The sequence below is a fragment of the Helianthus annuus genome, chromosome 14 (assembly GCF_002127325.2).
Source record: "Helianthus annuus cultivar XRQ/B chromosome 14, HanXRQr2.0-SUNRISE, whole genome shotgun sequence".
Taxonomy (NCBI): domain Eukaryota; kingdom Viridiplantae; phylum Streptophyta; class Magnoliopsida; order Asterales; family Asteraceae; genus Helianthus; species Helianthus annuus.
The window spans coordinates 18,843,159-18,915,247 of record NC_035446.2 but is presented as its reverse complement, the minus strand read 5'-3'; the positions used below and the strand labels follow the sequence as shown (position 1 = coordinate 18,915,247).

At 38.8% G+C, this 72,089-nt stretch overlaps 2 protein-coding genes and 1 long non-coding RNA gene across 4 annotated transcripts; 1 reads left to right on the top strand and 2 right to left on the bottom strand.

Annotated features, from left to right (window-relative positions):
- Positions 1-35,601: 35,601 nt before the first annotated feature.
- Positions 35,602-39,946, top strand: LOC110908149. 2 transcript variants are annotated; one of them, XR_004878620.1, is made up of 5 exons: positions 35,602-35,857; positions 38,447-38,731; positions 38,817-38,870; positions 38,950-39,163; positions 39,264-39,946. It is a non-coding gene; the product is annotated as an uncharacterized LOC110908149 (long non-coding RNA). The 2 variants fall into 2 exon arrangements; XR_002574221.2 differs by lacking the exon at positions 35,602-35,857 and adding an exon at positions 35,872-36,517.
- Positions 39,947-40,501: 555 nt separating this feature from the next.
- Positions 40,502-43,956, bottom strand: LOC110905326. The gene is made up of 3 exons (XM_022151154.2): positions 43,756-43,956; positions 43,113-43,211; positions 40,502-41,102 (listed from the first exon to the last, which is right to left on the bottom strand). Exons 1-3 carry the CDS (start codon positions 43,871-43,873, stop codon positions 40,630-40,632), a joined length of 690 nt encoding a protein of 229 aa, XP_022006846.1. The 5' UTR covers positions 43,874-43,956; the 3' UTR covers positions 40,502-40,629.
- A 3,116-nt stretch (positions 43,957-47,072) lies between these two features.
- Positions 47,073-50,251, bottom strand: LOC110906475 (vicilin-like seed storage protein At2g18540). Its single transcript, XM_035982914.1, has 3 exons — positions 49,602-50,251; positions 49,067-49,508; positions 47,073-47,159 (listed from the first exon to the last, which is right to left on the bottom strand). The coding sequence occupies exons 1-3, from the start codon at positions 50,249-50,251 to the stop codon at positions 47,073-47,075; spliced, it is 1,179 nt and encodes a 392-aa protein (XP_035838807.1).
- Between the last annotated feature and the right edge of the window lie 21,838 nt (positions 50,252-72,089).

Sequence of the window (72,089 nt, the reverse complement as noted above, 5' to 3'; positions counted from 1 at the left end):
TCCCGTGGTATTTAATTTATGCGGCAGCGGAAGTCTTTTTACAACAGGATCTTTTATCCGTAAAATATGCTCGTTTAATATATTATACAAAGTTTAAGGGATAAATCCCATAATTTACAATAAGTTGATTTCACACAGAAATCTTTATTTTTCAAAACATGTTTTATTCATTTATTTACACTGAGCCACTTCTCTGAGCTTGATAGTGCTTTACTGCACTTTTCCTGGATCACACAGATCACCTGAAACATGTTTGAAAAAGGTTTTGTCAGCAGGGAAATACTGAGTGAATCATTCTGTTTTCTAAAACGACCCGTTAATTATAATTTACAGTATTAAGAGCGATTACAATGTTTCTATCAACCAATTATCAAGAATGGGTATTTGTCACTCGATTCATTTCTGTGACTGTGGTCATACCACTAGTGGGTCCCGTTGCTCATCTAGTGACGGTGTACTCACACAGAGTAGAAATAACTCACATAGAGTAATATTCACTCACATAGAGTGATAATAACAGTAATGTGCACAATTACCCCACATACCAGCTGTAATTTGGTGACTACAAAGACTTAATCCCTGTAATTATAACCTTTGAAAATAATTTGAGGTATTGTAATACTTACTCACAAACTGTGAGAAAACAATTTAAAAAGAAGAATGACTCACATTGCAGATTAACGAGCAATAGATATAAGCCTACTGATTAGCCTTGCTTAAACCTAATTTAACACAATGCACACACACAGGTTAGTAACTCATACAGCAGTTACGTCAATTCACGAGATTAAACTTTCACAACGATTAATCAGTGCAATACTCGATAATTCAGTTGGATTCACAACGAATAACAGAGCATAGTCCGAATTCGAACAGCACTCTAATATTCAAGTCGAAATCACGACGAATAATCAAAGTACAAGCTCAATTGAGCAGCACCCAGACTATCGTTGGATAGTTATAATCGATCGGACGTTGAATCGTAATAGCGATCGAGTTATTACCCTGATTGCGGCAGCACCTCGTGATTAGTGTGTGTTTAATTGTGATATAACGGTCTTAACTCGACGTACAAACAGAAATTTTACGTCGTTTTAGTGTCAGGTTTCAAGTCCCAAGGCCTGGTATTTATAGGTGAAATTGGACTCCCCCGCGTGTCGCGGAAGAAGCCGTGATCCCTGTCGCGACTCGCCTGAGGTAACTATCTAGCCTAGAGTAGCCTTGTTGTGGGTATAGGCCTGCTGAGTCAGTTTCGACCGAAACTTAACTTCCACGCAAAATTCGTTTAGATATTATCAAATAGGGTTTTACCCCTTTGAGTTTTAGGGGCCCTAATCCTGATTTCGTTTGTTATGAAAATTTTAGGGTTTATGCGGAATTACTTGGGTTTCTTAATTAGGGTTTCCTTATTACCTAATTATCATCTTAATTATGGATTTTCGTGACAGTTGTTACATCCTCCCCACCTTAAGAAAAATCTCGTCCTCGAGATTTACTGGAACAGATGAGGGTACTTTTGCTTCATTTCCGATTCCAGTTCCCAAGTGTATTCTGGCCCTCTCTTGGATTCCCATTTGACTTTTACTAGTACTAGTCGTTTGTGCTTGAGAAACTTGACTTTTCTGTCCTCAATCTGTAGTGGTTTCTCTATAAAATTCAACTTTTCGTTCACCTCTACATCTTGAAGAGGTACTACCAGGGATTCATCTGCTAAACATTTCTTGAGATTGGATACATGAAATACATCATGTACTCCAGTCAATTCTTCTGGTAGTTGTAAACGATAAGCAACTGGTCCGATTCGTTGAATCACTGGGAATGGTCCAACGTACCTTGGACTTAGCTTTCCTTTCTTTCCGAATCGTACTACTCCTTTCCAAGGAGAGACTTTTAAAAGTACCTTATCTCCTATTTGGAATTCGAGTGGCTTGCGATGATTGTCTGCATAGCTCTTCTGACGATCTCGAGCCGTTTTTAATCTTTCCTTGATCTGAGTTATTTTGTCAGTAGTTTCTTGTACAATTTCAGGACCTGATAATTGACTTTCTCCGATTTCTGCCCAACATACTGGAGTTCTGCACTTACGTCCGTACAATGCTTCAAATGGTGCAGCTTCGATGCTTGAATGATAACTATTGTTATAGGAGAATTCAATTAATGGCAAATGGCTATCCCAATTACCACCAAAGTCAATTACACATGCTCGGAGCATGTCTTCTAGAGTTTGTATTGTCCTTTCACTCTGTCCGTCTGTTTAAGGATGATAAGCAGTACTTAGATTTAGTCGAGTTCCCATTGCTTTCTGAAAACTTTTCCAGAAATGAGAAGTAAATCGACTATCTCTATCCGATACAATGGAGAGCGGGACTCCATGTAGGGATACTACTTCGTCCACGTAGAGTTGTGCTAACCTTTCCATACTAAAGGTTTCTTTTATTGGTAGGAAATGAGCTGACTTGGTTAATCGGTCTACGATTACCCAAATCGCATCATTACCTCTTTTGGTTTTGGGTAACTTTGTAACAAAATCCATTGTTATGAGTTCCCATTTCCATACAGGCATTTCTAACTGTTGTAGTAATCCTGAAGGTTTCTGGTGTTCAGCTTTAACTTGTGAACAAGTTAAACACTTGGATACGTATTCGGCTACATCCTTTTTCATTCCTATCCACCAGAAATTATTTCTTAAATCTTGGTACATCTTATTGTTTCCTGGGTGCATAGTATACCTAGATTTATGAGCTTCTTCTAAAATCTTATTTCTTAACTCTCCTTGCTTAGGTACCCAAATTCGTTTCTTATGGAATTTCCAAATTCCATTATTTCCTTGTTCTAGTTCTTTTAGGTAACCTTTCATTCCTTCAGCATCATCTTGGATTGCTGTTTCCTGAACTTCTTTGATTTGTGCCGTTAAATCTACTTGTAGATTTAACCTCAGAGCACGGACTCGTTTCTGTTTCTCATGATACTTACGACTTAAGGCATCTGCAACTACATTTGCCTTTCCTTCGTGATATTGAATATCACAGTCGTAATCGCTTAGCATCTCCATCCATCTTCTTTGCCTCATGTTTAATTCTTTTTGCCCAAATATATATTTTAAACTTTTATGATCGGTATAGATAGTAAACTTACTTCCATACAGATAATGTCTCCATATCTTAAGGGCAAAGATTATGGCTCCTAATTCTAGATCATGAGTTGTATAATTTTCTTCGTGCTTTTTCAATTGTCTAGAAGCATACGCAATCACCTTCTTACGTTGCATTAACACACATCCGTATCCTAATTTTGAAGCATCACAGTATACCTCAAAATCTTCTGTTCCTTCAGGTAAAGTTAAGATTGGTGCATTCGTCAACCTATGCTTTAAAATCTTAAAGGCTTCTTCTTGTCTAGGTCCCCATTCAAACTTAACAGCTTTACAGGTTAACTTAGTTAATGGTATGGCTATTTTAGAAAAATCCTTGATAAATCGTCTATAGTATCCAGCTAAGCCTAGAAAACTTCTTATCTCCATAGCTGTTTGTGGGACTTTCCATTTCGTAATTGCCTCTATCTTAGCAGGATCTACATGGATACCTTCGTGATTTACCACATGACCTAAGAATTGTACTTCTTGCAGCCAAAATTCACATTTCGAGAATTTGGCATAAAGCCTTTCTTTTCTTAACAGAGTTAAGAGAACGTGTAAATGCTCACAATGTTCTTTTTGGCTTTTGGAGTAAATAAGTATATCGTCGATGAAAACGATCACAAATTTATCCAAGTATGGTTTACAGATTCGATTCATCATGTCCATGAATGCTGCTGGGGCATTCGTTAATCCGAAGGGCATGACTGTAAACTCATAATGACCATACCTAGTTCTGAAAGCAGTTTTAGGTATGTCTTCTTCTTGTATCTTGAACTGATGGTATCCGGATCTTAAATCTATCTTAGAGAAATATCTAGCTCCTTGCAATTGGTCAAAAAGATCATCAATCCTAGGTAGTGGGTATCGATTCTTAATCGTAACCTTATTTAACTCTCTATAATCGATACACATTCTCATCGATCCATCTTTCTTTTTCACAAACAATATCGGTGCACCCCAAGGGGATGAACTTGGTTGTATGAATCCTTTGCCTAGTAATTCATCTAATTGCTTTTTCAATTCTAGCATTTCGGTAGGTGCTAATCTATATGGTGCTTTAGCTATTGGTGCAGTACCTGGAATTAAATGAATTCTAAACTCTACTTCCCTATCAGGTGGTAATCTAGGTAATTCTTCTGGAAAAATGTCTGGGTATTCTGACACTACCGGGATATCCTGAAGTTCTTTATCTTTAGTGTTAATGATTATTGAAATCATATACACCATTTCCTGTTTTCTCGAATAACTAGCCAATTTCATTACTGAGATGAATTTTAGTGGCTTTCGAGGTTTATCTCCAGTAATTAAAATTACTTCTCCTGTAGGTGTTTGAATTTCTACTGCATTTTTGTCACATAGGATTCGTGCATGGTTGGCTATTAACCAATCCATTCCTAATACTACATCGAATCCTGCTAAATTCATTGGTAACAAATTTGCAGAAAACTTATGGCCTAATAGTTCTATTTTTCCTTCTTGCCAGATTTTATCTATTTTTACAGAATTTCCTTCTGCGGTTTCTACTGTGAAGATTTGCCTAAGAGTGGTTAAAGGTAACTTGAGATCTTGGCAAAATAAAGTATTTATAAAACTTTGGTTCGCACCAGAGTCAAATAATACTTTTGCAAATACGTTGTGAACTAAGAACGTACCAGCTATCACATCGGGGATGAGTTCGGCCTCTTGAGTGGTCAGCTGGAATGCACGAGCATTTCTCTTGGTTGTTCCTTCAGCTGGTTTGGCTTGGTTAACTATAGGTTTAGCTAACTTAGGACATTCAAATTGAAAGTGTCCCCTCTCTCTGCAATTATAACAAACTTTTGTTTTCTTCCTGCAGTCTTCTTCCCGATGTCCTTTCATTTTGCAAAAATTGCAAACCATGTTGCATTGTCCATAATGCTTCTTTTTGCAAACTTTGCAGAAAGGAGATGATGAGGATTGTCCGGTTCCTCTCTTCTTGGCATTACCCACACGAAATCCTTGGGTAATCTTGTAAGCTAATTCCTTTTTGCGATCTTCCTCTCTTGTGCGTACCAATTCATCTGTTAGGGTATTCGCTAATTCTACAGCATCGTCAATAGTACGAGGTCTCGCATAACGATGTTTCGGATTTCACTAATTAACCCCCAGATGTAACGAGAGATAAGTACCGGTTCTGGCGAAGCCAGTGATGGCACTACCCTTGCGTATTCAAAGAATGTCGAAGTATATCCCCGACAATCTACTCCTAGCATACGATGACTTAGGAACTTGTTTGCCATTTGTTCCTTCTCGTATTCGGGACAGAATTTTCTTTCTACAAGACTCTTAAATTCTTCCCAACTCATTGCATAGGCTATCCTTCTTCCTTTTGCCTGGAGGACCGTGTTCCACCATTCAAGTGCTCCTTCTTTGAACAAATTTGATGCATACATCACTTGATCCTCTGTGGCACATTTGCTTATTGCAATTACTGCTTCGGTTTTCTCTAACCAACGCAGTGTTGCAGTTGCCCCTTCGTTACCTGCAAATTCAGCGGGTTTGCAAGCAAGAAATTCTTTGTAAGTGCAACCAGGCGTTGCAGCTTTCATTCTTTTAGGGAGTGGGGCCTGCTGCGGATCATGATCGTCATGATTACCGCCTCCATTTATGCTGTTACTGCCGTTATCTTCTGGAATACGTTTACTAGGAATTAATTGTGGTTCGGCAGGTTTTCGAACAGCAGCTACAATTTCTGGAATAGCATGAGCTATCCCTTGGGTGATAAAATGCTCGATATCTTGTCGAGTTATATATTGATCTTCCTGTTCTTGCTCAGATTGATTTACTTCATTAATTGGTTCATTGTTAGCGTTTTCCATCTGCTAATTGGTAAAATTATTAGTGTCTAACTTATCAATGACAAAATTCACATAGATATACATAGATTATCACAACATACGAATATAACCAAAATTGTCGATTTCTCGATTTTTACTTTGTTAGTATATAGTATATGCATCCATACACACCGTATTTTACAGAGTTTTATTGCCCATTTTACAGAATTTTAAGTTATTATCATACAATACGGCTTTCTGTGGTTTAACTGATGGTTCTAGTAACGATGCTCCCTCTCATCATATTTCCAAGTTAGATGCTCCCCCATTTCCCTGATCCTATTACCTGTACCTATCAGTTCTTCACCGAACTGACGGAGTTCAGATAGGTTTTCATTACTCATGGGAGGATTTGGGAGTGGTTCTGGGTCAAATTGTGGAAGGAAACTATAAGGACTGTTAACTATATTTTGGAATTGCCAGTCGTTGGTCCACCATTCCTCCATTTGGCCTAATGGTCTGGTATGAACTAGTGGGTCTGGAATAACTGGTCCTAGGTTTAGTGGGAATTGAACTGTAGCCGGGTACGAAAAGAGATTATCGTTGATAGGCTCTAAAACATCACAGTTCTCTAATAGGCGATCTATTTCATCCTGGAATGTGAATTCCTCAGACTGTTTAGAGCTTTCGCCAACCTCTATTCCCTTTTGCTTTAGATCTATTCCTATTTCTTTTTCAGGTGATTTCGAACCTTCTCCAGTTTCTATTTCCTTTCCCTTGTTCATGATTACAGGATTTTCTATTTTAGGGAGTTCCCTAGTGGAAGGTTTCCTACGGCGCACTTTCCTCCACCCTACATATCTTCTCTTCTTTTTAGGTTTGGCTTTTTCCAGCGGTGGAGCTTGGAATTCCACAGGTTCTTCTATGTCAGCAATGTAACCAGTAAAGTCGTGAGAGACTTCGATAGGCACTGGATATAAGTTGAGATTCTGGAATGTTTCCGACATCTCATTCATGCTGCATAGCATATATGTAAAATGCAATGTTAAAACTTTGGAACAAAGTTTAACAAACAAAATACTGAAGTTTTATTGCATACTAATTTATACAAAGAACAACAGAAATAAACACACTTAGGACTTTATTTTTTTACGGGATTGTGATTTCTCTTACTAGACCCACTTATCGGATATTTAAAGATTAGCATTTTCTGCTACAGTAGCTAGCATATAGAGATTTGCCCATTTCCCGTCTATTTTATCTTCCCAAGGTGTATTATTACCCAACTCTTGAACTTCTGGGTTAAACCTAACTCTCTTGGTTCGGGGTTTCTTTGTCTCCTGACTCTTTTTAAGTATCGAATCCCTTTTCTCGGGGTAAAGTGGATTCTCATAGTTTGCCTTGCGGACAAAGATTCCTTCTTCTAGGTTTACTGGGTTTCTAGAAGAAGATGCCTCATCTAGTTTGTGGTAGATAGCAGACAGCTTTTGTTTACCCATACTGTAACTAAGAATAGCTAGTTAATAAAACATATAATCACCGAATAACAATTAGTAAAATTAAGCACTGTAGTTAAAATGCTTAATTTAGGCTTAATCAGTGGCTCGATCAGTGGCTCAATTTAATTATTAGCTCTGATACCACCTTCTGTCGCGGCCCCTCGACCCACCCTGGACGGAGTCGGGGGACCGCGAGGCAGTTCCCGTGGTATTTAATTTATGCGGCAGCGGAAGTCTTTTTACAACAGGATCTTTTATCCGTAAAATATGCTCGTTTAATATATTATACAAAGTTTAAGGGATAAATCCCATAATTTACAATAAGTTGATTTCACACAGAAATCTTTATTTTTCAAAACATGTTTTATTCATTTATTTACACTGAGCCACTTCTCTGAGCTTGATAGTGCTTTACTGCACTTTTCCTGGATCACACAGATCACCTGAAACATGTTTGAAAAAGGTTTTGTCAGCAGGGAAATACTGAGTGAATCATTCTGTTTTCTAAAACGACCCGTTAATTATAATTTACAGTATTAAGAGCGATTACAATGTTTCTATCAACCAATTATCAAGAATGGGTATTTGTCACTCGATTCATTTCTGTGACTGTGGTCATACCACTAGTGGGTCCCGTTGCTCATCTAGTGACGGTGTACTCACACAGAGTAGAAATAACTCACATAGAGTAATATTCACTCACATAGAGTGATAATAACAGTAATGTGCACAATTACCCCACATACCAGCTGTAATTTGGTGACTACAAAGACTTAATCCCTGTAATTATAACCTTTGAAAATAATTTGAGGTATTGTAATACTTACTCACAAACTGTGAGAAAACAATTTAAAAAGAAGAATGACTCACATTGCAGATTAACGAGCAATAGATATAAGCCTACTGATTAGCCTTGCTTAAACCTAATTTAACACAATGCACACACACAGGTTAGTAACTCATACAGCAGTTACGTCAATTCACGAGATTAAACTTTCACAACGATTAATCAGTGCAATACTCGATAATTCAGTTGGATTCACAACGAATAACAGCGCATAGTCCGAATTCGAACAGCACTCTAATATTCAAGTCGAAATCACGACGAATAATCAAAGTACAAGCTCAATTGAGCAGCACCCGGACTATCGTTGGATAGTTATAATCGATCGGACGTTGAATCGTAATAGCGATCGAGTTATTACCCTGATTGCGGCAGCACCTCGTGATTAGTGTGTGTTTAATTGTGATATAACGGTCTTAACTCGACGTACAAACAGAAATTTTACGTCGTTTTAGTGTCAGGTTTCAAGTCCCAAGGCCTGGTATTTATAGGTGAAATTGGACTCCCCCGCGTGTCGCGGAAGAAGCCGTGATCCCTGTCGCGACTCGCCTGAGGTAACTATCTAGCCTAGAGTAGCCTTGTTGTGGGTATAGGCCTGCTGAGTCAGTTTCGACCGAAACTTAACTTCCACGCAAAATTCGTTTAGATATTATCAAATAGGGTTTTACCCCTTTGAGTTTTAGGGGCCCTAATCCTGATTTCGTTTGTTATGAAAATTTTAGGGTTTATGCGGAATTACTTGGGTTTCTTAATTAGGGTTTCCTTATTACCTAATTATCATCTTAATTATGGATTTTCGTGACAGTTGTTACATCCTCCCCACCTTAAGAAAAATCTCGTCCTCGAGATTTACTGGAACAGATGAGGGTACTTTTGCTTCATTTCCGATTCCAGTTCCCAAGTGTATTCTGGCCCTCTCTTGGATTCCCATTTGACTTTTACTAGTACTAGTCGTTTGTGCTTGAGAAACTTGACTTTTCTGTCCTCAATCTGTAGTGGTTTCTCTATAAAATTCAACTTTTCGTTCACCTCTACATCTTGAAGAGGTACTACCAGGGATTCATCTGCTAAACATTTCTTGAGATTGGATACATGAAATACATCATGTACTCCAGTCAATTCTTCTGGTAGTTGTAAACGATAAGCAACTGGTCCGATTCGTTGAATCACTGGGAATGGTCCAACGTACCTTGGACTTAGCTTTCCTTTCTTTCCGAATCGTACTACTCCTTTCCAAGGAGAGACTTTTAAAAGTACCTTATCTCCTATTTGGAATTCGAGTGGCTTGCGATGATTGTCTGCATAGCTCTTCTGACGATCTCGAGCCGTTTTTAATCTTTCCTTGATCTGAGTTATTTTGTCAGTAGTTTCTTGTACAATTTCAGGACCTGATAATTGACTTTCTCCGATTTCTGCCCAACATACTGGAGTTCTGCACTTACGTCCGTACAATGCTTCAAATGGTGCAGCTTCGATGCTTGAATGATAACTATTGTTATAGGAGAATTCAATTAATGGCAAATGGCTATCCCAATTACCACCAAAGTCAATTACACATGCTCGGAGCATGTCTTCTAGAGTTTGTATTGTCCTTTCACTCTGTCCGTCTGTTTAAGGATGATAAGCAGTACTTAGATTTAGTCGAGTTCCCATTGCTTTCTGAAAACTTTTCCAGAAATGAGAAGTAAATCGACTATCTCTATCCGATACAATGGAGAGCGGGACTCCATGTAGGGATACTACTTCGTCCACGTAGAGTTGTGCTAACCTTTCCATACTAAAGGTTTCTTTTATTGGTAGGAAATGAGCTGACTTGGTTAATCGGTCTACGATTACCCAAATCGCATCATTACCTCTTTTGGTTTTGGGTAACTTTGTAACAAAATCCATTGTTATGAGTTCCCATTTCCATACAGGCATTTCTAACTGTTGTAGTAATCCTGAAGGTTTCTGGTGTTCAGCTTTAACTTGTGAACAAGTTAAACACTTGGATACGTATTCGGCTACATCCTTTTTCATTCCTATCCACCAGAAATTATTTCTTAAATCTTGGTACATCTTATTGTTTCCTGGGTGCATAGTATACCTAGATTTATGAGCTTCTTCTAAAATCTTATTTCTTAACTCTCCTTGCTTAGGTACCCAAATTCGTTTCTTATGGAATTTCCAAATTCCATTATTTCCTTGTTCTAGTTCTTTTAGGTAACCTTTCATTCCTTCAGCATCATCTTGGATTGCTGTTTCCTGAACTTCTTTGATTTGTGCCGTTAAATCTACTTGTAGATTTAACCTCAGAGCACGGACTCGTTTCTGTTTCTCATGATACTTACGACTTAAGGCATCTGCAACTACATTTGCCTTTCCTTCGTGATATTGAATATCACAGTCGTAATCGCTTAGCATCTCCATCCATCTTCTTTGCCTCATGTTTAATTCTTTTTGCCCAAATATATATTTTAAACTTTTATGATCGGTATAGATAGTAAACTTACTTCCATACAGATAATGTCTCCATATCTTAAGGGCAAAGATTATGGCTCCTAATTCTAGATCATGAGTTGTATAATTTTCTTCGTGCTTTTTCAATTGTCTAGAAGCATACGCAATCACCTTCTTACGTTGCATTAACACACATCCGTATCCTAATTTTGAAGCATCACAGTATACCTCAAAATCTTCTGTTCCTTCAGGTAAAGTTAAGATTGGTGCATTCGTCAACCTATGCTTTAAAATCTTAAAGGCTTCTTCTTGTCTAGGTCCCCATTCAAACTTAACAGCTTTACAGGTTAACTTAGTTAATGGTATGGCTATTTTAGAAAAATCCTTGATAAATCGTCTATAGTATCCAGCTAAGCCTAGAAAACTTCTTATCTCCATAGCTGTTTGTGGGACTTTCCATTTCGTAATTGCCTCTATCTTAGCAGGATCTACATGGATACCTTCGTGATTTACCACATGACCTAAGAATTGTACTTCTTGCAGCCAAAATTCACATTTCGAGAATTTGGCATAAAGCCTTTCTTTTCTTAACAGAGTTAAGAGAACGTGTAAATGCTCACAATGTTCTTTTTGGCTTTTGGAGTAAATAAGTATATCGTCGATGAAAACGATCACAAATTTATCCAAGTATGGTTTACAGATTCGATTCATCATGTCCATGAATGCTGCTGGGGCATTCGTTAATCCGAAGGGCATGACTGTAAACTCATAATGACCATACCTAGTTCTGAAAGCAGTTTTAGGTATGTCTTCTTCTTGTATCTTCAACTGATGGTATCCGGATCTTAAATCTATCTTAGAGAAATATCTAGCTCCTTGCAATTGGTCAAAAAGATCATCAATCCTAGGTAGTGGGTATCGATTCTTAATCGTAACCTTATTTAACTCTCTATAATCGATACACATTCTCATCGATCCATCTTTCTTTTTCACAAACAATATCGGTGCACCCCAAGGGGATGAACTTGGTTGTATGAATCCTTTGCCTAGTAATTCATCTAATTGCTTTTTCAATTCTAGCATTTCGGTAGGTGCTAATCTATATGGTGCTTTAGCTATTGGTGCAGTACCTGGAATTAAATGAATTCTAAACTCTACTTCCCTATCAGGTGGTAATCCAGGTGATTCTTCTGGAAAAATGTCTGGGTATTCTGACACTACCGGGATATCCTGAAGTTCTTTATCTTTAGTGTTAATGATTATTGAAATCATATACACCATTTCCTGTTTTCTCGAATAACTAGCCAATTTCATTACTGAGATGAATTTTAGTGGCTTTCGAGGTTTATCTCCAGTAATTAAAATTACTTCTCCTGTAGGTGTTTGAATTTCTACTGCATTTTTGTCACATAGGATTCGTGCATGGTTGGCTATTAATCAATCCATTCCTAATACTACATCGAATCCTGCTAAATTCATTGGTAACAAATTTGCAGAAAACTTATGGCCTAATAGTTCTATTTTTCCTTCTTGCCAGATTTTATCTATTTTTACAGAATTTCCTTCTGCGGTTTCTACTGTGAAGATTTGCCTAAGAGTGGTTAAAGGTAACTTGAGATCTTGGCAAAATAAAGTATTTATAAAACTTTGGTTCGCACCAGAGTCAAATAATACTTTTGCAAATACGTTGTGAACTAAGAACGTACCAGCTATCACATCGGGGATGAGTTCGGCCTCTTGAGTGGTCAGCTGGAATGCACGAGCATTTCTCTTGGTTGTTCCTTCAGCTGGTTTGGCTTGGTTAACTATAGGTTTAGCTAACTTAGGACATTCAAATTGAAAGTGTCCCCTCTCTCTGCAATTATAACAAACTTTTGTTTTCTTCCTGCAGTCTTCTTCCCGATGTCCTTTCATTTTGCAAAAATTGCAAACCATGTTGCATTGTCCATAATGCTTCTTTTTGCAAACTTTGCAGAAAGGAGATGATGAGGATTGTCCGGTTCCTCTCTTCTTGGCATTACCCACACGAAATCCTTGGGTAATCTTGTAAGCTAATTCCTTTTTGCGATCTTCCTCTCTTGTGCGTACCAATTCATCTGTTAGGGTATTCGCTAATTCTACAGCATCGTCAATAGTACGAGGTCTCGCATAACGATGTTTCGGATTTCACTAATTAACCCCCAGATGTAACGAGAGATAAGTACCGGTTCTGGCGAAGCCAGTGATGGCACTACCCTTGCGTATTCAAAGAATGTCGAAGTATATCCCCGACAATCTACTCCTAGCATACGATGACTTAGGAACTTGTTTGCCATTTGTTCCTTCTCGTATTCGGGACAGAATTTTCTTTCTACAAGACTCTTAAATTCTTCCCAACTCATTGCATAGGCTATCCTTCTTCCTTTTGCCTGGAGGACCGTGTTCCACCATTCAAGTGCTCCTTCTTTGAACAAATTTGATGCATACATCACTTGATCCTCTGTGGCACATTTGCTTATTGCAATTACTGCTTCGGTTTTCTCTAACCAACGCAGTGTTGCAGTTGCCCCTTCGTTACCTGCAAATTCAGCGGGTTTGCAAGCAAGAAATTCTTTGTAAGTGCAACCAGGCGTTGCAGCTTTCATTCTTTTAGGGAGTGGGGCCTGCTGCGGATCATGATCGTCATGATTACCGCCTCCATTTATGCTGTTACTGCCGTTATCTTCTGGAATACGTTTACTAGGAATTAATTGTGGTTCGGCAGGTTTTCGAACAACAGCTACAATTTCTGGAATAGCATGAGCTATCCCTTGGGTGATAAAATGCTCGATATCTTGTCGAGTTATATATTGATCTTCCTGTTCTTGCTCAGATTGATTTACTTCATTAATTGGTTCATTGTTAGCGTTTTCCATCTGCTAATTGGTAAAATTATTAGTGTCTAACTTATCAATGACAAAATTCACATAGATATACATAGATTATCACAACATACGAATATAACCAAAATTGTCGATTTCTCGATTTTTACTTTGTTAGTATATAGTATATGCATCCATACACACCGTATTTTACAGAGTTTTATTGCCCATTTTACAGAATTTTAAGTTATTATCATACAATACGGCTTTCTGTGGTTTAACTGATGGTTCTAGTAACGATGCTCCCTCTCATCATATTTCCAAGTTAGATGCTCCCCCATTTCCCTGATCCTATTACCTGTACCTATCAGTTCTTCACCGAACTGACGGAGTTCAGATAGGTTTTCATTACTCATGGGAGGATTTGGGAGTGGTTCTGGGTCAAATTGTGGAAGGAAACTATAAGGACTGTTAACTATATTTTGGAATTGCCAGTCGTTGGTCCACCATTCCTCCATTTGGCCTAATGGTCTGGTATGAACTAGTGGGTCTGGAATAACTGGTCCTAGGTTTAGTGGGAATTGAACTGTAGCCGGGTACGAAAAGAGATTATCGTTGACAGGCTCTAAAACATCACAGTTCTCTAATAGGCGATCTATTTCATCCTGGAATGTGAATTCCTCAGACTGTTTAGAGCTTTCGCCAACCTCTATTCCCTTTTGCTTTAGATCTATTCCTATTTCTTTTTCAGGTGATTTCGAACCTTCTCCAGTTTCTATTTCCTTTCCCTTGTTCATGATTACAGGATTTTCTATTTTAGGGAGTTCCCTAGTGGAAGGTTTCCTACGGCGCACTTTCCTCCACCCTACATATCTTCTCTTCTTTTTAGGTTTGGCTTTTTCCAGCGGTGGAGCTTGGAATTCCACAGGTTCTTCTATGTCAGCAATGTAACCAGTAAAGTCGTGAGAGACTTCGATAGGCACTGGATATAAGTTGAGATTCTGGAATGTTTCCGACATCTCATTCATGCTGCATAGCATATATGTAAAATGCAATGTTAAAACTTTGGAACAAAGTTTAACAAACAAAATACTGAAGTTTTATTGCATACTAATTTATACAAAGAACAACAGAAATAAACACACTTAGGACTTTATTTATTTACGGGATTGTGATTTCTCTTACTAGACCCACTTATCGGATATTTAAAGATTAGCATTTTCTGCTACAGTAGCTAGCATATAGAGATTTGCCCATTTCCCGTCTATTTTATCTTCCCAAGGTGTATTATTACCCAACTCTTGAACTTCTGGGTTAAACCTAACTCTCTTGGTTCGGGGTTTCTTTGTCTCCTGACTCTTTTTAAGTATCGAATCCCTTTTCTCGGGGGAAAGTGGATTCTCATAGTTTGCCTTGCGGACAAAGATTCCTTCTTCTAGGTTTACTGGGTTTCTAGAAGAAGATGCCTCATCTAGTTTGTGGTAGATAGCAGACAGCTTTTGTTTACCCATACTGTAACTAAGAATAGCTAGTTAATAAAACATATAATCACCGAATAACAATTAGTAAAATTAAGCACTGTAGTTAAAATGCTTAATTTAGGCTTAATCAGTGGCTCGATCAGTGGCTCAATTTAATTATTAGCTCTGATACCACCTTCTGTCGCGGCCCCTCGACCCACCCTGGACGGAGTCGGGGGACCGCGAGGCAGTTCCCGTGGTATTTAATTTATGCGGCAGCGGAAGTCTTTTTACAACAGGATCTTTTATCCGTAAAATATGCTCGTTTAATATATTATACAAAGTTTAAGGGATAAATCCCATAATTTACAATAAGTTGATTTCACACAGAAATCTTTATTTTTCAAAACATGTTTTATTCATTTATTTACACTGAGCCACTTCTCTGAGCTTGATAGTGCTTTACTGCACTTTTCCTGGATCACACAGATCACCTGAAACATGTTTGAAAAAGGTTTTGTCAGCAGGGAAATACTGAGTGAATCATTCTGTTTTCTAAAACGACCCGTTAATTATAATTTACAGTATTAAGAGCGATTACAATGTTTCTATCAACCAATTATCAAGAATGGGTATTTGTCACTCGATTCATTTCTATGACTGTGGTCATACCACTAGTGGGTCCCGTTGCTCATCTAGTGACGGTGTACTCACACAGAGTAGAAATAACTCACATAGAGTAATATTCACTCACATAGAGTGATAATAACAGTAATGTGCACAATTACCCCACATACCAGCTGTAATTTGGTGACTACAAAGACTTAATCCCTGTAATTATAACCTTTGAAAATAATTTGAGGTATTGTAATACTTACTCACAAACTGTGAGAAAACAATTTAAAAAGAAGAATGACTCACATTGCAGATTAACGAGCAATAGATATAAGCCTACTGATTAGCCTTGCTTAAACCTAATTTAACATAATGCACACACACAGGTTAGTAACTAATACAGCAGTTACGTCAATTCACGAGATTAAACTTTCACAACGATTAATCAGTGCAATACTCGATAATTCAGTTGGATTCACAACGAATAACAGAGCATAGTCCGAATTCGAACAGCACTCTAATATTCAAGTCGAAATCACGACGAATAATCAAAGTACAAGCTCAATTGAGCAGCACCCGGACTATCGTTGGATAGTTATAATCGATCGGACGTTGAATCGTAATAGCGATCGAGTTATTACCCTGATTGCGGCAGCACCTCGTGATTAGTGTGTGTTTAATTGTGATATAACGGTCTTAACTCGACGTACAAACAGAAATTTTATGTCGTTTTAGTGTCAGGTTTCAAGTCCCAAGGCCTGGTATTTATAGGTGAAATTGGACTCCCCCGCGTGTCGCGGAAGAAGCCGTGATCCCTGTCGCGACTCGCCTGAGGTAACTATCTAGCCTAGAGTAGCCTTGTTGTGGGTATAGGCCTGCTGAGTCAGTTTCGACCGAAACTTAACTTCCACGCAAAATTCGTTTAGATATTATCAAATAGGGTTTTACCCCTTTGAGTTTTAGGGGCCCTAATCCTGATTTCGTTTGTTATGAAAATTTTAGGGTTTATGCGGAATTACTTGGGTTTCTTAATTAGGGTTTCCTTATTACCTAATTATCATCTTAATTATGGATTTTCGTGACAGTTGTTACATTGTGCCTTCCAAGTTTTCAAAAATCTCGTCAAAGTTTTGGGTTCTAAATAATGTGAACACGTGCAAACTGGAAGGGTGAATGCCTGTACCCTGGGTTTTCTGTCTAAGGCTAGAGTGTTCGTACAAATCCACATAATCGGACCAGTCACTCTTACCTGGGAACTCTTGGGGTGAGTGTTCACTTATAGGCGAGCATGTCTTCGCTAAGCATTATTTATGGACCCATTTACTTTGATTAGTCACTGTGTGTCATTTGTTTGCTTTGTGATACGGACGAATGACCACCATCCTTGCTTTGTTGATTTTGTTTCGTCTCGTTCTTTTCATCTAATCATCTCACTCGTTTCCTCTCATGTTTTCCTCTTTTTAGCGTGCCTCCTCGACGCGAAAATCAGCTACCGAATGCCGAACTGGCAGAAATCATCGCACAGCATATGGCTGCTACGTTCCCGAATCTTATTGCTCAGTTTAACCAAGCCAACATCAATCAGAACGCTCCTTGTAACTTCAAGAGCTTCAATTCGGCTAAACCACTCAAGTTCAGTGGTACTGAGGGGGCAACTGGGCTCCTTCAATGGTTTGAGAGCATTGAGAATACTTTTCGTCATGTTCAGTGTCCTGATAATCGCAAAGTCGAGTTTGCTTCTAGTGTTTTTCAAAAGAGGGCGTTGACATGGTGGAACGGGGTCATGAGAGATCGTGGTGCTGAAATTGCTTTAGCACAGACATGGGCTGAGTTGAGGACTCTCATGATGAGTGAGTTTTGTCCTCGTCATGAACTGCGAGCATTGGAAAGGGAGTTCGATGATCTGAAACAAGTAAGTGGTGAGCACCGGGCATATACTGATAGGTACGAAGAGTTGAGTTTGTTATGCCCAACGATGGTTACCCCACTTGATAAGGCTATCGAAAGATGCATCGATGGTCTACCTGACTCTGTGCAAGACATAGTTACCGGTAGTAAACCTACCACTGTTCGTCATGCAATCGAACTATCTGCAACGTTGACTGAGTCGCAGATTCGAAAGGGTAAGTTGCATAGAAAGGGTGACAAGAAGGGTAAGAAGTAGGAGTTTGACAAGAAGGAGAGCAAGAAAAGCAAGAAGGGGAGTGATGCGGGTTCTTCGAAGGGTTCAAGGAAGCGGAAGGCTTCCCAGAGCTATGTCGTTACTACTCAGGCTCAAGCTGCTCAAAATCAGCCTGCGCAACCTCTTGCCAAGAAACCATACTTTGGCAATGCACCTCTGTGCAATAAGTGTAACGGACATCATCAACCACACCACCAGTGCCGTCAATGTACCAACTGCGGAAGGCCTGGTCATCTTGCTGCTACATGCTGCATTCCTGTCAATCAGAATCGGGCAGCTCAGAACCCGGCTCAACAGGTTGCTCAGCAGCAAGGTCAAGCAGCACGACCTCACTTCCCACCAGGTTCCTGTTACAACTGTGGGGATCTGACCCACTACCGTAACCAGTGTCCAAAATTGGTGAATGCGAACCCGGTTCAAGCTCAGGCTCGTGGACGAGCTTTTAACATGAATGCTGTTGAGGCGCAAGCAGACAACGAGGTGGTGAACGGTACGTTCTTTGTCAATAATCAACCTGCGTCTGTTCTTTTTGATTCAGGGGCCGATAAGAGTTTTGTGTCGTTATCTTTTGAGCCCTTGCTTCGCGTGTCTAGAACGAAACTAGGTAAGCCTTTGACTGTTGAAGTTGCGAGTGGTGAACCCATTGTTCTTGATTCTGTTCTTCGCAACTGCCAGTTGAACCTAAACGACCATCTTTTTCCTATTGACCTCACGCCTATGCAACTTGGAAGCTTCGACATTATTGTGGGTATGGATTGGTTAGCCAAGCATCGCGCAGAGGTAGTTTGCTTTGAGAAGATCGTTCGCGTGCCGCTTTCTTCAGGTGAGACACTACAGGTTCGTGGTGAAAAACCTGCTAGTAGCCTCAAGCTTATGTCTTGTTTTCAAGCTCGGAAGTATCTGCGAAAGAACTATGTGGCCTTCTTGGCACATGTTACAGCAGATAAAGACCAAGGTAAGTCTATGCAAGATATCCCTGTTGTTCGAGATTATCCGGAGTTGTTTCCTGAAGAGTTGCCTGGTCTACCTCCAGCACGCCAAGTCGAGTTCCGTATCGATCTTGTACCTGGTGCAAATCCTATTGCCAGAGCCCCATATCGTCTTGCACCGTCTGAGATGCAAGAGCTATCTAAGCAGCTTCAGGAGGTTTCTGACAAAGGTTTTATCCGTCCTAGCTTTTCTCCTTGGGGTGCTCCCGTTCTCTTTGTCAAAAAGAAGGATGGATCCTTCAGAATGTGTATCGATTATCGTGAGCTGAATAAGCTTACCATCAAGAATCGATATCCCCTACCTCGCATTGATGATCTCTTTGACCAGTTACAGGGTGCTACTTGCTTTTCGAAGATTGACCTTCGTTCTGGGTATCATCAACTTCGTGTGCATGAAGAGGATATTCCCAAAACAGCATTCCGCACTCGATATGGGCATTATGAGTTCACAGTCATGCCATTCGGTTTGACCAATGCTCCTGCTGTTTTCATGGACTTAATGAATAGGGTCTGCAAGCCTTATTTGGATAAGTTCATCATCGTTTTCATTGATGACATCTTGATTTACTCTAAGATGCGAGCTGATCACGAGTGCCATCTTCGTCTTACTCTGGAACTCCTAAAGAAAGAGCAACTTTTTGCCAAGTTCTCCAAGTGTGAATTTTGGCTTAAGGAAGTTCAATTTTTAGGACATATTGTCAACGAACAAGGTATTCATGTAGATCCCTCCAAGATCAGTGCGATTAAGGATTGGGATATGCCTACTACTCCTACTGAGGTTCGTTCTTTTCTTGGTCTTGCGGGTTATTACCACCGCTTCATCGAGAACTTCTCAAAGATTGCAGTTCCTCTAACTGCTCTAACTCAGAAGAATAAACCCTTTGAATGGGGTTTTAAGCAAGAAGAAGCATTTCAGACCTTGAAGCAGAAGCTTTGTGATGCACCTATTCTAACTTTGCCTGAGGGCAATGATGATTTTGTTTTTTACTGTGATGCATCGAAATTGGGTCTTGGCTGTGTTCTGATGCAAAGGAACAAAGTCATAGCCTACGCATCAAGGCAATTGAAGGTACATGAGAGAAACTACACCACTCATGATCTTGAGTTGGGTGCAGTTGTCTTCGCTCTCAAAATCTGGAGACACTATTTGTATGGCACAAAATGTGTGGTTTTCACTGACCACAAAAGTCTCCAGCATATCTTCAACCAGAAAGAACTCAACATGAGGCAAAGACGTTGGGTCGAATTCCTAAACGACTATGATTGCGAAATTCGCTACCATCCTGGTAAAGCGAATGTTGTGGCTGACGCATTAAGTCGTAAGGAACGTACTGTGCTTCATTGTGCTCGTGTTCAATCTGCTATTCAAGCTCGATCTAATATCCAAGCACGCATTACTCAGGCTCAACAGGCTTGTGTTTCACAAGACATGATGGGTAAGGAATTACCCTATCACATTAAGCCTGATCTTGTGCTGAAGGAAGATGGATCGTATTATTTCATGGACCGTTTGTGGGTCCCAAGCCAAGATAATCTTCGCACTCTGCTTATGGATGAGGCCCATAAGTCTCGTTATTCTATTCATCCTGGCTCAGATAAAATGTATAAGGATCTTCGTACTCAGTATTGGTGGCCTGGTATGAAGAAAGACATTGCCTTGTACGTTTCAAAATGCCTTACTTGTCTAAAGGTTAAGGCTGAACACCAGCATCCTTATGGTCTTTTGGAGCAACCTGAGATCCCAGTTTGGAAATGGGAAAACATTGCTATGGATCTCATTACTAAACTTCCGCGCACTAAGAAAGGTCACGATGCCATTTGGGTAGTTGTTGATCGTCTTACAAAGTCAGCGCATTTCCTGCCGATCCGTGAGAATCTATCTGCTGAAGATCTGGCTAAAATCTGTGTGGATGAAATTGTATCTCGACATGGTGTCCCTTTGAACATTATTTCTGATAGAGATGCTCGCTTCTCTTCTTGATTTTGGAGAACCATGCAATCTGCTATGGGGACCCAACTCAATCTGAGCACAGCTTATCATCCACAAACAGATGGCCAAACTGAAAGAACAATCCAGACTTTGGAGGATATGCTTAGAGCTTGTGTGATCGATTTTGGTGGTAGTTGGGATTCACATCTTCCATTGATTGAATTCTCCTACAACAATAGTTATCACTCCAGCATCAACATGGCTCCTTTCGAGGCTCTCTATGGTCGAAAATGTCGTTCACTGGTCTGCTGGAATGAAATAGGTGAGGCTCAGCTTGCTGGACCTGACCTCATTCTAAAGACAACTGACAAGGTTAAGAAAGTTTGTGATAACTTACAGGCAGCTCGAAGCCGTCAAAAGAGTTACGCGGACCAACGACGCAAGCCCTTAGAATTCCAAGTCGGTGATCGTGTTTTACTTAAGGTCTCACCTTGGAAAGGTGTGATCAGATTTGGAAAGAAAGGAAAACTTGCACCTAGATACGTTGGACCATTCAAGATCGTCGAAAGAATCGGTAAGGTAGCCTACAGACTTGCATTACCTCCCGAACTTGGAAATGTTCATCCAACTTTCCACGTATCCAATCTCAAAAAGTGTTTAGCTGATGAGAACCTCCACATACCACTTGACGAAATTCGCGTTGATAAAACACTACATTTTGTTGAGAAACCTGTGGAAATTATGGATCGTGAAGTCAAATGGCTTAAACGCAAGCGCATTCCGTTGGTTAAAGTTCGCTGGGAATCTAAACGTGGACCTGAGTTTACTTGGGAACGTGAAGATCAAATGAAGGCGAAATATCCACATCTTTTCTCACGAGTTTCCTCTAAACAAATTTCGGGACGAAATTTCCACAAGTAGGGGAGACTGTGACATCTGTGCTTGTAATCATTGTAAACAGTTCAGTTATCAATGAAATAAAGTTATTTGATCCCTATGTTTGTTTTTTTATGTTTGATGTTTTTCATGTTTTGACTTTTATTCGATTTTAAACTCTATATCGCTTTCTGGAGAATTATACGCAAACTGGTGCGTAAACGTAATCAGTTAAATGCGAAAAATACTCCGGAACATCAATTTATGCTTAACATACCTTAAATAACCTTTACATAACTTAGAAATAAGTTTTGAAGGCTTTGGTATGGCAAAATCCAGTTAATTCGCTTACAGGGACTAAAATTGACAAACTGCGAAAGTATGTCGATTTGAACTGAATCGAACATTCCGGAACATGATCATAAGTTAAACACACCCTAAATATCCTTTACATAGCTTAGAAATAGGCTTTGAGGGGTTCGGTGTGCTAAAATAAACTTTTGGGTCATTTAGGGACTAAAAGCGTCAAAAAGTGCATAAGTTTGCATTTTCGCGCATAACTTACGTTCTGAATACATCCGGATATCCAAAAATTTATGTAATCATTAAAATATTATGTTTTAATGATTGGCTTGTTAAAAATCCATTCGTCGCTCAATTTGGACCGTTTTTGCGTCGGTTACGACTTCCGTCGTAATTAACCGAACAACGCAATCGTACGGCCAAACGAACCGACATCCGAGATATTTTTGAGCACATTTTAAGTTCCCTATACTTTAACTTCATTTTTGAGCTTTGAAATGGGGTTAACGGGGCTTAAACGTGTCAAAAATGGGCCGAAATGCATGTTTCTTAAGTGCAGGGACCATTTTGCAATTTCTGGAAAGTATCAGACCTGCAAGGTCCTTACGGACCGTAAGACCTACTCCATACGGTCCGTAAGCAGGTCCCAGTTCAGCAGAAATCTTTTTTAATAAAACCCAGCTGCTCCTTGGTTTTGCAAATGGTTTTAAGGTTCCTATGGGCTGGTTTTAAGGTCCCATGGTTTCACAAATCAGTGGGCATGAGGTGTATGGCTAAGATTGAAGCTCGGTTTTCGATAAACGATCCTAACGGTTGTGCGAAAACTATAAATACCCCCACCCATTTCATTCTTTCCCCACTTGAATTCTGAGATTTTCTCTAAGTTGAAGTGTAGAACACTTCATACCTGAGAAATACTTGGAATATCAATCTTGCGGGGACCTTCTGTAAGTATTCTTTCGCGTTTTTCGTTCGTTTTAGCGTTAAAGTCAAACTGCGTTTGACTTTCTGCATTGACCAGTTTATGGTCAATGCGAAGTTCGTTTGAACTTCATAACATGAGCGTAATCACGATGGTTATAGTCCCTAGCGACTATACCTACTGATTACCACGTTATCTAGGCTCAGTGACGAGTCGTAGTTTCGGCCAAAATGCGTTTTCTCGCGTATTTTGTAACCAAACTACTCTAGGGTATTAAAACCATTTGTTTTAATACCAAACCTGTTTTCTAACTTTACTAAACATGTTCTAGCATGTTTAGCTCGTCGCTTTTAGATTTGTGCTTGTTTAGGGTCGTAAAGGTAAGCGATCTAATCAATCGCTTATGCTTACGAACCCGACCCATTTGGTCGATCATTAGGATCCGACCAAACATTTTAGGTGACCATAGTTGTGTAGGGAATAACCTTCCGAGGTTATACCTTATGGTCACGACGTTTAAGTAGTTGTATGATAAGTAGTTCTTATGCCTTAGGTAAATTACCAAAATACCCTCTTTGCGCCAAAATTCATTTTAAGCTATGTAACACAAATTTTGACATCTAAACTGATTTAGCAACAATATTAAGCATGTTAAGGCATAACTTGCTTGTCATAGGACTAGTTAAGCATTCCGAACGCGTTTTACGCAAACGACGCGTTAAAGTAGCATAAGCTACCTAAGCGGGTCGTAACGGGTCAAAAGCACTTAGGATAGGTTTCGTTTTAGTACGTAGGCTTTGTTAAACCATGTTACATAAGTTCCCCTACTTATTTGGTTTACGAACCCTCGTACTACCCGATCCTCCGATAGGTCCGTTTATTAATGTAGATACCTATATAGGTGCCGTTTGATTCCGTGATCTTCTAGCATTGCTTGGTGGTTATCCTACGACTTCTAAGCAATCTCAAGTGAGTACATAGACCCCTCTTTTACTGTTTTCCAAACATTTCGGGGTGAAACACATGTGCCTACTTGTTACTTTCATGCTTTTCATGTTTTCACATCATATGCTTGCTATGTTCTTAGTACACTTATAGTACATGATTTCATTACATTATTTTGCTATGTATGTTGACTTAGCATGCTAGCACATTGATTTACATTACATTTTTTTGCTATATATGTTTACATGGCATATTAGCACATTGTTTTACATTACGTTTTTGCTATGTATGTTTACTGAGCATGCTAGCACATTGATTTACATGACTTTTCTGCTTTGTATGTTTACTTAGCATACTTAGTACATTGTTTTCACAATACTTGTTTACATTTGGTATGACATTTGGTTTGCATAAACGGTTCTTTACTACATTCATTAACATTAGCTACGCCGCTCGGTAGTAAGTAATGGTACCATAGGACTTGACAAATCCCGTTCCTGACACCCTAGGTTTGTTTGGGTGAAAGGAATGACTGAATCCGTGAACATTTTACTTTGATAACCTTTACTCTAAGGTTATCCTGCTGTCTCAAGGCTTGAATGTAATGCGTTAACTTACCACATAAATGTTTGTATCAATAAAACAAGCTTTTACTTGGCAAAACATAACTTTTTGATTTATTCAAAATACTTTGTTTTGTTCCTTTTTACTTATGGTTAAGGTATTCTCATTTTGTTACTTACCATACATAACTTTTGTTTACACTTAACTACATGACTACATTTTGGGTTTTAATCATATGACAATGGTTTAAACAAGAACATTTGATGATTGGTTTGAACATGAACTATATACTTTGGTGGTTTGTTTAAGTGACTTAAGTAACGATATGTGTGTAGTATGCTACAAGCATGGTGGATACGCCGCTGGTACTTCCTATATATAAGTGCTTGTATTATATTACATGACATACCGTTATTTAAATCATTCAATTTTGGACTTATACATTTTTGCAAATAACATATTTTTCACAAGACTTTGTTTTACAAAACAATTTATTTCATACAACTTATTTTTACTTGGTTATTCTTTTAACCATACATCATTCTTTTATACATACATATTAACTGATTTGTATCGCTTTTCAAACATTTTATAAGCAAACACATAAACTAGATTCATGACAAGTTTTTCATTAAACACTTTTCTTAAACTTAAGTCATGAATCCTACTTTCACAAAACCTATGTATCTCACAGGCATTTTTATGCTGACGTACCTATTTTCACATGTGTTTCAGGAGCTAATGCATAGGACGATCGTGACACGCTAGGGTGGACTTGGGCCTTAGTGACATAAAACAGAGCTAGACTTAGTATTAATTATGTTATGTACTTTGTTTCTTTTTATTTTAAGACAATGTAACTTGTGGGTTCTCGTTTGAAACAATGTATTCCACCCCTGGGTGATGAATAAAATATTATTTAAATTACCTTGGTTATGGAACAATAATTCTGTTACAACACTCCCCGACGTTTCCGCCACAATTTGATGTTTTACGTGGTCGGGGTGTGACATTATGTACCGGCACACACGTCACCTTCCTCATGGAACGAATTGTCAGATGATGACGACCCTATGGCCACCGCCACAGATAATGAGACCATACCTGCACCGTAGATATTTACGCCAGACACTGAGAGTGACCCTAACATGCTGACCAAGAACGAGGACGACTTCCAACCGTCCGCGCTGCCAGACTTTGGGTATGAATTACCCTTGCTGATGGCTTCCTTGACGAGAATCTTCCTGTCATTCTTGTTTCGGTCCACGACCACCTTACCATTTGGACACTTTGGTGGAGAGCACCTCCTGGCTCCGATCCTCGACGTTGTACCTCTCGTGGTTATTTCCCCCAAGGATTTGCCTCTTTGACAAATTTTTTAATGGCGACATTAATTTGCTTGTTGATGATCCTCCCGTTGACACCCAGGATGATGTAAGCTAGCTGAGAACGTTGTTACTAATTTTACGTTTTGAGATCCCTGTCATCAAGCTATCCTCTGATTCTAGTATGTACTCGATTTCAGACCCCTTTAAGTCTGCGACATTTACTGCTTTACAAACAGGCGGGTTACCACATTTTGCTACTAATTCAAATGACAACACTGCTATGACTGCTGCACTATCACCTGCTTGAGACGCCACAACTTTACACGACGCAGAGCCTGCTCCTGAGCCAGCTCCTGTTCCTTTTGGGTCAGCTTGATGTTGCACCTACTGACCCTGCACCCTTGCTTGATCGTGACCCTGTTTCTTTTGATCTATCAGACATTACACCCCTTATATCTGACCCAGTACCTGCACCTAACGATCCCCTTATTGGTTGAGAAGTTTGTTCCTGCCCCTGCACCCGCTGATGTTGCCCCTAGGGAGACCGGCGTCCATTGCACCGACATGCCTACCGCTTTATTTCAGGACATACCTGCACCTCGGGAAGGTACTCCAGGTCAGCACCCGCATAACGATCCTTTTGCTACAGCAGCATTTTTCCCCAACCTCACAGGCCGCACCGTTTGCTACATTCCCCTTTACAACGCTGGACGAGCCATTTCGATGGTTCCTATAATACATTATGCTGATTTTAGACCCTTTCCATCCCTCACATTATGGAGGCTACACACGGAATGAGTGCTTCTGTAACATCAGCTACAGTTTGAGGATATAAGTCGCAAAGTTTTGGAGCTTGAGCTGATACCACAACATCCACCTTGTTTATTGCCAGTATACTTTGATCCTCCACGATTATCAAAGACTTCTTTTGCGCTCTCACCTGCTGCTATAACGCCTTTCCCAGGTTTTTGACGCTCGTTTCTTTACTATCGAGCTGCAGATCAGTTAACTACTTCGACGTATATACAAGCTCGAGGAGGAGTTTACGCATGCTAGCAGTTTACTTTTCTTTCCTCCTCCACCTCAGTCACCAGTATAGTTGGTTTCTGGATTTATGCGGATTACATTACTCTTGGGTAAAGACACTACAAATGAGCTGAGATTGCGGAGACTTTTTAAAAACTACTTTTGACCACGTAATTTTGATACACTGGCAAACTTATTGGGCAAGGGTAGAGTAACTCTATGTCCCTTTTGACGTAATGCATTTTGTAAACAATGTGAGTATGGTAGATAAACTATGAAAGCTCAATCGTCACATTCCCCATTAAACATATAACATTACTTCCTGGTCAATGACTAATGGAAGCTCAGCCACTATGCCCTCGCTAAGCACGTTGTTGATCTGCATATTTGTGCTATAACTATAATGCTACCTGCTTACCTGCTACATTCCTATCTACAAGTTGTGCTATAATTGTGACGATATGTGATTGATTGTTATAACAACTGGGTATATACATATATGTAATACACCTCTTGGGTCTCATTCGTTAAAAAGATGCTTTTGTACTTACGTCTTTAATAAAACCTGACCTGACCGATCTTCTTCTAGGAAGATGTCGACTCAAGGGAATACCGATACCAACAACCCTCTGCCGACGACAGAAGCGGAATTTCAAGCACAGTACGAGGCCCTTTGCTCCGAGCGCAGCGGAGGTACCTTAGGAAATAACCCACCCAACGGCTGCACCTATAAGCAGTTCTTGGGCTGCCAGCTCCTGCATTTCCACGGCACTGGAGGTGCCGTAGCCTTCGTACGTTGGGTTGAGAAGACAGATTCTGTTCTACGTGTGAGCAAATGCACCCCAGAGCATCAGGTTACGTACATTTCCGGACTATTCCAAGATAGGGCTCTGTCATGGTGGAAACTCCAGGTTCAGACAATGGGCGAGGCTGCTGCGTATGCTTTGACATGGGATCAACTGAAAGAACTAATGCATAAGAAATACTGTTCGAGAGCAGAAAGCCAGAAGATGGAAACTGAGTTCTGGAACTTGAAGATGGAAGGACCAAAAATAGTTGAATACGTGAAGAAATTCCATGTTCTATCATGTATTGTCCCTTACATGGTAGAACCAGAATTTAAAAAGACTGAGCGTTTTATTTGGGGATTGGCACCCCAAATCATGAGCATGGTGACGACATCAAAGCCTGCAACAATCGCTGAGGCCATTGATCTAAGTGTGACCTTGACTAAAGAGGCAATCAGGTTGAACAAATTTTCAACCTCTGAGGAGAAGAAGGAGACTATGTAGAGTCATCTGGAGACAACAAGAGAAAGTTCGCAAACTTCAAGCAGGGTACTCAGACGAATAGCAACAACAAGGCCAAAAAGGGAAAATAGTGCATGGGTAAACTACCTCAATGCGACAAGTGTCGGCGACATCATACCGGGCAATGTAAAAATGGAAAGTGTGACAACTGTGGCAAAGTGGGGCACAACAGGGAAATGTGTTGGCATGAGACGAAACGTGGAAAGAAAGGTCAAGGATGTTATAACTACGGTGACATCAGGCACTTTAGGAAAGATTGCCCAAGGGAGATCAAACAAAATCGTGGGAAGAATGTCTAACACCGGAGCTAGGGAAGCACGCCAGGATCCAAACATGGCTATCGGTATGCCTCATAATGGTCAATGTTATGCGTCTGTGCTATTTGATATTATTGACAAATTTTAGCTTCAGAATATACTTGTTTCAATAGAAAGCAAGATAGACATCTAGTATTCGGTAGAACTATCTTAAGGGAAGCTTTGATGTGATAATTGGGATGGACTGGCTGTCAAGCAATCGAACGAAGATTGTTACCCGCATCCTGATGACGAACAGAGAAACGATCATAATTCATGGAGCAGGATATGCCCCTACAGATTATCAGTCATTGAAGATACGGAAGTTTTTTTTTCTCTTTCGCACAAAGGATGTGTAGTTTTCTGGGCTCATGTGGTGGACAAGGGAACCAAAGAACCTAAACTCAAAGATATCCCTGTGATAAGGGAATACCCTGAAGTCTTCCCCGAAAACGTGCCAGAATTATCTACTCAACGACAAGCCAAATTTCGCATCGATTTGATATCATGCGTCGCACCTACGGTTAATGCACTTTAGAGACTTACACCTTCGGAGATGCAAGGATGGTCAGTATCACTTCAGTAGTTGATAGAGAAGGAAGATAACAGACAAAGCTCTCGCTTTGGGTAATCTCAGTTTTGCTCGTCAAGAAGAAGGACGATAGCTTTCGTACGAACATCAAACTACTAGGAGCCGGACTAGCTAACCAACAAGAGTCGGTGACTCTTGCTAAGGATTAACGAATTACTTATTTAACTAACTGTGAGGACCCAACTACTATTTCACGACTGATCGATGATCGAGTGTGATTAGCTGTGGATTCAAGAAGAAAGTATAATGGGGAAATTGTGGGACAATAACTTATTTTAAACGTATACAAAAAAATGGTGTTTCCTACACGATGCACAGAACAATTTTACATAGCATACGAAACTCTGAGAATCTAGAAAACATGTACTTAGGGTCTTGGGAACCCAGGTCCAAAATCGTAAAGGTTGTTACTTAGGAACCACATCTATTAACTCAATCAAACACCATTAACCTGACATATATGCCATTTCAGTCAGCCAAACAGAAAGTACTTAAATTTCTTTTGTTGAGATCATCACTCTTGCTTCTAGTGAGTAGATGTTTGCATCTCTACTCCCCGGATTGTAGTTGCATCGCGCCAATTTTCTTTGCTGAGAGCGAACACACATTTGCTTCGATACTTGGTCATTTCTTCATTTTTGCAAATACTCATTGTTCCAATACTTGGAAAATTATATGTCACACATGCACCATTTGCTACGCGTGTGGTTTCGTTTCGAATAAACGCTTCGTTGAAGTTCAAATATTATTTTGCTAAAGCTCACTATTGGTTTACGATTCGAATAACCTACATTATTGTAATTGTTGGCTCTTTTATTATCAAGTCAACACACTTTCTTGAAACTCCTTTTCTTTCAAGTTACATTCATGGTTTATGTTCGTAATCATGCCGAAATTCCCTTGTTAATGCCTACGTTTATTATCGGGTTACGCTGAAACCAGGTTCAATTGCTTGAACCTATCCATGTCGCATACTCAATTTAAGACGCCATATGATGTGTTGAGAGCATCATATTTGAATTTTGCAAAGGGTCTTTTGTTTCTAAATATAGTAGACTTGTTTGGTCTACGACTCCACTAATTCGTTTGTTGGGTTCGATACCTTGTGGTGATACTTTCAAAAATTGAAGCTTGCGCTAATTGCGTTACGCCCCTCATACACGGATTTAATTGTTTATTGACTTGTTCTAAATCCGTTTTGTTTATCACAATTAAAACAGTCTCAACACAGTTGCGTGCTAAGACAACGGTACCTATATTCATTTCATGTCGCGGTGTACCCCCTAACGATATTTTCATTGTCATTCGAATACCTTGTGGTACATATTACTTTTCATCTGTAATCGGAAACAGTGGTTCTTTGATATTCCATGTTCAATTGAAAAGTCTGTGACATTGTGTAAATCAAATCTTCAGATTGTTTCAGTGTACTTTCATATGATTTCAAACACGGTTAACTTGTTCGGTCACCGCTATTGTTGGAAACATTTCAATTACGACACCTTGTGGTGTCATTACAGATTTGAAGCTTGTGCTAATCATGGTCAACCGTTACACACAAAACTACACATACTTCTGTTTGACTTGTCATTTAAACATTCCAGATGCAACTACGTACCAAGACAATGATACACCAGATTCTCTTGTGTTCCATTCGGTGTATTTTCACAATTCATTAATGTCAGCATGCTACTTTATTCACTTATTTGTTTGGAATTTAATGTGTCCTTTTTATTTCACTATTACGCTTGAGCTTGCTGATTTTGAGTTCATCTAGCGGATGCTATTGTTACCAGAACTCATTTGCATATTGTGACCGATTGTGTGAAGAATCCATAGGTCAAAACTCCTCTTTCGTGGAACCCCTGTTAACTGAATTAAACTAGATTATACATCTATACATCTCATGTCCTTTGACATCAAATGCTAGAACACACACCTTTAACCACAGGATTCTTGTTGTTGAAATACATCTTTGGATTCACCTGATGTGAATAAGATTTGATTCGGTTTTGTGGTTATCTATCTCAGTACTATTCATATACATACACGCATGATTTAACCCTAAGGAGTTAAGGTAGTACAAATTTCAAGGACGAAATTTTCTTAACAGGGGGAGAATGTGACAACTGTCAAATTTGCATGCATCCGTACAATTATTAAATGACGATTAGTGCTTAATGACTGCGTTGATTTACAATTTATGACTTGAATTGCTTTCTGATTGCTGCATTATACTTACATGTGCATCACATGTTGCAAATGACACATCATTGACTCCATGCAAACATATTGACATAATTGATGCACCGTTAGCACAGTTAACAGACAAACCGGGAAAATGCTGACGGAGTTCAGTACATAGACAGACAGTGTTTTGAGACCTAGTTTGAGCCAGAGACTACTACACTAGTATGGTGTGTAGGGAAGTAAGGACCACAAAACTGCATTCCTAAGTGATAGTTTAAATGCCAGAAAGTGCCTAAAATTCACTCATAATGCTGAATTCAACATAAATCAGCAAAAATCAGCTTTTTAATAAGCTGGTATCATGCAAAAATATGACTAAATGATCCTGGATGCTTTCCTAAGTGTCGGGAATTAAAAGTGTCACAAAATGGTACATAAAGAACACTAAGCGGTATAGTTTGACACTTTACCGAACCGGTATACGACCGAACAACCGGACACTACCCGAAACACCAAAATTACACTAGAAGCATTGTTTTAAGATTACTGAGCTAGTTATGATCCCCGGACATCATAACGCACCATAAAAATATCTAGTAACTAAATCCTAGCTAGATACTTGAATTTCAACCATATTAGCTAACTTACCATAAACCCCCCCCCCCACCTAGTTCACGGTCACAAGTGGCCCCCACATGTAGATTTTATTTTGATATTTTGATGGATCTTGTTTCCACTTTTAAAGACATAATATACAATGGATCTAATGGTGTTGGAAGATTATATAAGAAACCATAAGTCTAAACCATCACATTTATCACCAACTTCACCACACCACATTTCTTCCTTCCTCCATCTTGACTCACGGCCAAGAACCACCCAAACACTACCATCTCCCCGAACAACTATTCTCTTTATCTTTCTCTTGATTCTCTCCCTCCCTCTCTCTCTCTCTCTCTTGATTTTTATTGAAGGAGATTAAGGGGAACCATCCCCCATAATGCGGATAGAGGGGAAAGTGATGAGGTGGAGAGGAAGTGGACGAAGGGGATCCTCACCCCTTCCAGTAACCATCCCGTTAGCCTTAGTGTGGATATCAAAGAACGGACATCCTTCCACTAACCGCAAGTCCGCAACACAAAACAGCGCCAAACCAGTAACGCATACGTAGGTCCTTACATTTTGCCTGAAATGTTTGATTTTTAAGCATTTCCAAAATGTGTCTAACCGCAATGTCAAACTTCTAGTGGATTTTGATTAAACTCGCGTTATGTAACAAATAACAAGCACTTTAATATGCATGAGTTCTATATTTTGTAGGTCGAAATATAATAAAGGATAAAAAATTAATGGTAGTTATCCTTAATACTCAATGGTGTTACAAAATCAAAATCATAGAACCTGAATCTGTTAAAAAAATAAACTAGTACTTAAAGGTGTTACTTTCAATAAACCATAAGAATTATCTGTATAATTAAATCTTTTCTTTTATAAAGTAACAAACTTGATTAGGAAGTATATGTTGTTGACAAAGTGGAAAAACAAAATAATTAGGCAGTATATGTTGTTGACAAAGCGGAAAAACAAAATAATTAAATAAATTTGAAGTGAGATTCTTTTAGAAGAATTTTAATTAATGAACATAGTTGAAGTGAGGTTCACATGTAAATATTTATTTATTTACATTCTTCACCATATTAAACTTCAAATTTCATTTGTTTGTTTTCCAACTACAAGCCAATTACTACTAGTACAATTTAGACTCCTACTCCACCCACTCATGCATAAATTGCTTTTATCAATGCATGCATGTGTTGAATTTTCCATGTGCATACTGACCATCCATCAATGCATTCAAATGAAAGCTCCCAAAGTATCTACTAAACACTATTCACCCGTGACTGCATTAATGTATCCGGGACTTAATTCAAACCCACAAGTTAACTCATAAACAGTTGATTTCGGGTTAAAATTTAAAACTGTGGAAGAAGGATTGTTAGTTTATCCATGGTGGGACAATATTTGGAATTGAATTGTTTTAAAAACGCCTGTGAACCGCCCCAGGGACGTTTTTTCTTCAAAAAGTGGGTTGCGGCATGCTAAATTAAACGCCGGATCAAGAATTAGTTGGCCAATCACAGCTTTCCATCTTTTTGTTTGGCCAATATCTTTTTTATGTTTTTTTATTTAATTCTTTACATCCCTTTTAACATAATGCCCCACAATGCCCACATCCTCACTACATCCATTTTATAAAAATGCCCCATAATGCCACGTTGCTGACTGAACCGCCACATGACGGATAATGCCTAAGGGTCTTCCTTTACGACTACATATGGTCTTAAGATTTTTATTGGAGTTTTTTGCTTATGGTCATGGCATTTTCCGAACAGCTGAAACAATCTAAAAAACTAATCGATTTTATGAACAACGAGTGAAATTAATCAAATAAAGTAATCAATTTCATGAACAACGAACTCAAAATTAATCAAAGAGTAAATTGCCATTTGAGTCCTTGAGTTTTAACCAAAATTGCTATTTTAGTTAAAAAAAAATTCTTGTCATTTTTGTTCAAAGGTCTTCGGGAGGCAATAGAAGATATTGTCGTATGTGGGGGTCCTTTTTTTGGTGATCTACAGTGGCGAATCGTGACCTTGCCAATGAGGCTTGGTGGGTTGGGCCATCTCTCGGCTCGGGATGTGGCTGCCTATGCCTTTGTGGCTTCCAGGTCTCAATCTTGGGAGTCGCAGGACCACATCTTACGTAACAGTGGGGTTACTAACACTGATCCGGATTATGCCAGCGCCTTGGAACGCTTGCATGAATCTCTACCTGACTTTGATCTCGGCGGTTTCTCTAACAAGGACACCGCCCCCAAAAAGCCACAGAAAACTTTGGCGAATGCCCTTTGTTGTCGAATCGCACAAAGTTTGGGAGAAGATTTCCATTTGTCACCCCGCCAGAAAGCAGTAATTGAATGCCTACAGAGGCCTCACGCTCAGGATTTCTTAACTGTTATTCTTATTGAAGGTTTGAGTCAACGTATGTCAGCGGTGGAGTACCGGTCAATCCTTAAGTACCGTTTGATGATCCCCATGTTTCCGAATGATGAAACTTGCCCAGTCTGCCGTAAAGCATGCCTGGACAAATACGGGGAGCATGCGTTACACTGTAGAGTGTTGCCGGGGTTTAAATATCGACATGACTTTGTGCGAGGCGCGTTAATGGATATTCTCAGACGAGCAGGGATCTTGGCAAAGAAAGAGGCACCGGTTAATTTTCTTACAGACTCGTCATAGGGGAGATCCACCCTACGCCCAGCTGACGTGCTAGTTTTTGGTTGGGAGAGCGGGAAACATGCTTGTGTCGATCTCAGAGGTGTATCCCCACTAGCCGGGTTCCGGGAAAATGGTTTTGTGGCGGGGCAAGCGGTACGGAAAGTAGAGTCAAAGAAGGTGGAAAAGCACGCGAAAGCTTGTGAGGATAATCCGTATGCCTTTGTCCCCCTGGCGTTCGACACGTTCGGCTCCTTGGCACCGGAGGCAGTTCGGTTCTTGTCTAGAGTTCAGCGTGTGGTCCATAGCAACTTTTCGACCCCTCAGGGGCGAGGCTTTGTTTTTAGTATATTGGGGTTTTCTATTCAGAAAGGGATGGCGGCGCAGTTTGTTGCTCGTCTACCCGCTATCCTTATGTAATTTGCCTTGATGATTGGAATGAAAAAACATATTTGAATCTTAAAAAAAGATAGTTTTATTTTCTAACATTTTAATCCCTTACTTTTGTCATTTTCATCTAACCCACTAACTCTATTAAAAAAATTTAGTTAACTTAGGTGAATTTTGGTCAAACTACGTTTTTCTTTCTTTTTTGCAGGTCCGATGGTATGTGGATGGTTTTGTGCCGGTTTACTTTTGGTATCTTAATTTATGCGAGTGCCGCTACCACTGCGAACCAATTCCAACCGCGCAACATTAGTACCGGTATTTGTATTACTACAACCGGTATTGATATATGTTATTATGGTTTTCGATCGATGTAAAATACGTGTCAAAATCTTTTTGGATATATCAAGATTTAAGTTTTTGGGAATTTCTATTTCAGTTGCTCTATAACGACTGCTGGCAACGTAAAGAATAGAACTGATACGGACCGAATTCTCAACGCATAGCACGGAGCATCCCGCTATCTTAATAAAAACCACTGCCATTTTGATATTTCCATTAATATTCCATAAAATAGACAAATCACATATAAACCATTTTACTTCACTCCAAACTAAATGCTCCTGTTCCGGTACAGCACGGTCTTACCGAACGATCACGGGCTCTTTTACTTTGCTAGTCACGTGACAAAACAAATAAGATATAAATTACATAATGAACTATTTTATTTAGTTTTATATATGCTATGGAAATAAGTTTTACATGGATACATAATGCATAATACGTACATATACATGGTTTAACCTACTGGCACACTTTAAATTCCTCCCCACCACACTTGCCATCCCCAATAGCATCCCTCATTGTTCAACCTTGTTTGAACAGCACACTACTAAATTGGTTGTCTTTTTTGTTTTTTTCTCCAACATCTATCACACTGATTGTTTTCTGATCTTCGTAACCACATACGGTTTTAGAGTTTGGACCAGCCTCGCAACCTACAAACCTTTGCTATGAAAGTGTGTGCGTGGGGGAGCTTCTTTTGTTACAAGATTCCTTGGTTGTTCTATCTTCCATTCATTGTTGGAATCGGTGATCTCGGAAATTTTAGGTAAAATCTCATACCCTTTATCCTAATCATTGTTTACTTATATATTCTTTGTTATTGCGTTGTCATACCATTTGTTTTTAAATAGTCTTAAGTAGAAAAGTTTACCTAGTTGGATTTTCATTATTCTATGATTTCAACCATATGTAAAATGGATATATAACAATATGAGAATGTGCGTCCAACATTAATCCAATTTTCAAACGAATTAAAATACGTCTATAATCATGTCTTAGTTGCCATGAATCATGTTTCTTAGTAGTGGACTTGTCACCTGTGTTGCACAAAGTTGCCCCAAAAAATTCATAAAGCTATGGCTGCATGAATTACCTGGCTCATTATGTTTGGTGTTATTTATTTTAATGAGTTACACTTGTTTTACTTTCCATTAATTTCTATTAGATACACATGCTGTAATTTTTGTAACTTTTTTAGGGATAATGATTTTGATATTGTTTATATTTACTTATCTGATGGCGGATGTGGCCCCATGAGGACATCTCTTACATTTGACAGAGAGGTCACGTATACCCCCGTTGGTGTACCAAGAGATTTATTTTCAAGGGAGGCCGATTTTTATATGTGGCGGACCATCCCGTTCGATAAAATGGGATGGGATAAGGTTTCACAACCGCACCGGGAAGCCATCATGAACACTTAAGGGTAAATAAGTTATATGCATATAGTTTACGGGCCGTTAAATCGCATCCGTTTAACGACACGTATGCAGCCGTAAACAGACCGTTAAAGGGCGGCAAACACGTCGTTTAAAGGCCAGTTTACAACTGCAAACACAGCTGCATACGGTTGCAATTTCTTACCGTTTGCAGCTGCGTTTGCTGCCGTTTAAAGGCCTGTTCACGGCTGCAAATGCGCCGTTAAATGGTTGCAAAATCGCAGTCGTTTAACGACGCGTTTGCAACCGTAAACAGACCGTTAAACGACTGCAAATGCCCCCGTTAAATGGCTGTGAAATCGTTTCCGTTTGCGGCTGCGTTTGCAGCCGTTTAAAGGCCAGTTTACGACTGCAAACGGTTGCAATTTGGCAGCCGTTTGCAGCTGCGTTTGCCGCCGTTTAAAGGCCCGTTTACGGCTGCAAATGCGTCGTTAAACGGCTGCGATTTTGCAGCCGTTTGACGGGTCGTTAAACTTAATTTATATATAATATTTTAACTTTTTTTATTTAATTCGTAGTAAAATTTTAACTTTGATGATGTGGGACGTGATTTAGAAGCGAAAAACTTGAAGGGTAGAATTAAGAGTGTGCTTATGAAGCGGTACTCTGACCGCAAGCACGATGCTAAAGAAATATTTCTTAGTTAGGGAGGTTATGATGATGTTAATAGGGCAAGGACATACCATCCCGTCGATATGCCCTATGAAAACTGGTTGAGAACCATCGAAGGTTTCTTCCACGAAAAATATATTAAAAGATGCGAGCCCAACAAAAAGGTACGCGAGATACAACTATTCCCAGTCCGCGGGGGGACAGTGTCATACGGTAGCACCGCCTATAAAAATGTAATGTTTTATATATGTGTGCGTGTATGTAACATTTTGTTTATTTAATGTCTAGTTTAAGTTTAACGTCAAACAGGATATAGATTGGGTATCTGTGTACGTTAAAACCCTCACGAATAATCAAGGGAATTGGGTTGACCCAGTTGCTAAAGAGAATTACATAAGTATTTCTTTTAAGTATAATTTTCTATAACAGATATATATATATATAGGGCAAGGATATATAGGAAACCATTTTTTAATGAGAAAACTAAGAAAACCCAATTGTGACCATTGATCTTGATCATCTAAGGGTTAGTGAAATTTGATGGTTTATTGATTTAAATTTAATACATAACTTATGTTGATGATTGGGCCATGAGGGCATTTGTGTCAAAAAAACCATATCTCATTCTCTCTCTTCTGTATAATTGTCACCATCACCATCAAACCATCATCATCCATATCTCATTCTCTCTCTCTCTCTCTCTCTTCTTCTTTGAGAATTCAAAATATCAAGAATAGGGATCAAGGTTTTTAGAGAGAAAAACAACCATATCTCATTCTCTTTATTCTTCTTTTAGAGTTCAAAATATCCATCATGTTCATTGTGTTCATCTGGTAGAAAAGAGAAATTGTGATCGGTGAGTGAATGGGGATGAAGGTTTTTAGAGAGAGAAACAACCATCTTCATCATGTTCATCTGGAACACCAAGAACACACGCACAAGTGTGTGAGAGAGAAGCAGATTTGAACCTAATTTACCAAGATTTTAGAGAGAGAAACAACATTCATCATCGTGTTCATCTCGAACACCAAGAACACACGCACAAGTGTGTGAGAGAGAAGCAGCTTTGAACCTAATTTACCATGATTTTAGAGAGAGAAACAACAATCTTCATCGTGTTCATCTCTGTTTAATTTTTTTTCAGTCTTCTTTAATTTGTGATCATTGTTTGTTTAGGACTGTTCAAATGTTATTTTTTCTCTGTTTAAGCGGTTTGGTTTGGTAATGTTGTTAGATTTAGTATTGAGATTGGGTTTTTAGTGTCGGATTACCTGAATGTGGGCATTTTTTGTTAAAATGTGAAGGCGTAGGGTGGAAAGATGTGTGCAGAAAAAATGCAGCGTCCCGAGTGCATCAGGGAGTGTGATGGTGTTGTATGACACCGGCGGAAATTCTAAAATGGAAGAGGAGGTGGATGGGTTGGGGCGATCACACAAACCGTAGGCGAGTGCTATGTTTTGATTCGTAAAATGCCAATGATTATACCTTTGGAATTATTATATTTTGATTGATATATTAAGAGCATATTGCAGATTTGGATGACCGGGATTTAGACACACCAATTGCCGAAATTCAAAGGAGGAAGAATGGTTTGACCTTTTACTAGTTGTGGCTGTTTTTATAATATATATTTTTTAGAAAGTAACATGTGTAACTTTTCTAATTTATATATAGGCATGGTGCCAATCGATCTAAGCAGCACAAGGACCCAGCGTAAAACACCGAATGGTGTGTATTTTTTATTGTATTGAATATAGCAGGCTCGCTCGCTATAATGTGTGTAACGTTTGGGTTTTTTCTATTATAGTGAAAGAGACAATTCTAGTGGGTAGTACAAGCGTAAAGACTCGAAAGAGAAGATGTATGCGTATGATTTTGACGCGTCGGACCAACAAAAACCCAAAACAGTCACACTAACATGTGTTAAAATGATTTATAACACTTTGTAGCGAGGGCGTTGCTTGACGAAAAGAAGATACGTGTTGACGATTGTGTAGTTTCGGTGCAGAATACAGTTTCAGGTAACATGTGTTACCTATCTCGTACCTGTTTGTTGTGTTAAATAACTCTGGAAATATTACTTGTGCTATTATGTATTTACTATGGAGGTTGTATTTGCAGGACTGAGGAGAATGACCAGGTCCGTGACGGGTAGGCTGGCTAATAAGCGAAAGCAGAACGATAAAGAAACAGACGAAGAATGGGATGAGGAAGATGAGGAAAGTGCAGGAAATGTGGTTGGTGGGTGAGGAAGAGGGCAAAGAAGGATAATTGGCCAGGCATTAGAACCAGATCGTCGCCAATACAACTTGCGAGATGCATTAATGTGCTGTCTTTAGAACAAAGAATAGCAGTCAAGAGGATGGGATTCGGACGTTTGCTTAAGTTCAAGGTAGATGGGCTTCCGGCGAAGCTGGCAAATTATGTGGTTGAGAGGTTTAATCCTTTAGATATGGAGATAAATTTGCCGTGTGGGAAGATCAAGGTAGACGCTAAAGCTATTCCTAAGTCAAGGTAGACGCTAAAGCTATTCATAAGTTAATTGGCAAGTGGTTTTTGGATTTGACTCGTTACGCAACCATTTTGTTTATTGTCGTCATGTCGCGCGCATCCAACTGTTGGTGGTTTTTGTAATTATCATGGACACCACATATGTTGTTTATCTAAAGTTATGTAGTTTTTGATTTAGGGTCATGACGAACATATACAATATGACACTTATTGGTGTCGATTCGTAAACACTTGTGGTTTGTACCAAAACAAATGGTGAAATGTAATCGTTGGATGTATGATTGGTATCTAAAGTGGAACTATGTAACATGTGGTGCATGTGTGTCTATGTTAAAGTTCCCTAACATTAGTTACGTTGATGGATTAATACAAAACGACATGCGTTCAACTCTAATCAGTGTCTCATTAGTGCCTCGCAAGAAAAGCGTCTGAAAAACAAGCATAAGTATGTAACATAGTTTGTAACGTGTGTTACTCCTCAACATTGAACCTGATCTTGATGGTTGGCGTGTTATGATGAATTTTAAGAAGTTTACCATGATTGCCCTCGCAAAGTGGTTTGCGTTAAGTCACTCAGCTCTGGGACATAGTATGTGAGTACCTTATGGTGATATACTCAGTTTCCCGGTAAACATATCTCTATCACGTTTACCCTCTGTGCAATTAAGGTTAGTGGTAGGCAGTGGGTGGTATTCAACTGGTTACCGGTGAACACGTAGCATTCGCTAAATGCACACAAACAACTACACATTGATAAAGGGGGCAGAGGGGTGAGTGACCACGTGTTACATTTAAGTACTTCGCTAATGAGAAGTGGTAACATGTGTTACATTGTATGTTCAAGGTGCACAAGAGTTCAACAAGGTAACAAAATAAAAGATAAAACATGGCACATGTTTAGGACTGCATTCACAAATATGTTGTTCAAACCCTGGATTAATAAACATAAGGTAAGGGCAACCATGCCATTGTTATATTACAAACTAAAATACATGCTGCATGAAAATTTGGATAAGTCGCGGTTGAAGGTGTCAATAAGCGGATGATTATGCACATCATTCCATCTATGCACAACAAAGCGTATAGGGTCTTGAGTTACTACAATAAGAAGTCGGGCCTTACAATCAGTGAGTGTAAATGTACTGTTCCTGCTGCACATGGCCGAAGACTCACAGAGAGTGTCAAACGTCCTTTTATTTTGCGGTTTAGCCGCCTTCGAGCATCTGAGGTATTTGTGCGCGGGGCATCCGTTACAAACCTTTGTTTGAGCCTGTTTAACGTTAAACCCAGCTTCATATCCGTACACCTTATACATTGCAACTACTTCTTCGAAAGTCTCATATGATTTTCCAAGAACAGGAAGGAACTCCATGTCCACAATAGGAGTCCAGAATTTGGTTCCTTCTGGGGTCTGAGTTACGTAGTAACGGGGTGTTCCCTGTTGATCATCTGTAAAAAAAAAAAAAGAAAAGCAAGTTACATACGGACACCATGTAAACATGTGTTACCCACTAGCCTTTTGAATTTATAATTTTTGTTACTGTGCTACATAAATTGTGCAAGTCAGCACAAGAAAAACATGGGACACGTGTTATGTTATAGCTATACTTCCACCATTGTAACCCGTGTTGCAACTGTATGTTCTTTGAAAAGTTCATATCTAGCATTGGAGACAATTCAATGGGGTAAAACCTTGCAACACGGGGCCTATATGTGACAAACACAAACCTTGTAACACGTAAACCTTTACATTGTATGTTTACCTAAACCTTTGTAACACGTGTTACAACTCTATGGTTTTTTTAAATTCTTTTGTTACTTATTTTTTTGAATTGGAAACCTAATGTTTTACTTTATTATTGTGTTACATAAATTGTATACAATTTTGAAACCTTTAAGGCACCACTAGGTCATATGGTTTAATGTGTAACACGTGTTACATTGGATATATAATTATTTTCTTTATTAACTGTTTTTGTGAACTCATGATAACATTATTGAGTAAAAGGTTAGTATGTTATGAAGTTTGTTTTTAGATTGATCCATCATTGTAACACGTGTTACTACTGCATGTTCTTAAAGTTTATTTTTATGTAACACTGTATACAACTCAGGCGTTGCACGTGTTACACAGGGGCATACATGGAACAAATGAACGTTTTGTAAACCTCTACGTAGCCATCTGGTAAACGTAAACCTTTACGTTGTAAACGTAAACCTTTACGTTGTAAACGTAAACCTTTACGTTGTAAACGTAAACCTTTACGTTGTAAACGTAAACCTTTATGTTGTAAACGTAAACCGTAACCACGTAAACCTTTATAACCACTGATCTAGTAATTTTTTAAATAACTATTTTTTTAAAAACTGGTCTAGTGTTTGAGAAACCACTGTAGGTTTAAATAAGTAATTTTTTAAAAACATCGTAAATAACACGTGTTACAACGGTTGTTTTAAGAACTTTCAAATAAGTTACAAGTGTTACAAGGTGGATGTTTTTTTAAAGTTTTTTATAATGAACATAATAGAGACGTGTAAGTAGGGTTGTTTTACAACGGTTGTTTTAAGACATTTCAAATAATGAACACGTGTTACAACGGTTGTTTCAAGAACTTTCAAATAAACAAGTGTTGCAAAAGTGGATGTTTTTAAATAACTGTTTTAATCAACGCAACAGAGACGTGTAAGTAGGTAATTTCCTTTGGTAACACGTGAAAAATCTAACACGTGTTACATTGGATGTATCTTTACGTTGAGGATGGGATTATAAAAAAGAAAATGCACAGCTGAGTAAAAAGTTATAGCACGTGCTACAACGGTTGTTTTAAGAACTTTCGAATAAACAAGTGTTACAAAGTGGATGTTTTAAAAAAACTGTTTTAATCAACGTAATAGAGACGTGTAAGTAGGTAAAAACTTGCTGTAACACGTGTTACATTTGATGTATCTTTACGTTGAGGGGGGGGGGGATTATCAAAAGAAAATGCACAACCGAGTAAAAAGTTGTAACACGTGTTACAACGATTGTTTATAGAACTTTCAAATAAGTGACAAGCTTGGCGATAGCCAGTGGTACAAAATGGATGGATGTTTTTTATGCTAGCTGTTTTTTTTTTTTAATCTTAATTGTTGAACAAATGAGATTCCATTTGTAACACGTGTTACAGATGGATGTTTTTTAAAATTCTTAGGAAACCATATGTGACAGGTGTTACAAGTTAAGTCTTGTAACATGTGTCACACTGAGTAACCCGCTTAAGACATGTTACACTACACGATTCCCCAAACTTTTTTTTTAATTTCCAAAAATAAATTCATGTGATATAACATGTTGCAAGTGTCAGGGTACTATGTTAGGTAGAAGACAAAGCTGAGTGGTGTAACTTGTGAAAAAATAGATCTGAGTACGAAATATATACAACGTTGCATACCAGACAGAATTAAAACGCCAAATGTTACCTTCGTGGGCGTCAGGAATGATTAGCGGTGATTTTCCTCTGTCATTAGTGCATGCAGGTCCCAGCGGCTCCTCATCAGACTCATCACTACTCCATATATCTACAAAAAAAGGAGTTTCCAAACATTCGTTAAAAACCAAAAAAATGACACATCAGCAAACATTTATGGGTGACTATAAAACCTTCTTCAGTTGGTGAATACATCTTAAAGTTAGGGAGGTACCACGTGTTCAAACAAATCAACAATTCAACCCAGGGGGGGAACAAATTCATATAAACAGGGAAAGAAACAACAAAAACAAAATCATATAAACACATGTTCAAAAAACATAACAACATAAAACCTATTCAAAAGTTAAAACATAAAGTTCAAATCAGAAAAAGTTCAAAATATTGTAACTGTGAGAAAACAGCCCATTGTATTATAATCCCTATGCAGATTTATGCTTGGAGATAACAAACAAACATACAAACTAAGGAAACCATATAAACACCGATGGCAAAAAACTAAGTAAACCATTAAAACAAACTATGCTTGAACATGTTTATGCTTGAACAAAACAAAGAAACAAACTAACAAAACCTTTATACATTTTTATGCTTGAACAAAACAAAGAAACAAACAAAGTAAACCATTAAAACACCTGAAGAAGATGAACCATGGTGAGTCGCCGAAGATTCATCAAGGATAAAGCGGTTCGGTATAACATTGGTGGGAGAGTATGCAGGAAGATCTTCCATTATTTCGTGAGGATCTCCCATTCTAACGCACAGAGAAAATTGAAGAAAGAACAATGGAGTTTTAAGAAATGGTTTCTATGAAGAAGATAAGAAGTAAAAAAGGTGATGGGTGATGGGTTGGGGTATATTCGAGTGGAGGATGGTGGGGAAATGTGTAGGTTGGTGAAAAGTAGAAAGCACATTCTCCAAAGAAAAAAACAAAAAGACCAAAATACCCTTAAAGCATGTGTTAGAATGAGGTGATGTGGATTAATCGGGTCCACATATTCTAGTTTGCTAAGTTTTCTCAATAAAATTGGTTTTCTCCATATACTTACACTATATATATATATATATATATATATATATATATATATATATATATATATATATATATATATATATATATATATATATATATATATATATAAAATCATCTTCGTAAAATACAGCGGAATTTACAGTAGGCTACAAACAAATTGAGCGGTGATGGTCCTCCAATTAGCCCGTATAAGGAAGCGTTGGGAGAGCAGTGTCACACCCCGAAATATCAGAGCTGGCGTGACTGGACCGGTATCTTCATTGCACAGCGGAAGCAGTTAAAGCTAAGACTTCTAGAAAACGAACGCCCACTAAGTACTCGAATCCTCGTGGTTCTCCTGTTCCAACCGTGTCATAAGTAGAACAAGTAACATGAGAAAAAAACAGCATGTGAAAAATCAACATAAAGTTGAGCGAGTTCATAGTTTGTTTGTAAGAGATTTGAAATAAATCTTTTTGAATAAACAGTTTTTTGAAATGTTGTTGAGAAATCGAATTTAAAATCATTTTCTTTAGCATGTTATATGGAAACTTTGTATTCATGAAACTTGTTAGGACCGGTTTTGACTCCGTAACGATTGCTAACCGAACGTGTGACGTGCGGAATCCCTACACGAACGTGACCGAACACACGAGACCGTAATTATAACTGTGATTCTATAATCAGATCTGAAATTGTACAGCACCTGAATCACATACACGAGCTTTCCCTCTCTAGCTCTAGATCTCCTAAGCTCCAAATGTGTAAAAGTATCAAAAGTAAGGCATAAGCCTCCTATTTATAGGCCAAGGGGCTTTAATGAGATTCCTCACTATTACAGAAATGCCACCTTGCCTTTTCTCCTAATTCTAACACTATAAGCACTAAACTTCTTCTGTTTCTGCTACGAACGGAATTGACGGAGGCGATAGACGTAAATGCACCAACAGACTCCCCCTTGGATATTGTCGCAGTCAATCCGTAGTCAAGCTCGTAGCGACTTGTCTTTCTTTTTCTCTCTGAGTCTTCTTGATGATTTGATGTCTTCAGCAAACACAGACTCTCTCTTGCTTAAACAGAATCCCCGTGGATCTGTCTTCAGCTTCAGCTCCCCCTTTCAGTAGACTCTATCTTCAGGCTCCCTCTTTCGTCAAGCTTCCATGCTTTTGGGATCGACACCTGGCTTTCCGGTTACAAGCTCTTCTGGGATAGATACATGGCTCCTTGAATCCACACTTCCTCTTGCGTTGAGCTCGTCTTCAGACTCCCCTTTAGACTCGGCTATCGGGATCGTAGTCTGGTACAATATCTGCAACTCTCAAACGTTTATAAGTAACAATATTTTGAAATTGTCCAGAAATCGTAATCTGGCTCTTTTAAACTTTCTAAATCACCCCCTATCAACAATCTTTAATGATTTCGCAGTATTTAAGCATCAAAAATCAAAAACTGGCTCTTTTCAGTATTTTAACAATATAAGCATCCAAATCCTTCACGGTTAATCATCCAAGTCCAAATTAATGACCTTGGAGATATCACAAACTGTTTTTGATTTTTGATTAAAAATTCAAGTTTCAAATTAATGAACTTGTTTTATTTTCAGAAACACAATCAACATACTTAGATTTTGAAACTCAGCTTCTCAGACATCGGTTGTCGAAACTAAAACAGAATTCATTTTGTTTTTTTCTGAAACATAAAGCAGTAAAGAAATATTTACAAACATATTTACAGATAATATTTTTGTTTGAGTTCGTGTCAAAGGATCATATCAGTTTATGACAAATCACTAGTACCGTTGAGCTTTAAACACTTTAAGTTCTAAACGATTCACTTAGATTGTCAGTATACTAATCCACTTAAATTTTCACACAAAGTTCAACTGATTCGAGATACGGATTTAGTGTTTTGAGAACTTAACTTATTTGCGTGTCCCACCTTAGAATATACTCCCGTATCCAGATCCCAATATTCAGTCTTACAGGTGAGTATACCTAGATGATATCTGTAAAGGGTTGATGCGAGGCCATGAGAGCTCAGGTCAAAACTTCCATTCAACAAAGAGATGATGGTTCGTCTTTCGGTGTGTTCCCTTTAGAGAATCTTTTCTTCAACAGCACATGATTATCATTTTTCAATGTTTCATCATTTTTATGCTGAGGGTAATGCTATATTTCAAGCAAGCAAAAAGCATTATACGGGGACTAGGCCATTGCTTCCGCAAAATCAGAAGTCCCGGGATAATACCCCAGATATCACTAAGTATAAAGACCTAGTATCTCAGAAAGTGGGATCTTTCAAACAAGATTTCAGGGGTTACTTATATATCCGAAAGATGTTCCCCACGAAATAAGTAAGTTTGAAATTTAGGTTTATATCTCGAAAACAATCTACTAAGCGTGTACAAATCTACTGGCACATCATCAGTGTGACCGTTTATCACATTAAAACATTCCAATTCTTTAGCGTACTGTCATTGTCTACTGATGTACTATCATTTCCTCTTTTTACACAAAAACTCTTTTTCATTTTTTTCATGTTTTTGGTTTTTTCAAATTTTCTAATGTTTTTGTATTTTCTGAAATTTTTACTCCCCCTAAAATTCAAAATCATTTAAAGAAAATTTGACAACCTGACGCTGATAGCTTTGTCTCGCCATCCATTTTCTGCTTAATGTGTACTGAATTGCATGAAAAGCAGTAAATACCCCCATGATTTACAACACATTGATCTTTTATAGTTTGAAAACCGTTTTTCAATCTTGTGAGATTAATCATGTTTATTCCGCCGTGAGGGTTTCGGCATATTCAATCAACATATTTTTGAATTTTCAAATTTTTGATAAAATAAAAACATATTTTTGGTTTTTAATTTTTTTCAATTTTTATGGTTTTAGAAATATTGTTTATTTATTTATAGAAAATCAAACAAACCACTGTTTCAACCAACACAGAGTTCAGCAACCTTCTCCTCCTGTGCCAGGCTGCTCCGACACTCCTCTGGTTGACATTCAGTTGTCTTGAGCACCTACACATTCAAAGTATTCAATCACTTGAACAATTTAGCCCAGGTCTGTTGGACCTTAGGCATTTCAATACAATATGCTTCATTCAACTTCGGAAAATCTTTGTCGTTTTGAACAAAGACTTTTTCAACTTTAGCATCATCTACCAAAGTTATTTGTTTCTTAACACTCCATGTTTGACCTTTAGGAGTCCCTCTTTTATAAAAATGTGACTCTTTTTGAACATTTTGATTTTGAACAACAACTTTTGGTTTCCAAAACTGGTTTGGTTTTGTTGCATCAACAGTTGTTTTCCAACTTGGTGTTGTTCTAAGTCTGTGTGTCACTGGTTTCCATGTTTGTTGTGAGTCAGCCTTTGACGTTTTCAGCTTCCAAGTTTGCTTTGAATCAAACTTGGTTGACTTCTGATTCACAACATCAGACTTCTTTTTTGTTTCAACACCAACAGGTTTCAGATTTGGACACTTGCGTACAAGATGTCTAGTTTGATCACATTTCAAACATGTTCTCTTGGACACACATCCTTTCTTGTGACAACAGAAGAGAATGACATCGATCAACGAAATAGACCTCATTCTTTCACTTTTGTCGTTGTCTTATCTTTGACCTGTGGTTGTTGCTTTTTCTTTTGATCAAGAAACTCTTCATTGGACTGTCGTCTAAATTGGAGTTCTTTATCTTCTTCTGAACTTGTTCCATGAACAAAATTCATCTTTGTCTGATAATTTGGAGTTTCATTTTTATTCCAATTTTGTTTCTTTTTATAACCCAACCCAGCCTTCATGTTTTTCTTCTTGACACCAGGTTTGTTATAAAAAGTTTTGTGACCTTTTCCAGTAAATTTTGGAATTTCAGACTTTTCAATCTTAACCATTTTGAAAACTTTGTCAATCTTTTCTGAAATCACATTCTGAATCGGGAATACAATATCTAAGAATAATATGTCTGATCCAATCATGGTATAAACCAATCCTTTTGAATCATCATTCAAATCTTTCTTAGATTTTGAGTTTTTCAAATATTCTTCATGAAAACTGCCTTCATTTTCATCTTGTGATTCAGATTTACCTGTATCAACAGACTCTTCTTTCAAAACACTTTCAACGACCTTACCTACCACCTCTGAATCACTAGAATCATCAGATTTGGAATAGGTTACGTCAATGTTATCTGGCAATTGATCTACCATGTTGAAAGCTTTTTCGACCTTTTCATCATCATAAAATGCAAACTTTTCTGGTGGAGGAACTTGATGATACTCAGAACCAATGCCCTTTTTGTTTTTCTCAGAATCATCATCACCCGGTTTTATGTTGAAAATTCTTTCAAGCACATATGATGACGCATGATAACTATTTAACTTGCTGTTATCCTGTTCTAAATCAGCTATTTGACGCTTTAGCTTAGCAACATCCTTAATGTAAGAATTGACAACTTGTTGCTTTATTGAATACTGTCGCTTAAGCGTATCAGTTGTTTCAGAACAGTATTTCAATCTCGATTGAACAAGTTTCATTTGACTTTTCACATTTTCATATGACTCTTTTGTAATGTGATAAGCCAATTTTATTGAATCATATTCCTTTTTCATCTCTTGAAAAGCATTCTCTTTTAAACCACATTCTCCTGTCTTTTTCAAAACATTTTCTTTCAAAACATCATTTTCTTTTTCTAACTTTTTATATTTTTTCGAAAGTTTTTCATCATTTTCTTTTAAAATCTTTTCATTTTCTAGCATTGCTTTGCATTTTTCTTTGAAAACGTTTTCGATTTTAACAAATTCAAGATCTCTTGTTCTGAACTTTTCGTCTTTTTCAGTACAAGCACTGCACGTTTCCATGCATTTCTTGCACTGTTCAACAGTTTCGATTAAGACTTCAAAATTAGAATTTATCTCAGTGATTGGCACCTTGGTGTTTGCTGTTTTAGTCTGATCAGCATCTTTCTTCTTCTGTTCTTCTTCACCAACAGCTTCATCACCATCATCACCAGCAACTAAACTCTCATTTTTTACCTCTTCTTCTTCTTTCTTCTTCTCATCAAACTGCTGTTCTTCGGTAACAGTTTTTTCTTCAACAACTTCTTTTATCACCTTCTCTTCCTCTTCTATCTTCACATCCTCTTTAACAAATTTAACTTTGACTTCTTCAGCAGCCTTCTTCAGATCATCAACCAAATTCTCAACATTCTTCTTCATTCTTTCTTCATCCCTCTTTCTTAGACTTGATGTCATAGCATGTCTTATGATTTTATCCCGCCTTTTCGGATATGTTTTATCTTTTGCAGTATTTGAGTAATACTCGACGGATAGAGGAATGACTAGAACATCATCATCATGAACTATATCTCTCCTGGGAACAACAGGTTCACCATCTCTGTTGACCTAACATTCTCGGTTCTTGTCCCATCTTTTGTTTCTAACAACATTTTCATACTCTTCCTACATTTTCTCCATTCTGCATCCAACAATGAATCTTTCTCTTTCCGTTTTCTCTCTTAGAATCTCTTCTCGAGTTTTCTCCTTTATTTCAGCAACAAAAACATGATGTTTACCTTTTGATGTAGTTCTACCATGAGCTGTAACTTGATTATCAATACGATCTTCTTCAGGAAGAATCTGACCCCAATCATATCCTTCGTCATCATGGGTTACTGTATATGCTCTTGACTTTTCTTTTGGATTATTTTCAATCATTTTCGGCTCTTCTTTGCTACGGTGGTAAATCGCCTTTCGATAATAATCATCATTGCAAGGTTTCTCAGTTTCGTCAACTTCAGAGTTTTTGCATTCTCTTTTGAAATGACCTTTTTGCTTACATCTGAAGTAGGTCACTTTGGATTTGTCGTATCCCAGCTTTGTTGACGGACCACTAATAGATTGCTTCCCGGTAATCTCCACATATCTCTGAGCTCTTCGGATGCAACTTGCTAAACACTGGCGTATGTCAATGAGTTCCATTTCTACTGGGTCGATCTGGTCGTAGTCTTCTTTTGTCAGTTCTGAGTTTCCAATTTTTCCAGACACTAAACCTTCGTATAACTCTAACACAGATGCCAGAAAACTCATTTGTTGTTTTGCTGCATTGATGCTCATAGCTGGAGAGTTCTTCAATTTGAGAGCAATGTTGCGCAGTATCTCCTCTGATTCTTCAGGATTAGATTTTGAAGAAGATGAATGATATCCCGGATTGTAGCTTGATGAGCTTGTTTGTGGTTCTTTCATCTTTTCAATGCTGAATCCAGTCTTTGGTGATTCACCAACTTTCACCGAAGGTGCATTGCCCTTGTAGTAAATACCGACATTCTGATGATGCGAGGAACCGCTCATCTTGCTTTGCTTTTGTAGCTCAAGTTCATGACTCTCAATTTTTTCTATCGAAGCATCAAGAGAAATTGAATCATATAAAACATCATTTTTCAAGATAAACACAAACGTTTGCCACTGATCAGCTCGTGGTAACGCTTCTATGATTTTGTCAACTATTTTCTCTCTCCTTTCACAATTTCAAACCTTTCAAGTTAAATTTTTAGATGACAAAAGCGTTCAATCATTTGTCGAACTGATTCACCTTTCAAGCTATCAAACAAATCGAATTCTTTCTTTAATAAAGCAACTTTATTTTTCTTGATTTGTTTACCCCCCCCCCCCCAGCTTTAACCCTTAACGCTTCCCAAACCGATTTTGATGACCCATCATGATTTAACAAATAAAATATATCATCTTGGATAGATTGTTGAATCAAAGCGATCATCTTCTGTTCATATGAGAATTTCCTTTTATCGTCCTCGGAAAAATCACTGAGAGGAATCTCTTCATTCTTGTCATTGATCGGTCGACTGTATCCAAACTCTAAGTAGAACCAACTCTCGTGAGCGTATGCTTTTGCCCATTTCAGGAATCTTTCTTTCCACCAAGTTTAATCTTCTATCTTCTCAAGCTTCGGTGGTTTCGAATAAGTTCCATAGAAATTTTCATGTTTTATGTTATCATTGATCGTTTTTGTTATTGATTTTGGTGTGACTGTTGATGTTTCAGACGAGTCAGATGTAAAGGCGTTGTAGAACGTGTTGTAAAACTCTTCAGCCATTTTCTTTCTCCTTGAATCACCTGAACACACGAATCATGCAAACAAATGATCAGTTCAAAAATTTATCCAACAACTTGAACCGGACGGGAGGATGATCGATCGGACAGTATGCTGGTCGATCGGACAGGGTGCTGTTCGATCGGACGGCCTGTTCGATCGGACAGGGTGCTGGTCGATCGCACGGGAAAGTTATTCGATCAGACAGGGTATTCGATCAAGTGAGTCAACGGAAGTGTTGGGTGTGACAACTCGTGATTCGAACCTGCTTCTGTGTAACGTTACGTGCTTACGTGAACTGTGTTAATTAAATGATTATGTGTATAGTGTTGCATAAAGATTAATTTGAGTTTCTATCGCTTCACTCCTCTGTATTACTTGTCAAATTTCGGGACGAAATTTCTTTCAAGTTGAGGATGATGTGACAACTCGTATTCTAGACGTTCTTTGTACTCTCAATGTGACTTGTACGACTTGTATGTACGTTATGTGGCCATGTGTCGTGACTAGTTTCAACGGAATATTATGAGGTTGTGTGTGTGTTACATGATTATGTATATGTATTATGTATGTATTGGCCCAAAGCATTGAAATCCAAAGAAAACCCAGTAGGATTAGAGGCCCAAACCTGCCATCCTTGCCCATTTCGTTGGTAGCTTTGCCATTTGTTGCGACAGCCCAATTGTATGGGCTTAAGCCCAGTTCGGCTAAGGTGCTAACTATCCCAAAATCCTTTTATCATTTAGTGTACGTATGATGTTATGGCTTTGCACAAAACACCAAAGCAAAGAAACCCTACCTCTCTTTTTGAACTGTGACGGCAGACGATACCTCCTCTCTTCATCGAAGTTGCACCTCCTCAATTCTGGTTAGTATGTTAACGTGTTAATTAGGATTCTTGAATGGTCTCGTGTTATGTGATGATTTATGCTTCGTGATTTGCATGCTAGTTATAATTGTTTATGTGAAACATGGATGCCACAAATTTTATGAAAAAATAACCCTATTATTTGAAGGATGGTACACGTAACATGATGATTATGGCTAACTGTTGTCTTTTAAGTATTGGATGATAGGCATGCATGTGAGCTTAATCAGTTTAGGGGTTAGTAAAAAAAAAAAAAAGATTGAGTAGCCTTGAATTAGATAATGGCGGTCATGTGTGTTAAGAAAGTGACGGCCATGTGCCTCGATTTAATCAATCATGTGCATATTTAGTTTAGGGGTTAGTAAGTTTGCCAGGTGTCTCTCGATCTAATCAATTTAGTGAGGTTGTCAGAATGGTCTTGGGTATTAAAAATTGTGTGAATGTTTAGTATTGTTGTTGGTTTTAATAATGATAATACTTGACTATTGTTTTGGTCCAATGATATTTAATTATCGATGGTCAGGGATAATGTGAATTCTAGAACGATAAGTAGGGAAAATAATTATGATTGTGTAAGAACATGTTTAGGTAAAATCTGATGCTGAAAGTCGTGTAATTCTTATTGGGCCACACACTCCTGCTCAATGTTGTTATACTGTTGGGCCTTAAAGCCCAAGTCACGAGTACACAATCCAATCCGATCACACAAGACATCTTGGGCAGTCGCACAAGATGTCTTCTGTCGCACAAGATTATTATCTGTTTATTGTTTTGGGCCTTATGTATGTCTATTGGGCTTTCAATCTTTGGGCCGGGTAAAGGGTGAGTCGCACAAACCGCTTCAATCACACAAGTTGTATTGGATCGCACAAGTGGAGTTGTTGTTATGATGATTGGGCCAATCAAGCCCAAAGCCAGTCGCACAACCCAATCCGAATCGCACAAGATATTTTATGTTGTTACTTGGACCGTATATGCCATTGAACCATTTATGATGTTGGGCCGACTATCTGATGGGCTTGGACTTTCTAATCGCACAAGTTGAATGTAATGCTTGACAGTTAAAGTGTTGCCATGATCTATACGTGTTTGTAATGTGTTAACTCTGTGTAATCGTACGTACCTTACTTGAACCCAACCTGACTTGTATGATAAACCTGCTAGGACGTGGTTGATCACATTGTAGCTTAACTGAACCTTTTCGTGTATCATACCGAGCAACCCCAGGTGAGTTCATTGCATTTTCTCAAGCATGCGTCCCGGTGGTTTGGGACAATTGGTAAACATTTGGAAGGGAAAACATTGGGTAAACAACTTAATCGGTTTTGGTTATTGCCTGGAGGGCAATGGGGGTAATTAGTTGATAGCGCTATTAGGTACTAATTATCTGGGTTTCACTATGGTTGTTCAGAGGCACACTCCTCGGTTACGTAAGGGCGGTTCCCCTAGGGTAACTAACCGGACAACATAGTGGGTTGCTTAGAGGCACACTCCTCGGTTACGTAAGGGCGTAGTCCCTAGGGTAACTAACTTGAGCAACATCGTAACGCACCATTGAATCGCATTAACATATAACCGGTAACACAACACGTAAGCAACACTTGAACTCACCAGCGTAGTCTGACACACTTGTTTGCATGCTTGTAGGTCATTATCGTTTGGAACATGGACTTGCTATCTGGGAGTGCTGGAGTGGTCATGGATCGAGACTCTTGGGTGATTTATAAACGTTACATTGATTTTGAATGTTATCATGAAACTATTACTAAACGAATTAATACATGCTTCCGCTACACAACTTTTGAGAATTGATAACATGTTGACATTTTATAATAGTAGTTAATGTCATGACTTATTTAATATCTATCATTGGTTCAATGTGATTGGTGGCTCGAACTCTGATGCGTAACACGCCTCGCGAGGTTTCCGCAGGTGGAATTTTGGGGGTGTTACAGTTGGTATCAGAGCCACTGGTTATAGTGAACTAGGTTTTAAAACGTTTTGTAAAACCAGACTATAACCGAACAACTTCGAAAATCGATCATAACACTCAGCTCCAGATTGCAAGGTTCGTCTCTCTCTCTCTCACTTTATGCATTGCTTGCTTAGTAGTCACACACTCACAGCATACATGAACTGAAACGTTTAACACCATAAGTGACTTGATAGTGTGACACTACTCTTCGACTCATGTAAACCATAGAACTGTGATATCATCTGTTGTGTTGTTTGAACGGGGGAAACTTCGAGCGCAAGCTAAGAGGCACTGAGATAAGCATGCAAATTGCCTTATTATTATGGGTGCACACTTAATAATAACGCGGGGTGCATGCAAGTCCCAGTGAGGCTTATCGAGCGTGAGAAGGGTTCTGCCTTACTATGTGTGAACTTGGTAGTACGTAAATATCAGTATGATACTTGACTCATATCTCGTTTCGATTCCTAAATCGGTTTATTCCCAACTATAGAAACATGAGTGGACGAGGACACGGACGTGGTAACATCACCATGACTCAGGCTGAGTTGACTGACCTAATCAATACTCGCGTGGCTGAGGCTTTAGCAGCCTATCAAGCTGGTACGGAATGTACCAAGTACTTTTTACTCTTATACCACGTACACGTCTTTTCATTCCTATAATGTGTTTCCTCCCGTTAATTAGGTCAACAAGCGCAACCTCAACCTAACCAGCCTGCGTGTACATTCAAAATGTTTATGGACTGTAAGCCACAGACCTTCACCGGGACTGAAGGGGCTGTGGGACTTCTAAGATGGTTCGAGAAAGCAGAGTCTGTGTTCGCTATCTGTAACTGTCCCGCTGGGGACAGGGTGAAATATGTTGCGGGTACCTTGGCTGATGGTGCCCTAACGTGGTGGAACGCCCAGGTACAGTTGTTGGGCATCGAGGCAGCGAATGCCACAACTTGGGAAGATTTTAAAGAACTGATCAGGGAGGAGTACTGTCCTCGGGACGAGGTCCAGAAATTGGAAAACGAATACTATAACTTGAAGATGGTTGGATCTGAAGTCGAAGCGTATGTGAAGCGATCGTATGAACTGGCCGACATGTGCCCAAACTTATCCCGACCTATGTCCCGGAGGATTGAGTTATTCATCAAAGGGTTGCCTTCGCGTGTGAAGAGCTTGGTCACTGCAGCCCATCTCAATGATTTGACACAGATTGTTCGTCTGACTCATAAGATTGTGGACCAAGAGGTGGAAAGCGAATCGTTACCTCCGCGTATTTCGGCCGCTACTGCTGCTACACCCACTGCCACTGCGTCCACTAATGATAACAAGCGAAAGTGGAGTGATCATGACAAAGCATCTGGTGCTGGCCAGACTCAGAAAAGGCCAGACAACAGCAGCCGCAACATCAGCCAGTCGTCTTCTGTCAATCCAGGCCAGGGAAGCGACCACAGCCGCAACTAAAGATCTGATGGAAGACTAAAGTCCTGTTGATTCAATCTACTGCCTTGAGTCAAGCACTGCTGATCCGGACAAGTGCTGCTGGGTTCACAGCAGTAGAAGGCTGCAGCAGCTGTTCTAAAGTCTGTTTTGTAATAGAATGTATTAGCAGTAGTTAACACAAGCAGTGTCTGTATAGATTAGAGGTTAGAGTTTGTTAGGAGGTTAGATGTCACTTTCATGGTGACGTCAGCAAAGATGCTCAGTAGTTTGCAAGTGCCTATAAATAGTTCGGTACTTTGTACTGTTCTATTAGCTCTTTACATCATTCGTCTTCTTTGCACGAACAAACTACTGAGCTCAGGCTGAGGGGGAGTTTGCATTCATACATCTATCTTTGTAATCGTTGTTGAAATTAAATTCAATCATTCGGTTCATTGTGTAAAAGATGTTTGATTAAAGTATTACTCTCATTTGATTGTATGCAAAGTTTGTTTTCATTTTAATTCCGCTGCACAACTCATCCATTTTCATCTTAACTTCAAACACAAAATACAATCAAAAAGAAACTCAGATCCAACAATTGGTATCAGAGCTTGGACAGTCAAATTTGATTTAACAATCATTTTGACGTAAATAGTTCAGCTCAAAACAGTCGATACTGATCGTTTGTTCGTCGTTGAAAAACGGAGTAAGGATTAATCACCACTAAAGTTGATTTCTCAGTACCTGTAAAACAACAAGAATGACGTCACAATCTCAGGACGATAAAAACAACATTGGTTCTCTCTTTAAACCACCTATGCTAAAAAGAAATGAGTACAACATCTGGCAGAGGAGGATGGGTCACATCCTCGCTCAACAAAGCACGGGTTGTTGGAAGTCTGTCATCTTTGGTCCTCATGTTCCTACAGTGCCAAGCGCTGAAGATGCTAAAAAACAAGTTCCAAAACCTGTTGAAAATTATACTGAAACGGATTATCAAAAGTTTGAACTAGATGCTAAAGCATTTAGTATCATAGCATCAGCGCTGCCCAACGAAATATATGTTGGATTGTTACATTGTGACAATGCCAAAGAGTTGTGGGACGCGCTTAAGGAACAGTTTGGAGGTACCGAAGAGGTCAGAGAAAACAATAGGGAAATCCTGAACCAACAGTATGAAACATTTTGTCATGTTAAAGGTGAATCACTGACGCAACAATTTGAGCGGTTCAGTTGTCTCATCAGTGAACTGAGGCTTGTTAAAACCACTTTTACAAACTCAACTCAAAACAGCAGGTTCCTCAGGTCACTACCAGACAAATGGGACACAATAGCGTTTGTCACCCGAAATTCACCTGAGTTTAAGGATCTGACCTTGACCCAACTCCATGGTCGACTCCTGACCTACGAAAGGGAGTTGAACCAGAAAAGGAAGTTACAAAAGTCAGGGAAAACCGTTGATGATTATTCATTCGGTAACACTGCTCTTCTGGGTCAAGAAGAATCGGGTGGTAGTGGTAAGGATCAGGGTTATGATCACTTCATTGACATAACAGCTGGTGCAAATTTTAACAACCCTGATCCTCACTCTACAGGTTATGCATTCACTGCAAATGAAAACCAGATGTCAGACAATTTAAGCTTTGAACTAAATGATTTACAGCATTTTGACCCCACTGATCTAGAGCAAATGGACATCTTGCATCAACTGGCCTTGCTAAGTGTTAGAACTAGCAAGTTTTATAAAAGAACAGGGCGAAAATTCCCAGGGTTGCATGGGAATCTAAGGGTTGGGTTGGATAAATCGAAAATCAAGTGCTATAAGTGTAACACGTTAGGACATTTTGCTAGAGAGTGTAGGAGTCAAACAACTGGTCCCATAATCACTCACCCTAGTTCAAATCCTAGACCTCAAAATCAAAACACTGTGCACTATGCCCAATATGCCCCAGCAGCACATGTGAACACTGCTCACTATGCTGTTGCTCCGGTGCCAGTGCATTATGTCCAAACAGCTGCTCCACAGATTCAATATGTTCAAACCCCTGCTCCCCAGGCACAAGTGCAACCTGCACCACAAACCACTGCTCCAGTAGCAACAAAACCAGATCAACAAAGTTTCTTTACTCAAGAGTTTGTTGACTGGAGCAGTATGCCTGAAGACCTCAGTGATGAAAACTTTGCACTCTATGCTTCTAATGTTTCTTCTCATGATGAATTTTGTTTGATGGCATTAGAGTCAATACAGGAGGGTATTGAATCTGAAGAGAAACAGCTGGTCTCTGAAACAGTGGATGAGGTGATTGAAGCAGTGGTTACTGCTGTGGCTAATGAAGTACTGTTGAAAGAAAGTTCAGGTACCCTGATTGAACCACTGACAGATCTATGGTCTGAAGAAGATAAGAAAGAAGAAAAGGCAGGTGAAAAAGAAGAGAGAGCTGGTGATGAAGAGAATACTCAGTGTGATTGTGCAATGATGGCTGCTGCCAAGGTATCACCTCAAGTTCTAGAAAAACTATGTTCTGACAATTGCATTATTGCTTTTGCTAACATCAAAGAGGTGAATGAAAACCTTAGGAACAAAATCTTAACTGATGAAGTCAAATTTGAAAGATCTTTAAAAGAACTTAAAAACAAATTGGCTGAAAAAGAGAAAGAGATTAGCAGCATGAAAGAAGAGCAAAGCATAACCAAAACCCAACTCCAAACTATGGTAGAAAAATACCAAGTTTGCAAAAAGGAGTTAGAATCCACCCAGATCACATGTGAGAAATGGGTGGAATCATGCAAAGGGTATGAGGTTATGCTTGAGAAACAGATAAAAAGCAATGTGAAATTCGGGGTTGGTTATAGAAAACATGATGATGAAAACACTGCTTTTGAAAAATCTGTTTCAACCACTGATGTAACTGCTGAGTACATCCCCACAAAAAAGAATGGCCAAGAAGTGAAAATCACTGACAAACTTGGTAACAAAATCACACTTGACAGACCAATGGGCCCTTCTGCTTTTGAGGAGATTGAAAATCATCAATTTAAACCAAAATGGTCTGATGAGTGTGATATTCTTGAAAATTTCAAGCCAATGGACTTTACATCAACTGATGGTGTTAAAGCTCCAAAAGCTAAAGTCATTCCTCTTAAGGACATCCCAGCAGTGGTTAAAACCTCTGCTGCAAAGGAGTCTGAAAAAAGGAAGAAGAAAGAAAAAATTGATAACTTGTTTTGTGAATTTTGTGAGAAAAGAAACCATCTAACAAAAGATTGTTTCCACTTAAAAGCTTATGATATAAAAAAACAAGTGTCATAGTTTCAGCTGAAAGCTGCATTGTTTGTGGTAAAACAAACCACAAAACTCAAGCATGTGTGTATCTCAAAAATTTTGACATCAAAAAGAATGAGTACCTTGCTAAAACATCCTTGAGTCCATCAGCATCACCATCTGTCAAATTCACAAAGAAACAACCACTGTTTGTGCCAGTTCAAATAATTGTCACAAAACAGCTGAACCAAACATCTGTTAAAAGAGATGTTCAGGTTACTGATACACCTCCTGCCAATCAGTTCAGAAAAGGCAAGGAAAAACAGTCTTACCAAAGGATTCCACACGTTTATGAGGTCTACAAAAAGCCCTCTAAACCCAGAGTGAATAGGCATCCTTTCGGTTACCAGCAGGTGATTGGGCAAGACCCTCAACAGTGGTTAGCAAGGAACAGTACTAAGACTGTCCAAATCCCTGACTTAACCACTGTCCATCACACTGCATCCATGCCAGACACTGTTGAGACTCCATCCAAAGCCCTGCTGGCTTTGGAGTCCTTAATGAACTAATCCTTTTACTTCATGTGCAGGGAGCTTCTGCATGCTTTGATAGTCTTTGGTATGTAGATAGTGGAGGCTCCAGGCACATGACAGGATGTAAAGCCCTCCTCAAAGACTTTAAAATCCATGGTGGGGGTGATATATCCTTTGGAAATAACAGTAAAGGGAAGGTTTTGGGGTCTGGAATAGTGCAATCTGGCAATGTAAAATTTGAAAATGTCAATCTAATAGACAATCTAAAATTCAACCTTCTGAGTGTATCTCAAATGAGTGACAAAGGGTTTGGGTCATTCTTCACAAAAGATTGTTGTAGGATTCTTGGACCAGAAATGGTCAAAAAGATTGAAGCAATAATAAAAAATGGTCAAACTAAACTTGTTGCTCAAAGAAGTGGCAATGTTTATGTTGTTGACATGTCAAAAGAGTGTCCCAGAGCTGATGCCTGTCTGTTCTCAGCTGCCTCTAACAAAGAGACAGAACTTTGGCACAAAAGACTGGGGCACACAAATCTTAAGACAATAACAGAAATTTCAAAAAATGGTTTGGTGAGAGGCCTACCACAAAAATTGTTTTCATGTCCTGAACATTGAATTTCCTGTTTAAAAGGAAAACAACATAAAAGTTCTTACAAGTCCATTGAAGAGTCTAAAACAACCCAGTATTTGCAAATGCTACACATGGATTTGTTTGGCCCAGTTCAAGTCATGAGCCTTAAAAAAGAAAAGATATTGTTTGGTTATAGTTGATGACTTTTCTAGGTTTACATGGACTTTCTTTTTGCACTCTAAAGATGAAACTGCAGGCATTTTGCAAGACTTTGTGACACAGGTTGAAAAGCAATTTGACCATCCAGTGAAAAGCTTTAGGAGTGACAATGGCACATAATTTAAAAATAGGGAGTTGGATGCCTTCTGTGTGAAGAAAGGGATTGTAAGGCAGTACAGCATCCCTAGAACACCAGAGCAAAATGGGGTTGTTGAAAGAAAGAACAGAACTTTGATTGAGGCTGCCAGAACCATGCTTGCAGATTCAGGTTTGCCATTAACTTTCTGGGCAGAGGCAGTAAACACTGCTTGCTATGTCTAGAACAGAGTTTTAATAAACCCCAGGCACAAAAAGACTGCCTATGAAATTCTGTATAAAATCAAACCATTAATCTCATACTTTAAGGTATTTGGCTGCCCATGCTTTATTTTGAATTTAAAAGATTCCATTTCAAAATTTGCAGCCAAAATTGATTGTGGTTATTTTCTGGGATACTCAACCACTGCCAAGGCCTACAAAGTGTTCAATGCACGGACCAAGGTAGTGGAGGAGACTTTGGATGTAAAGTTCAATGAACTTTCATCAATGAAAATCCCAGCAAATCCTGCTGAACTGTTTGATCTTGAAAAATTCACTGTTGAAAATACTGCTGTCAAGACTAACAGTGCAGGTCCATCAGAGGATACAACACCAGACTATGGGTATGAAGTCATCATCCCTCAAAGGTCTGCCACAAAGGGAAAAGCATCAGTTGTTCAAAACATCTGTCAAAGCTCAACCACTGCTACATCAACAGTTGTTGACCAAAGTAGCCCATTCACCACTGCTTCCACATCCTCAAACACTACTGACAAAAGTCCTCAAACAGTGGATAAAAGTCAGCAGTGGTCCACTCCATTACCAACCATTCCACCACCTTTTGAAGCCACTACTGGGTCATCAAAGTCATCAGCAGTGGTTAGCTCAGATGATATACATTTGCAGCCTTCACCAACAAATGCCATCATACCATACCAAGGAGATTTAATCTTCTTGAGATCTCATCCACCTGATCAAATCATTGGCAACATCAATGAAGGGGTGCTCACAAGAAGCCAAACCCAAAACATTTGTCTTTTTGCTGGTTTTCTATCACTTCATCAGCCAGTCAAGTACCAAGAGGCACTAAAAGACAACAGCTGGGTAGAAGCCATGCAAGCGGAGCTCCAACAGTTTATGAGACAACAAGTATGGGAGCTTGTACCACTGCCAAAAGAGGTTAGTCCCATTGGCACAAAGTGGGTCTTCAAGAACAAAACAGGTGAAAGGGGCATTGTTGTCAAGAATAAAGCCAAGCTTGTGGTTCAAGGCTACAGACAGGAAGAGGGGATTGATTATGATGAAACATTCGCCCATGTTGCAAGATTGGAAGCTATCAGACTGTTCCTGGCCTTTGCTGTCAACCACAACATGAAGGTGTTTCAGATGGATATCAAAAGTGCTTTCCTCTATGGTACATTGCAAGAAGAGGTATATGTAGGTCAACCTCCAGGCTTTGAGGATCCATTTTATCTTGATCATGTATACAGGCTAAACAAAGCCTTGTATGGCCTGAAACAAGCACCTAGAGCCTGGTATGAAACTCTTTCCAACTTTCTACTCTCAAATGGTTTCAAAAGAGGTACCATTGATAAAACACTGTTTCTTAAATGGAGAGGGAAAGATTTAATGATTGTCCAAATTTATGTGGATGACATTATTTTTGGAAGCACATGTACCAAAATGTGTGAAGAGTTTAGAGAACTCATGACAGCTGAGTTTGAAATGAGTGCAATGGGTGAGCTGCAATGCTTTCTTGGTCTCCAAGTACAGCAGTTGCAAAATGGAACTTTCATTCATCAAAGCAAATATGCTAAAGAACTTTTAACCAAATTTGATATGAATGATTGTAAACCATGCAGCACACCCATAGACACAAATAAGCTGGTCATGTCTGATGAAAAGGATGAGCTGATTGACCAAACACTCTATAGAAGCATGATTGGGTCCTTATTGTACCTAACTGCATCTAGACCAGACATCATGTTTGCAACATGTGTCTGTGCAAGAAGTCAATCAGCTCCCAGAAAATCAAATCTCATTGCTGTAAAAAGGATTCTCAGATACATAAAAGGTGTTCCCACACTTGGTATCTGGTATCCAGCTAATGGGAATATCAAGCGTTCAGGTTTTTCAGACAGTGACTTTGCTGGATGTCACACCACAAGGAAGTCCACTTCAGGAGGGTGCCAGTTTCTAGGTGATTGCTTAGTCTCTTGGCAAAGCAAAAAGCAAGCAGCAGTTTCAACATCCACTACTGAGGCTGAATACATTGCTGCTGCAAGCTGTACAGCCCAACTCCTGTGGCTTCAAAATCAGTTACTGGATTTTGGTATCACTGCCTTAAAGACACCACTCATGTTGGACAGCCAGGCAGCAGAAAATATCATCAAAAATCCAGTTTCCCATTCTACCACAAAGCACATCGACATCAGACATCACTTTGTGAGGGATTGCTATGAAAAAGGTTTGATTTCTCTGCATCATGTCCCAACTAAAGACCAGCTGGCAGATGTGCTCACAAAAGCACTTGATACAGCCACTTTTGAAAGCTTGGTCTCTAGGATTGGGATGCTAAACATGGAATAACAAGCAACATCTTGTTTTTCTATGAATAAAAGCAACAAAATGTTTTTAGAAAATCAAAAATCCATCCTTAAAAATAGCTTAAAAATGAAAATTTCATTAAAATCCTTAAAAGTCTGCCATAACCACTGATTGTTCAAAAGTCTGCTCTACTTCAAAAAGTCTGCCCACTGCTGAAAGGCAACCTCTGTTCTCTCATTCCCTGATAACCACTGTTGTTCAAAAGCAGTGTCTTATCCACTGATATGCTATCCACTGATAGTGAAAATCATCCACAACCCCCTTTCCACTGCTTTCATCAGTTGCTTTCACCAAAAGTACTGTCCTTCATTTTCACCAGTGGTTGTCACGTGGGCAGTACATAGCAGTCAGACCTTTTGTAACGGCTGCCACGTCAGCATTCATTCTCTTTCCTATAACATCCCCACTCACCATCAAAACAGGGTTTCACTGTCGAATTGAATTCTTAAAAATTCTCTTCTCAAAGTAGTTTTTCTTCTCATTTCTCACAAATTTCTTCGATCATTTCGTTTCAAAAATGACAAAATCGAAGCTCTCTGCAAAACCCTCATCAAAATCATCGAAAACAGCCTCTCAAAAGGCAACTACCACTGAAATTCCATTCAAAAAATCTCACAATCTCCTGGGTCTTCTCACAAAACCAGGAACCACAGATGTTTTCGATTCCATTATCACCATCATGGCAAAATCAAAGTACAAAACTTTGCTCACCGCCTACGCACCCATCTACTTGGCGACCCAAAGGGAATTTTGGAAGAATGCAACCCTTGAAAAACAAGGAGACCTTGCAACTGTAATCCAATCTTCCATAAAAGGTAAAGCTGTCCACATTACACCACAATCCATCTCCGAAGTCTTTCAACTCGATGACCAGGCAGGTAAAACTTCCTTCACTAAAAACGAGTTGCACATTGACTTCATTGAAAGAGGGTATGAAGCCAGAATGATGAAGAAACTAACCTTAGAAAAAGGTTATTTTCCTCCTGCACCAAGATTTCTATTTCACACCCTCCTCCTATGTGTTTCAAACAAAACCACTTCTTTTAATGAGATCCCTATAAAGATTCAAAATCTGGGATATGCAATTCTTCAAGAAGAAAATTATAATTATTCTCGGGAAATCTTTAAAGATTTGGTTAATAATGTTGAAAGCAAATCATTCTTACTATTCCCAAGATTTTTAAGCTATTATTTTCAAAAGAAATTCAGTAAGGATGATTTAGCTTTAATAAACCAAGGTGAAATAACTGCAATAAACTGCCTAACATCTGAAACTTTTTCACGAATGTTAGCACCTTGCAAAACATAAGCAGGGGTACCTGAGCAGAATTTAGCAGCAACCACTGCTCCTTAGGTATCTGCTGCTGAGCCTACTTCTCTAGGTGATCAAAGCAGCAGAACAACTGTTTTGAAACCCACACCTACCAAACCCAAAAGGCCATTCAAAAAGAAAAATCAAAAACCCCCCAACCCAATCAAAAAGGCAACTCTGGAGGATGAGATACCAGAGTTAATGCCTGTGACAACACAAATGTCACAGGAAACCACTGCTGCTACTTCCTCACAGCAGTTAGTACAAATATCTCAACCCATAACCCTAACTCCTCCTGCTTCTTCACAAAAAGAACAGGTTGTACACAAAGGGCCACCACATTATGATGCTCTGGATACACTCGTTTCCATCATCCACAGCTCAATGCCCGCAGCAAATCCGCTTCCTACACCCACCATCACATCCTCAATTCCACCAAAAACACACCTACTGTTGGATGCAATTGATTTGAACCAGGCATTACACAGTCCTTCTCAATCACCTATCAATGAGAATATGCCTCAACAAATGACTGAGTCTGCTGTATCATTCATTGCTGACCCACCAACACAACCTGAGGAGGTTACACCCATTGAGTTACAAGTAACTCTTTGTGGTAATCCAAGTGAAGCAGCCACTACAACTGTTGAACCTACAGGTTTACAGTTGGACAGTGGTTACATCAATAAGACTTCCTTGGAGGCAATTCCTTTTATAGCACCTCTGCCAACCACCAGTGGATTTCTTTATCCTACTGGCAACATCAAAAGGTTGTCAAGTGTTGAAGGAAGAAGACCCCAGTACCAAGAAAAAGGGGCATCAGTGGTTAAGGTTTGGAGTAAACTCCCTACTTCTACCACTGATAAAACCACTGTTAGTGAGAAATCAGATGATCCCATTAAATTGGGTGATGGTTTAAAGTACCAGAAATTGACGGCTCGTGTTGAAAAACTTGATAACTCTGTTGCAGAACTCAAAGATATGCTACAACAGTTGTTACAAGTACAAAAGGTACAATCCACTGCTGTTCCACCTCAAGCACCTGCTCTCCAACAGGCACCTGCTACAAATGAGCTCTGGAATCTATTTCAACCTTTTCTCCATCAACAAGCACAAATAGCAGATCCGCAACATGAAAAACATGTTCAACAATTGAGAAATGCTATGGAGTCTAGGTACAAAGACACTCAGGCTGATCTAAAGGCTCTCAAAACTCAAATCTTGCACTCCACTGGCACTGCTCCTCCACCAGTGTTCTTCATTGATCAACTCCCCGAAGATAATGCCAAAAAGGGGGAGAAAATTCAGGAATGGAGAAGGAAAGGAATAACAGATGGTCTCTACCTCGCACCAGAAAATTCCAATATGACCAAACAGATTCCTTTGCCAGATGGGAGTAAGAAAATTGATGTGACCACAAATGCACTTGCAGAAGCACTTGCATGTGTAAAAAGGGATAGAGAGGCCAAAAAGAAAGCCAGGGTGGATTATCCGGATCAAGGTACTTCAGGGTCAAGAGATGATGAAAATCTCATTGATGAAAAGAAGAAGCCTACTAGAAAAGTAAGGCTACCCAAATCCATTCCGGTCAGACGTTCAAAGTCTGCTCAAAAACCACCACCTAAAACAGCTGTTGTAACTCCTGGTGTATCAGCTGCTGTTGGTACTTCAGTAGTTTCAACATCTGTTCCCACTTCAACACACACCACTTCAACACACACTACATCCAATGCTTTACCTCCATCACCACCAAAATCACAATCACCTCCTGTCAAAAGGCAGAAGACAGCAGTTGTTATAACTTCTGCTGTAAAGACAACAGTAGTTGGAACACCAGTTGTTTCAACAACTGTTAGTCTATCACAAACCACTGCCACTACAACCATCTTTCCATCCAAAACATCATCAGTCCCTCCTCAAATAAAGAGGAGAAGGCTAATTCCTAAAGATGATGTCACTTCACCATCCCCAACATCTTCAAAACCTTTAGCTCTTGTCAATATACCAAAACCAGTTCCACTCTCTTCTATTCCAATGCACAAGCTTTTACCTCCTGCAGGTGTTCAATTTCCTCTTGAACTGGAAGTAGTTAGAGAAGAAATAAAATCCTTTTATACTGAGGATGACCCTGCCAAAAGGAGGTTGCCTTCAATCAAAGGATATCCCTGGCCCAAAAACATTGAAGAATATTTGAAGATAAAGGCTAAGCAAGCAGAGGATATCTCGAAAAGAAACACACAAGGGAAATCTGACAAAGAAGTATCAAGATACTACCAATATCTGCTCACACAAGTCAGTTCCCTAGAACGTTTTGCAAAGAATGTCAGTCAACAAATTTCAGAAAGAGCAGCTGAAACTTTGAAGAAAGACTACATTGAAAGCATTATGTTTTACAAGAAATACAAAGGAGAGAGACACATGTACAAAGAGTGGACTGTTCCAGAGCTTGAAGCTGAAGCAGCCAGAATTCAAGATATGATAAAAAGGAAAGTCACTCACACTCTTCCTGATTGGGCAAAGTTTAAAAGGAATGTACCTGAAAAGCAGTTGGAACTAAAAAGAATGAAAGAAGAACTGGTTGTTGCTGAATTTGGCACCAAGAGACAAGTTGCTAGATGGAAAGAAGATTTGGTCAGGTCAACCTACAAAAGGTTGGAGGAATTAAGAAAGAAAGATCCAAAAATTCCTCAAAAACCTGACTACCCTGAAGCAGCGGTTTCAAAAGGACCATCAAAGCTGCAAATCAGGAGAGCCACTGCTCCAGCTGGTAATGCCATCTACAAAAGAAGGACACAAAGCCAGTTAGGAGCTGAAACTGTTCAAGAAATTCTTGCTGGAAATGCTGTTTTAAAAGAAGGTTTGTTAAGAACGTTAAAAGAAGAACTTGAACAGGAAAACTCTGCTACCACTGCTCAGCCAGTGAGGAACAGGCCAGCCTCACCAAATACTTCTGCAAATAAACATCTCCCAAGAAACCCACCAGGCTCAAAAATACAAAAGTGGGCAACTGACAAACAGACCTGCGTATTGACTTTGCTCAGGTCTGGTGGAGAAGTGGAGAAAATATCAAGGGAACAAGCTCTTGGCCTGAGTCTTGAAGATTTGCAGGATCTCCTTGATCTTCCACTTAGCAGGGATGATGAAGATACAGATGCCCTTGACTTTGAATTACAATTTAAAGGTCAGATAAGGGAGCTGTTAATGAGGCAATAAAATATCCACAAATAATGAAAGGTTTTGGCATTATCTGTTCCAGGGGGAGATTGTTGGGATTGAACCCTATCAGAGGAACAGATAATTAAAGCCAAAACTGGATCAGAACAGTGGATTCTGAATAAGCAGATGCTGATATACAAATCTCTCCCCTTGAAAGTGATTACAACTACTGATGACCTCCTATCTGCTGATCTTGCTAAACTGCTGACCCATAACTGCTGCTCAACTAAAGATCTGATGGAAGACTAAAGTCCTGCTGATTCAATCTACTGCCTTGAGTCAAGCACTGCTGATCCGGACAAGTGCTGCTGGGTTCACAGCAGTAGAAGGCTGCAGCAGCTGTTCTAAAGTCTGTTTTGTAATAGAATGTATTAGCAGTAGTTAACACAAGCAGTGTCTATATAGATCAGAGGTTAGAGTTTGTTAGGAGGTTAGATGTCACTTTCATGGTGACGTCAGCAAAGATGCTCAGTAGTTTGCAAGTGCCTATAAATAGTTCAGTACTTTGTACTGTTCTATTAGCTCTTTACATCATTCGTCTTCTTTGCACGAACAAACTACTGAGCTCGGGCTGAGGGGGAGTTTGCATTCATACATCTATCATTGTAATCGTTGTTGAAATTAAATTCAATCATTCGGTTCATTGTGTAAAAATTGTTTGATTAAAGTATTACTCTCATTTGATTGTATGCAAAGTTTGTTTTCATTTTAATTCCGCTGCACAACTCATCCATTTTCATCTTAACTTCAAACACAAAATACAATAAAAAAGAAACTCAGATCCAACAGGAAGTCAAACTTGTTGTCCGAGCGAGTGGTAAAGTTGTTCGATCGGCTGAGATTATATCTATAATCAGTTGGTTGACCGTTCGACCCTCTGTTTGATCGGTTGACACTTGATCGGTTAGCTTGTTCAATTGATGGCACAAGACGACAAAAAGTTTGACCGATCGGCTTGCACTTCAACCAATGGCATTAAAAGACAAAAGCTTGACCGATCGGCTAGAATGATGTTGGAGTCGGTATGCCCAAGACACATATTAGATTGATGTGGCTAGTACGTTATGATCCAAGTCGAGTTATACCCAAATACAAGCTAGACAAACACTTATACTATTTATTTGTGATATGATCAAACAAATAAATATTAACACTTATAATATTTAGAAATTGGTTTTCTAAATAATTACACTTGACAAACTAATAAATTATATGGATAACTTATTTTGAGAGAATATTTTATCTTGTTATTTAATGGGTTAAATAACATGATAAAAAGTTATATAAGTCTTATAACATATGATGTTATATTTTATAAAAGTTATAAAGTTAAACAAGACTTAAATTATTTTATAAAAGAAATTGAATTTTTTTTATAAAAATTAAGCTAGCCCCCCCCCCCCTCCCCCCATGGGAACTCCAAAAAGTATTTTGGTCCAATAGTATTTCATGCATTTGCATGTGTTTTCATTGGGTGGTCTTCCCTAAATATTTTGGCCAATTATCTTACATGCTTTTGCATGTGGAAGACATCTCTTGATTGGGCACAATGGGTGGCAAGATTCTCTCATGGTTATATATAAACATTTAGATGACAAAATTAGAAAAGAAGACTAGTATTCATCCTCTCAAATTTTCGGTCATAAGGTGTTTTTCAAGTGTTCGGTTTTTTATTCAAGTGTGTTAAATCCTAGCTAATCTCAAGGTGTTTGTTGGAAGCTTGAGGTATAGAAGCTTGAGGCCTTCTACTCTTGAAGGCAACCGTTCAAGAAACATCATCCGTTTCATCATCCTATTACTCCAAGAAGGTAGTATTCTAAACACCCTATGGTTGTGTTTGATAGTATTCATTTTCATATATGGATCCGGGTTTTGGGATTTTGCATATAAATGGTTCTATATCTTATAAAAGTAACATGTTTTAAACATTATTTCCGCTGCGTTTTTATTTCATATGGATGAAATTGCTTTGATAAACATGTTAAAATCCCATCAATGGCATCTAGAGCCACTTATATGAGTGCATGCTTCAATAGATTAAATTTTTCGGGTTTCGGGTTTGAATAAAACCATATGGCCGAAAATTTTAATATGGTTATCCCTTTGTTTTTCAAGATTATTTTCTTACATGCATAAGGGAATCTTGAAAAATTTTTCATATGGATGATTTGTTTGTTTGGACAAAAATTACCTTTTCGGTTTTTTTTATATATAGCCGAAAATGGTTATAAAAGGGAACCATTTTTTTATGCTTCTTGAAATTAATAAATATATATTTGGATATATATTTTGGTGCGTATGACCTAGCCATGACCTTGTGTTGAATGATTGTGTTGTGATTTATTTTATTTATTTATTCAAGAGTTGTAATAATTATTATTTTGTTCTTCCATTAGAAGATATGTAATTTATTTATTTATTTGGTATGTAAAATAAATAGATTAGGTGCATTTTATTTTACTAGAAAAATGTATTAGGATATATTTTTTGTAAAAGAAGATGCACACAAAAATGCGGTTTTGGTTTGGACCATAATATTCGGTCCAAAGAACTTCATCGTTCTCAACGGGATTTCAACCCGATAACCAAAACACATTTTTTGAAGTCCAAAGGAGTTTGGAGCTGAACATAAAAGACTTTTGGAAGCTCAAAGAAGGTGGAGAAATCACAACACAAGAAGCAGACTTGAAGCATTTGGATGCGGGATCAAGTGGGAGTTCATCGACACATTACTTGTGTCATTTTTCACCCCTTAGGAAGGACCTTTTGGCACACTTGTTTCGGCTAACAAGTGTTGTCAAAATAGTTGGCTATGGTTATGCACCTATTGTTATGTATGATATGCTTGTTTGGTTGCTTATTTTGTTGTTTAGATGATATGTCGATATGCATGACTTAACAAATTAATAATCAACACCAAGCATAAAATTGGTTCATAACAAAATCATTAAAATGGTTAATAAAAGGTTTTATTAAAAATTAATGATTTTATAATAAAATGGGTTTTATTAAAAAGAACCTTGAAAATTAGTTTTCACTAAAGTACCATTGATTTGAATGCATGCAAATGTATGGTACATAATATTTTCTAAACTAGAATTTTGAAATATTGAAAACCCTTTTATAAAACAAGTCAAACACCATCCTTTTATACAACACTCGAAACACTTGGGAACTCTTATTGTGGGATAAAGGTCACCTAACCACATTTGAGGGAACTTGTATGTTCGAGGTGGGTTTACCATGTTTGTGGGATAAAGGTCACCTAACCACTTATGTGTATAAACTCACACGTGTGTGTAAGTTGGACGACTTGATTTGGAAACCATGAACTTAGGGTCACCAAAGCATGGGGAACAAAGGTGTTGATGGGATTAAACATGCCAACTAAACATAAAGATGTTTAACCAATCTCATATGGCTAGAAATTGCAAAGAGTTGCAATTATCAAACGTTGACTACCTTGTTAATTTAAATAGAGGGATAAAGGTCACCTAACCAATATTTAAATGTAACGTTGGATTCTAGATTTTAATTATTAATTGTCTTTAAGACACAAAAGGGTATTAATGATTAAAATATAATAATATCGAAAATACTAAAATTGAACTTGTTAAATTTTGTAGATGGCCGCTAACAATGCAAACCCGATTAACCAAACCGTCCAAAACCTATCACTAAGAACCATCCTTGAAAAGGATCGTCTCAACCATAACAACTTCATGGATTGGTTTCGAAACTTGAGAATCGTTCTCAAGCAAGAGAAGATATCCTATGTGTTGGACGATCCTATTCCCGATGAACCTAACGTGGAAAATGTGGAAGCCTACAATGATTGGGTTAAGTACACCGAGGACTCCATGCAAGCCTCATGCCTCATGTTGGAACTATGATTCCCGAAATTCAAAAGGATTTTGAACATCACGGGGCATACGACATGATTACCCAGTTAAAGGAAATGTTCCTACAACAAGCAAGGGTAGAACGCTTCGGAACTGTTCGGGCTCTTCATGCATGTCGAATGGAGGAAACCCAATCGGTATCATCTTATGTTCTCAAGATGAAAAGCCACATTGATCGCCTCGAACGACTAAATTGTCCCGTCTCTAAAGAGTTGGCTACGGATTTGATCCTCAACTCTTTAACAAAGAAATTTGAGAGCTTTGTAATGAATTACAACATGAATGGATGGGACAAGAGCATTGGTGAGCTTCATGCAATGCTCAAAACAGCCGAAGCAGGAATGGGCAAAAAGGCTTTACCCGTTCTTGCGATCAATGAAGGAGGAAACAAGAAGAGGCCCCACCCCGACTCTAAAGCAAACTATGCTAAAAGAAAGGGACACGTCAAGGGAAAGGGAAAGGGAAAAGCTAAAGCAGAACCCACCAAACCGAAGGAGAAGAAGCAAAAGGTTGCTACGAATGACCCATGTTTTGAATGTGGTGAGATAGGACACTGGAAGAGAAATGGTCCAACCTATCTTAAGGAGTTGAAAAACAAGAGGGATGCAGGGCAAACCTCAGGTACTATCTTTATGATACATGTTGAGCTTAATGTTATTTCTTCTAACACATGGGTACTAGATACCGGATGTGGAACTCATATTTGCAATTCGTTGCAGGGGTTCAAAAGAAATAGACATTATAAGAAGGGAGACGCTAGTCTCTTCATGGGCAACGGAGCAAAGGTTGATGTCGAAGCTCAAGGAGACTACGTTTTGGAGCTTCCAAGTGGTTTGGAAGTTATTTTGAAGAATGTTTTATATGCTCCTAGTTTGACTAGGAAC

Coding starts and splice junctions, on each gene's coding strand:
- LOC110905326 (XM_022151154.2), bottom strand. CDS start 43,873: ATGGGAGATCCTCACGAAATAATGGAAGATCTTCCTGCATACTCTCCC. Junction 43,212..43,755: donor CCATGGTTCATCTTCTTCAG/GTGTTTTAATGG, acceptor CTTTTTTTGTAG/ATATATGGAGTAGTGATGAG. Junction 41,103..43,112: donor CATTCCTGACGCCCACGAAG/GTAACATTTGGC, acceptor TTTTTTTTACAG/ATGATCAACAGGGAACACCC.
- LOC110906475 (XM_035982914.1), bottom strand. CDS start 50,251: ATGAGCATCAATGCAGCAAAACAACAAATGAGTTTTCTGGCATCTGTG. Junction 49,509..49,601: donor GGATGCAGAATGGAGAAAAT/GTAGGAAGAGTA, acceptor TGTTGTTCCCAG/GAGAGATATAGTTCATGATG. Junction 47,160..49,066: donor CTAAAACAGCAAACACCAAG/GTGCCAATCACT, acceptor TTGAATGTGTAG/GTGCTCAAGACAACTGAATG.